The sequence below is a fragment of the Populus trichocarpa genome, chromosome 3, assembly GCF_000002775.5.
Source record: "Populus trichocarpa isolate Nisqually-1 chromosome 3, P.trichocarpa_v4.1, whole genome shotgun sequence".
Classification (NCBI taxonomy): domain Eukaryota; kingdom Viridiplantae; phylum Streptophyta; class Magnoliopsida; order Malpighiales; family Salicaceae; genus Populus; species Populus trichocarpa.
This window is the reverse complement of record NC_037287.2, coordinates 508,319-578,504: the sequence shown is the minus strand read 5'-3', so window position 1 is coordinate 578,504 and position 70,186 is coordinate 508,319. Positions and strand designations below refer to the sequence as shown.

The following is a 70,186-nucleotide window of genomic DNA, read 5'->3' as shown; positions in this document are numbered from 1 at the left end:
TTTAATATAGATAATTTAAAATAAAATAAAAAATTCAAAAAAATATTTTTTAAATACAAAAACAATTCAGTACAGTCTAAATTTTATGAATTAGTTGGCATGTGACATACACCATGACATCAAACAGCAGGATACATCTGGGTTCTAATCAACGGTGGTCCACCGGTCCTATATATATATAATAAACGTGTCAAAAATCAAAATCCACATAGCGAGGCAACACAATTAGTCAATGCCAAAAAAATGCCCTCCAATTATATCAAAAGTTCCAATTTATACCCAAACAATTTTTTATATTAATTTCATCTCTAGAATTTTAGAAATTATGTGTTTATCACTGTAGTAGCTTTTGTGGTTGTGATTTGAAAATATAAATTTTTAAAAAACTAACTCTGAGGGGTGTATTTTAATTGGTAAGGTCTTAGGTTTGCTATCTAAACGTTACTAGTTTAAGTCCCCACAGATCTCAAGGCTATTGGAGGCTTATATGATCGTTAACTTCAGGATCCGTGTGATTAGTTGAGGTACGCATAAACTAACCCGGACACCAACGTTAATAATAATAATAATAATAAAAATTTAAAAAGCTACAGATTGTAGTATTTTCCTAATCAAAGTTTCAAAAAAGAGTTTTTTATAGAATCTATATAAAACCGTGGTATATATTAATCAAACATTTTCAAAACTATTATCGAAGCAAAATGAAATTTAAACCACATCTCATCACACTTTCAAATGAGCCCGAGAACGTCCATACATTTTTAAAGACTTTTCATTTATATTTTCATTTAATTATGCTCTTTTTTATTGTAGTTTTGATGGTACCTAATGTTTTATGTTAAAATAATTTTTTGAGGAAGAAACCAAAATAATAAACTACGATTAATCTTATCACCAAACAATTTTTTTACATAATTTCAATCTTTAAGATTTGAGAAATTATCGGCTAAGAACTTCCCTTCATTTTCTAAACCTTTCCATCCATATTTTCATTAAGATTATACCTTGTTTTTTAGTAAACTATACCAAACTCGATGGTTTTTATTAAATAAACATAATATTCTCTTAATTAAAAAATCAAAATAATAGAGGTAAGATTAGGGGTGAGAAAAAAACCAACAAATCAATTAAATTGAGGGGAAAAAAATAATTAAATTAAAAGTTTAAAAAATATAAAATATCAAACCGAATGATTCTGTGTATTAGACCCCGTTTGTTTGCTGGAAAGTAGTTTCCTTTTGGAAAGTGAATTCCGGGGAAAGTGAATTCCAGGAAAGTGAATTCCGGGAAAGTATTTTCCGATGTTTGGTAGTGTAATGGAAAATAAGTTGGAAAACACTTTCCAGTGTTTGGTTATGTCATGGAAAATGAGCTGGAAAATAACTTATTAATGTTTTATTTTTCTCAAGTTTATTAAAATAATGAGGAACAAATCTTACAAATTAAAAAGTTGAATGAGAATGAAATTGAAAAAAAATATAATTTCATAAATTATCTCAAATAAAATAAATAATAATCAAAATAATAGAGATCAAATCTAAAAAATTAAAAAAAAAATAAAAGGTGAAGAAATTAAAATAATAATAATTAACATTTCATAAATTATTTCAAATAAAATAAGTAACAGTCAAAAGAACGAGGACCAAATTTGATAGATAAAAAATTTCAATAAAAAATGATAAGGAAAAAGCAAATAGCAATTATAAAAATAAGGACCAAAATTAATATAAAAATTAAATTTTAAGAGATGGAATTGAAAAATAAATATTCAAAACAAATTATATATAGCAATCAAAAGTTTAAGGATCAAATTTGATATAATCAGCAAATAATGACATTTCTAAATTTTTCACAACTTCTGGAAAGTGTTTTCCGCCCAAATTTTTCAGGAAAACACTTTCCTGAAAACCAAGCCAAATTTTCCTTTGACTGGAAAGTGTTTTCCGTTGACCAACTTTTCTAATGACAAACAAACACAAGAAAGTTTGGAAAGTGGTTTCCCGGAAATCACTTTTCGGAAAACAAACACAGCCAAAAGGGAAAACACTTTCCTGAAAACCAAACCAAATTCGAAAAGTGTTTCCGTTGACTGGAAAGTGTTTTTCGTTGACCGAAAAGTGTTTCCGTTGACTGGAAAATGTTTTTTGTTGACCGGAAAGTGTTTTTGTTGACTGGAAAGTGTTTTCCGTTGATCAACTTTCCTAATAGCAAACAAACACAGGAAAATTTGAAAAGTGATTTTCCAGAAATTGAATTCCAGAAAACAAACATGCCTTAGCAACACCCGACCTGTTCTTAAAATATCAAACCGAATGATTTATTTTATCGAAGGAAAGGAAAGAAATGGCAGGCAGCACCAACCCCATCCCTTTACTCACTCCATACAAAATGGGGAAAGTCAACCTCTCTCACAGGTTCGTGTGTATTAGCTAACCCTCTTGCCCCCATCTCCTTCTACTGCATGATTGACGCTTCGATGGGGAGCCGAATCATGGGTTTTTTATATTAAAAACGGACCTTTTCTTTTTCATCTCAATTATTTCCCTTTAAAAAGAAAAAAATCGAGGAGGGATCCGGCTAATCATTTTCATATATATATATATATATATATATATATATATATATATATATATATATATATCTGTGTGTGTGTTTGTGTGTATAAATAACAGTGTTGTATCATGACTCCGAAGCCGAGTCGAGTACAGGGTGTAGAAGAGAAGATAGAAAGCAGAGATTGAAGGAAAGGAAAGAAATGGCAGCCAGCACCAACCCCATCCCTTTACTCACTCCATACAAAATGGGGAAATTCAACCTCTCTCACAGGTTCGTGTGTATTAGCTAACCCTCTTGCCCCCATCTCCTTCTACTGTATGATTGACGCTTCGATGGGGAGCCGAATCATGGGTTATTATTGTTTGTTAATCATCTTGTTTTTCTGCCCTTTTATAATTGCTAGAGTTGTTATGGCACCATTAACAAGGGATAGATCCTACAACAACATGCCTCAACCACATGCCATCCTATACTATTCTCAACGCGCTACCAATGGAGGCTTCCTCATTTCCGAAGCAACTGGGGTTTCTGACACAGCTCAAGGGTAAATTCTCTTATTTCACCACTTTTACTCTCCATTTAGGAACTTCCTTACTAATTCTGTACCTGTTCGATAAAATAAATCATACCATCAAATCTTAAGTTGTTAATCTATGAATCAATTAAGGTGATGAGTTGAAGCTATTATCAGGTCATTGAATCATTGGAATTGTTTGATCGTCTAAAATATTATATGTATATACTATGATGCATGTGGAATATAAAAAATAAAAATAAAATAGTAATCGTATAATTTTAGTTTTACACCTATTTAAATTCACTTATAAACTTATCAAAATTTCATTTAAAGTGTTTGAAAAATTTTAGTGGTATCACAGCCTTGTTAGGCTGTTAATAATAAGAAAGTTTAGTCAAAGCATGTTTCGCAATGTTGGTAAGCTGCAGTGACCGTTAGTCAGCCGCGGTAGCTAAAGTTAGGCGTTTCGGTGGTCTCAAGCAGTGTTTCTATTGTTAGATTTACCTTGCTGAACTTCATTACTATTTACTCTTTTCAAGTATTTGTTGTCAGTCTGTTTTTTGTCTAGATTATTCATATCATCCTCTAGATCTAGACCTTCAAGCAGTACCTCGTGCAGAAGTGCTTCGCCTTGTTCAATTAGATAAAACAGAAAAGTTTAAAGAAAAATATAAATTTCTTTGTATAGGCTCAGCTCAAATTGCGATAAAACCTCTTTGTTGTCTTGGATTAGATACTCCCATGCTCGGACACTAGATCTATAGCCTTTTTGAACTCACTATTGTAGTTTTTCTATCAAATCTGGCTAATAGGACTGCGTATTTCAAATGTTATCCATATTTTATTGTTTCATTGTTCTACTCAAATATCATAAAAACTCCAACTCTAAACATCTAGACTCCAAATGATATGCTTCGAGATTCAAGGAATGTAGCCATTATCTATAGGACATATATTAAGATCGCGGCTACAAATATAGCCCCAGGAACTCTCAAAAAATCACCTAGAAATCAAACCCTGCTCATCGACAAATCGTATATCTTGATAATTGGAAACTACCTCAAGTTAGTATTCCATCTAGAAGTCATCCAATATAAATTATAAAAATATCGATTTGGAAATGCAAAGATTATAATTCAATCGGCTAGACATGATCCTATTAAAATTACAAGCTTAAGCCATAGAAGGTCTACAAGTGACATCTCTTCCAGCTCAAAAACTTCAAACCTTCTTTAATTCTAACATGTTGAGTTTTTTAGTGATAATTTCATTGAGGTTATCAGATGAAAATAGTTTTTTCGTTTGATCATTTGATATTTGGGGAGGTATGAAAAGTGGTTTTGAAATGTTAGAAGCTGAAACTGAAGGTAAGGTAGTCCCTCTCCTCTGTGAAGAAGAGGATGCTATGGAGACGTTTATCCCTATAGACCATAGTTGTTGAGCTATGATATGTAAAATTTGATAGGCATAACTATTTTGTGATTGAATTGACTTTAAATTATATTTATTGTAAAATACGAGAACTTTCAGATAAAGATTTATTTGTAAGAGGACTAATATATAGGGACCAAAGCAAGTTTATTAAGTTAGTTTTAGCTGATAACTGATTAGAAAAATAATGAAAAATATTTTTACTCCTAATTAAATGGTTATGTATCAATGCACTAATATTACTGTATTTAAGAATATAGAAATTATTAGTTTTGTGTTTTAGAACAAAAGGGATAGAAATGTATTTTATTAGAGGGACGAAGACAAAGACATAAAATAAGTCTTAGGTTATTGTAATTTATGTATATAAAAAATATATATAATTTTTAACATATTACCATGATTTTCATTTATTTTTCTTATTTGATTTAAAGATATCCTGAAACACCTGGAATTTGGACTGAAGAGCAAGTGAAAGCATGGAAGCCAATTGTGGATGCTGTTCATGAGAAAGGTGGCATTTTGTTTTGCCAAATTTGGCACGTGGGTCGTGTCTCCACTTATGGTATGTGCTTTCACTTCAGCTGATTTCAAATATGAATCTATAAATATATAAAATCTCAAGTCCCATGGTTCAATCTATTATCAAAATGCACAAGAAATCAAAGAAAAGAAGAAAGCTCCAACATAATCCCACCATTTTTTGAATTAGTTTCTTCATCATATCCGTTGATTTCAAGAGTATGAGCCGAATAGAGTTGTAATTTATTAGACAAATGTAGCATGATTTTTGTAATACAGGGTTTCAGCCGAATGGGGAAGCTCCCATATCATGCACTGATAAAGGAGTGACACCAGGTCTTTACGGAGAAGACTGGTCACCTCCTCATCGATTAAGAGCCGACGAACTTCCTCGCATTGTTAATGATTTCAGACTCGCTGCCCGCAACGCCATTGAAGCTGGTGTGTATGTTGGCTAGCTTTAGTGTACACACACACACACACACACACACTATAGCTTGTTTGCCACTTATCATAATGTCTCCGGATGATAAGTACTTTGAGGCATAAAAACTATTGCTTGAAGGGATCATCAGAATTGTGCATGTGTAGCTATTCAAATCCAAGTACTTTTATGATGAAAAACATTATGTATTTGACAGGATTTGATGGAGTTGAGATTCACGGGGCAAATGGTTACTTGATTGATCAGTTCCTTAAAGATCAAGTAAATGACAGAACTGATAATTACGGTGGGAGCTTGGAAAATAGGTGCCGCTTTCCATTGGAAATATTGGAAGCTGTAGTTGATGAAGTTGGAGCTGATAAAGTTGGCATGAGACTGTCGCCGTATGCTGACTACATGGAAGCCGTTGATTCAAACCCAGAAGCACTTGGCCTTTACATGGCAAATGCGTTAAACAAATTTGGGATTCTTTATCTCCATGTAATTGAGCCAAGAATGGTTAAAATGAACGACATATATGAAACTCCTCACAGTCTACTTCCAATGAAAGATGCCTTTGAAGGGACTTTTATAGCTGCTGGAGGATACCGTAGAGATGATGGTAACAAGGCTATAGCTGAGAATTACGCAGATCTGGTGGCATTTGGAAGATTGTTTTTGTCTAATCCAGATTTGCCAAAACGATTTGAGTTAAATGCTCCTCTTAATAGGTACAACAGGAACACTTTCTACATTCCCGATCCTGTTGTTGGCTACACTGACTATCCTTTCCTTGATGTTCTGGCATAAACAAACGTTAATATCGTTAACAGCATGTAATACGTACTGAAGTTTTCTGCTTCTTCTTCTGGTTGCTTCTGGTATATAATAAATGTTTCAGCATGTATAAAGTATGGTGGTGGTGGTGGTGGTGGTGGTGGAAGCAGCCGGCAAGCTTGTGTGAGTAGTGTTCATGTTTTGTTTGTAATCAATGGAAACAATATCTTTCTTCTCACTCTTTGAATAATCTATCCAAGGATTTTCTGTTTCTTGAATGTTTCACTTTCAGATTCATTTTGGTACTTGTGAGTACTAAAATTACTAGAAATTATCATAATCTTATCTTTGAATTCGCAAGCAACTTTACAGGGTTGCTTAAGATCACACCACGCTCTTATCTGGGAGGACTCTCATTGCACCTTCACCGAGACCGATGCTCAAGATCCTTAAAAAGATAGCTAATCATGAATTCAATTTTTATTCAAATTTTACTATTTTTATTTTAATTAATAAAATTAAATATAAGATAATATAAGTTCATTAACTTAAATTTTACTGTTTTTATTTTAATTAATAAAATTAAATATAAAATAATCATGAGTTTATGTAAGTTTTAAATTTAATGAGTATTTCACGTGAATAAATATTTTTGTGAGTAATATAAAATCTTAGTTTATTATTTTGAATTGAAATGATTATTTAATATGTAAGTAAGATTTGAATTAGGTGAGATTCAAGAGGTTAATTTCCTTTTTTTGTTACAAAAAATCTGAAATAAAATAATTAAACTTTTATTGACTACCATTGTAATTAAAATGATTAAAATATCTCTAGAATAAATTAAAAAATAAATGTACTTTACTATAGACGTTTACAGGATTTCTCGATTGTATACACACACTTTATTTTTGAATAACCATAACTTACTATTAAAATAGTTATTATAATTTATCCTAAGGTTTACATAAAATAAAAAATGTAATTAAGAATAAAATGTAGAATAAGTAATATAGAGTTAGAGTCTGTTTGAGAGTGTAGTTAATATTGTTTTTCAAAATGTTTTATACTTGGAAATATATATATATAATTTTTTTAAAATTTATTTTTGAAAAAAGCACATTAAAACGATTCAAAAATACTAAAAAAAATTAATTCAAAGCAAGAAAAAAAATTAAAATTTGATGAAAATCCGATTCAACCCCAATCCCAAATGAAGCCTTATAAGAATTGACTCATGTCAACCTTAACTTAAACTTTTGAGTTGAGATGATTTTTTATCATGGTATTAAAACTTTATTAACTAAGCGGTCACAACTTAGAATCTCATCATCTTCATCGTATTCGATAAAATAGCAGAAAGTAGTTTGAGTCTATAAAAATTTCAAGTTCAAAGAGTAAAATAATATAAATAATAATAATTTAAGTTTTTGGATTGAAAAAAATTCTTTAATAAAGCTTGGATTTAAGATTAAATAGGTTAACTATGGTAAACCAAAGTTTTTTTTACCTAAAATTACATTGTATTTTTTTTTTTTAAAATCCAAATTATTTTAAATGATCCAGTGTCTTCTTCCCCTGAATAGGTTGTACAACTCATTTCTCGCATACCCTTCACCCATTGAACTAGGGTAACCACTCTCTCTACCCGAGAGGCAGGACTGGACGTTCCTACAGCTATCCTTGCTGCTACTACCTTGACCAGTTGCTCCAGAAACGCAGGGTTCGAATATGGATTTGGTGTGGCCATCGGTGTGGCCAGTGGAGGCCTATCTTCTGGTCCCTGACCACCCGTTGCTCTGCGTAGCAACACTTTGGCCTGATGGGATGCAGGGTTATCCTGATGCCCCCCTAATTCTCCCTTCTCAGAATGGGCTGATGTTGCAGGTAAATGAGAGGTAGTGTCCATTAGCGGATCCCCTTTAGCTTCGTTACCATCCAATGAGTCATACTTTCTCCTTCTCATGGGAGATGAGTCTGTCATTACTCTTTGCCATGTATGAAATATCCTACAATATATTTTCCAAAACCACATCGTTACTTCAGTCCCTGAAATTTCAACCAGAGGATCTAATACCAAATTGTAACATTCCCATTTTCAGGATTAAAAACACGCGATTATACTACCGAATTTGTGGGTAAATTTTTTTTTCCATTATTTAAGGTTTCCTAAATTTTCACCAAAATTTCAGCAGAGTCTCCCCTATACCGGGAGGTTCCAAGTTATTGACTATCGTCCTTTACACATCTTATACTCACATCTCAATCATATCGCAATCACAACAAGTCCAACTCAACAATATATTAAAAAACATAGATATGACATTTTGTCCATTCAATTTCTTTCATATTTAACATACATAATTTAACAAATAAAAGAAGCATACAAACATTTGAATTCCAAATACAAAATAATACAATCCAGTATTCCAAACATAAAATTACAAGGATGACACTATTACGTCCCGAGTTATATGGTTACTTAAGAACAAAATATGAAGGCAATTCTTACATTCTTAATTTATACAAAAGAAAACCAGGGGATCTAAATACTACTCCTGACGTGAGTGGAAACGACCTGCAATTTATAATTTTTAGAATAATTAAAATAAGCATACAATAAAAAAGGGAAATTTATACGATACATGCATATATATATATATATATATATATATATATTTAATCATATACTAATCCATGCATAACAATGGCCTTTTGAATTATTAATTTGCCTTTTATGATTTTGTCCCTATTTATTCTTCTGAGGATCACCCATTATTTTTCATTTCATAAACATCCCAAATTTCATTAGGAGCACAACATCGTGCCACTTTTTTCCAATTCGGAGAGGTAATTGCTGATATTAATGACTCATATTAGTATCTTTAGTCACCTATTCTGGAATCGACTAATCAAGTTCGTGGGAATGTTGACGCCAACATAACCCGTTCATGTCATTAACTATTTATGAACTAAAATAATTAATCAGTGTTCCATATTACATTGGAATATCCTCGGGTATGTTGATGTCAAGAATTCTTAACATCATTAGCTTTCACCTCAAGAAAGCTAATTAAGCTCCATGAGTTTGTCGATACCGATGTCAACCGACGATATCATTAATTATTCTTAACCCGAATAGTTAATCAAGTCCAATGTTTCTCCTCCTCCGTATTGGTCATGTCGATGTTAGCCAACCTGGCTAACATCATTAGCCTCCCGTATTTGGGGACTGGCTAATCAAATCCAAGGGACGATTTTCCATAAAAACTCGTTATTTTCGTCCATTCTCTCTAGAGGAACTCATAAATCAAATCTGGTTTTCCAGTTCTCATTCATGTCATTTCATCTTTTCTCTTTTCTCTTTTCGGACTCATTTATAGGCACATGATTTATAATCCCAATAGATAACTAGAATCGTATTAACTAAGGAAGATATAGGTGTATAATACCTACCTACTACAGAAGCTCGGCTTGCATTCCTTTGATGTTGTTGTACTCCTTTTGCGATTCCTCTTGAATCCACAAGTACCCATCATTATTTCATTCTCAATCACATTTCGCAACATAGTAATAAAGATGGTGACAACATTCATTTCTTTTTTACCATTATTTTTACATTTACCCTCTCATTATTATCCTTTAGGATTTCGGTTCATTAGCAGTCATAACAAACATCACCAATTCAATTTCAAATATGGTTTATTTCTTTTTGGAAGTCAGGATATGATGCTACACATTTTACAAAGGGAGGCAAAACAAATTATATTCTTAACGTGCCTAAATTTCATCATTTTGTCAACTTGGTCGAATCTGTCAGCAGGGATGATAGCTCGATCTCCCCTCATATTAAAAAAAAACTAAAAGAGATTAGTGAATCACTGTAGATTGTCTCTAGAATCACTGTGGATTGCACTGTTTACGTTTAAAATTCATTCTTGCGATAAGTTTTGGCCAGTTTTCTTTCACTGTTTTTTCATTTGTTTTGTTAGGTACGTGGCAGCATCCCTACCATGTATCTTTATGTTTTTTTTTACAGGTTACATCTTTCCATCTCTTTGTTTTTTCTGATACAAACGCATCAGAGAACACTTAAAAAACAAACCAAAGAGCACGTTCACAATTCCAGATCCATCTCAATTAAAATTAAAAAAAAATACTAAAAGGGCTTAAGAAAACATTGTAGCCACCGAGTGTAATTACTGTGGACTCGAGCAATTCTTATCGCTTGAAGGTCTGCTTTAGTGTTTTCTCGCGCTAAGTTGGGATTCATGGAGATTTATTCCCTGTTGGTTTGTTCGTGTGAGATGAGAGTTTTAAAGCTGTTAGTTATTGACTGTGTGTGCTTCTACAGGCTTGGGTATGGCTTTAGGTTGGGCTGGCTGGTGGCTCTATCCAGGAGGAACATCGTCTTGGTTTCACTCCAAGATCTCAGTTTGCATCAGGATTTCAGTTCTCACCAGGAGGTCTGGGCGGAGCTTGCGCTTCGTTCACTAAAAAAGAATGGGATCCGGATCCGTAAGTGACTTCGATAAGCTTTTAGTCAAGACTGATTTTCTTCCTTACCTTATAGAGCTTTGTCTGACAGGGAATTTTAGCTCCTTCCTTTTCTTGCTGCTTGGGCCCTCACGAACAAATATTATAATTGCATGTGGAAAAATCAGGGTCCGTAGACAGAAGCTCCCAAAAGGAAAGACCGGGAAATGAAGGGTGAACGATGGCTTGGATTTCATGATGGCTTAGGCTAAAAGGGAAAGGGACTTTAGTCTGCAGAGACGTGGCCGCCACTAGAAAATCTAGCTTGCTTTTAGGAGTCCTTTCTTCTGGATTGTATGTGTTCTTATTATGCTACATTAAATGCAACGCCCACTTGGTTAGATTTGATTGAGAGAGCAGGTGAGTTTATTTGTGATTAGTAATTTGGTCAGATTTTGCATATTATTGCAGTGATTGACTGACCAATTTTGGTTTTTTTAAAATTAATTTAATTTTCAGTTTGCTTTTTTACAAAATATCACTTGACAGTGAAGCTTTGTTTATTAGGTGGCTTAGCATGGATTAAAAGGCTCTTTGTAATTCTTATTTATACATGGCTGGTCTGCTTGCATTTCTCTGTGCTGGTACGTTTTTTTTCCCAAGAATTAAGGTGTGGACATGCATTTGGATGTCTCAGTTGAGATAGTTGAGAGTGGGTTGGTTCAGCATGCTGATGAAAGGAGAAAAGGAGTATGGTTTTAAGCTGTTTCAACTGACAGACATTTAATGCACGTTGAGGTTGGCATGTTGCTGCCATTGTGATGTGCAGTGTTTTTCTTGAGCGGGAAATGTGGAGACAAAGTGAGGGGGCTGATTTGTTAGCTTAGTTCTGACTTGGGTAGGTGATGAGTTGTCCTGTTAGAATATTTTTAAAGAACTCTATTTCATATCTGGTCATTTTTTCTTGGGCGGGAAATGTGGAGACAAGGTGAGGGGGCTGATTTGTTAGTTTAGTTCTGACTTGGGTAGGTGATGGGTTGTCCTGTTGCAATATTTTTTAAGAGCTCTATTTCATATCTGGTCATAGCAATCACTTTTGTTTTGTGACATCCAGTTGGTTGCTTTTTATCATGTTGGTAGACATGTATTTTCCTTTTTCCTGCAAAGATATATAATGCTTCAAGCTCTGCTTTTGGGTGTGCTGGCTCCTAACTTTTTCCCCGTGTTCTACTAAGACAAAGGTTAGTTTTTTAAGATTATTCTATGCTTTTCCTCAGCTTTAGTTTCAAATCAATTTGGGTTGCAAGTTATAAACTTTGTATTGAGAGGTTTGTTTAGACATGTCAATGCTTATTTCCAACCTTTTCCTTTCATGTGAAAGCCAGATTTGTTCATTGTCTCTTTACTGTATTTTTAAGATTTGGCTCCTTTTAGTTGTCTTTAATTTTTTTTACTTTTATTGAACGATTATTTGTAGCATTGTTTGTTGCCTTTTTTGTTATTAGTAATATACCAATCCTTATGCCCCAATAACATTTGACTATAAACATTCAGCAAATCAAAGTTAATAGCATTAGCCCCCAAGGACCCTCCAAGCACAAAAATTACCTTAGCCTTCTCCCAGCCCCCAAAGAGTTTCGTATAATATTTGTGTTTGGTGGGATATAAATGAGGGGGGTTAAAGAAAAAGAAACAAACTCTGTTCCCAAAATGGTTCGTGTATTTGGGCCAGAAAAAACAGAGCCTAATCTTCTAGAACATTTAACACTGTTTGACCATGGGAGCCTACAGAGTTTGACAATTGTGTTGCATGCTTTAGGGAATTAAAAAAAAATAGCAGCAGAATGGAAAAACCACCAAATTTTCATAGAGTTTTAGCGAAAAACCTCAGTATATCTTCACTACTTTTTTTTTTAAAAAACGCCTCTCCATAACCTGGACTAGAAGCCTAGCACCTAAAAAAACAAGATTTTCCATCAACAACACAGGAGATTTAGGGTAAGTATTTTTTGTTCCATTTGGTTTTGGATTAAAAAATTATTTTTTAAAAAAAATTATGAATTGACATGAATGAATTTGTTATTTGATATGAGGCATTTGAGGTTGATTGGTACTTGAGATATAGGAAAAACAGTTTGTTTGTGGCTTTTTCCCATCTCAATTTTAGGTGTTAATTTGGCTGATAAGTGGATTTATGCATCTGAAAATATTTGTTTTACAGGTTGCTTTACCTTTTGTGGACTTTCTCACAATCTTTAATCGTGTAGGCCATTGGTTTTGCTATCCACTTTCAAGGAATGTTTAACAACGTATTTTCACACCTCTTTTTTTTTATTAGATAGTGTTATGGTTCATGGTTGTTTCGTTCTTTCTTTCAAGCTATTTTCTGCTAAATTTGTTTAAATATCTTTGTTGTTGTAGAAGGAGCTTAAGTTGAATTAATAGCTAAATCTGAATTTATCTAAAACTAAATTCAGATTTAACTATATATAAAAAAACCCCTTGAAAACCTAGAAACTCAAGTCTCACGCAATATATACGGTTCCAACTGTTCATAAGCTATGCCTTGAAGAAAAGCCCAATAATATAAACTCAGTCTTGGATAAGAATTTAGTTTTCATGGACTCAAGAGGAAGAGCTCAGCTCATATTTTGAATCTTAATATTTTGCAGTTATAGCTATTCAGATTAATAGCACCAGGGACAATTTAATTTTCCTTTTGTGCTTAAGTTTTCATTCGTTGAAAAACAAGTATGTTGTATCAATTTGTGTTCAATTCTCTCTATGTGAGCAAGGCAGTGGAAGTAGGGAACAACTTTGTTGTTCACCAAGTCGATCAAGTCGTGGCTGAAAAAGCCAAAACCTTGCAAGATCGTATTGTAATTTCTCTTAACATTGATTTTTAATTGCAATTAGGGTTTTTGACTTGACTGGATACATTTGATTCTATCACAATTTTTTTAATTAATTTATTTGATCCGTAAAATGAATGGATTTGTTGTTTAATTTTCAATTGGTCTTGATGCTTTATTCCTTAATTTCTTCCCTCTGATTTTGTGTGCAATCAAGAGAACTAGCTTTGCTTGCAATTTCAGTTCTCGCTGTCATTTTCTTAGACAATTTGTGTTACCAAAAAGCTTTGGTTGAGACAAACAACTACACCATCTTCACTTTTGTCTTTTCTACTTTGAACAGTTTTGTCACTCAAAGGCTAATTGAATTTTAATAACCTCGAGTTTGGGGTGTTGTTTTGCTTTGCTGGAAAATATATGATTGATGATATGTGTTTTTTAAAAAGGTGTTGCTTGAACTCATGCTTAGTGATATGTGTTTTTTTTTTAAAAAAAAACTAATTGAACTCATGTTAATGGTTATTTAAAGAGATACATTCCGAAATGAAAGATGCTTAAGAATAAAAAATAATAATATGTTGAAGATTTTTCCATTTGGGTGTTAATTGCTAGGTTAACTAATGAAATAATTTAGGCGATCAAGGTTATTACTTCTATGCTTCAAAACGGAGAATTAAATTGTTTATTGGTTTGACATTGTAATTTAAGGTGTTGTATGTTGAATTAAGAATTTTTGACATGTTGTTTTATATTTCCTTGGCCTATGAATTAAATTATATATAGTTAGCAATTAAATTACCACTTTAAATTTCAGTGTGTATGATTTCTGCCTGAAATGGTTTACAACTTTATGCTTAACCATTATTGTTTTATTAGGTTCTATTTTCTCTCCACGAATATACATTGCTCATTTCAAGACCTTTCAATTCAATTACATGTGATTTCTGGCTACTTTTGTTTTCAACAACACTTGCATAGAGAAAATTCTCTTTCTGAAATTATGCTGTTAATTGCTATGACTTTAATTAATTTTAGTTGCATGTAATTGGTGGCTGAATTATCGCTTTGAATTGAATTGCATATGATTAGTGGCTGAATTGGCTTTCAGCAAGATTTTGGTTGGAAAAAAAATTGTTCATTTGGTATCAACTCTGTTTATTGTAACAAATTCCACTCACTTTCTTTATTGTTGCATTTGCTTCTTTCCATTGCAACAGCTATCATTTTTGCAGCCGAATGAACACATTTTTCATAATTATTTTCTTTCGGTTTTCATAATCGCATGTCTTTTTTTATTGTTGTTATTGTCCATCTCTCAAGTTCAAATTTGCTTGGTGGCTTTCTATTTTTCACCATTTGTTGCAGGCATACTATTCCAATTAGTGTTGAACTATCTCTAGGTTGCAGAGAGCTGCAACACCATCTTTTTCCTGTGTCACTCAAGTTACAGGTGCGCCATTATTTTCAGGCTTTACCTCTTTTTTGCTTGCAACTTTGTTGTTGTATTTTTCTTTTCCATTTTATGTTTGTTTTTTTACAAATTAATTTGTTTTGTTTTTTTTTTGAAATATTAGAAATATATTGATGTATTAGAAATATATTGAAATACTTTTTTGATAAAGTATTAGAAATATATTGAAATAAAGGTAAAAAAAACAAGTGCATGTCATGATCATCCATTTTCAAGAACAAAAGGTTGTGCTCCATAGGCTGTAAAACCACATATGCCAAATAAATACATGTTTGTGATTTAAATATTACTTTGTCCATACAAAATTAATGTAACCCATCATTATATAAAAACACCGACTCTATACTGAAACCCATCATTATTTAAATATTACTTTGTCCATGCAATTTTGATTTTGATTTTGGGTCCATGTTTTTTATAGTTGAGAGTTTTTTGCTCTAATCAATGTGGTCTTTTTATTTGGCAAGGGTTGTCATGTGGCATTGTTTTTTTTCATTTCAGTAACTACAGTTCCCCTTATTCTTTTCATTTGCTTCTGCAGTTTTGTTTTTTTTTTTTCCCTTTTCCTGTCATCTTATCTGTATGCCTTTGAATGGCTTCCATGTTTTTTTTTTTTTTCAGTTTACTAGGTAATGTGTGAGTTGTATTATGTTATCTCATTCCTTTGTAACATGATCAGCATAATGCATACATTATCTAATAACATTTTTTTCTGCACTACGTTCACACAAAGCCTTAGGTTGCTTCATTGTTGTTAAGCTTCACGTTGTTTTGTTTCCTTTTAAAAAAATTGTTATTTGAGATGAGGCATTTGAAGTTGATTGGTGCTTCAGATATGAGAAAAACAATTTGTTTGTGGTTTTTTTCCATCTGGATTTTAGGTGTTGATTTGGCTGATTAGTGGATTTATGCATCTGAAAATATTTGTTTTACAGGTTGCTTTATTTTTTATGGATCTTCTCAGAATCTTTAATCGTGTAGGCTATTGGTTTTGCTATCCACTTTCAAGAAATGTTTAACAAGGTATTTTCATGCCTCTTTTTTTTTATTAAACAGTGTTCTGGTTGTTAGTTGTTTCATTCTTTCTTTCAAGCTATTTTTTACTAAATTTTTTAAAATATCTTTGTTGTTGTTGAAAGAGCTTAAGTTAAATTAATCAATGCTTATTCTTTGTTTGCATGATAGCTTGAGATTAGGGTGTTGTTTTGCTTTGCTGGAAAATATATGCTTGCTGATATGTGTTTTTTTTTTAAAAAGGTGTTGTTTGAACTCATGCTTAGTGATATGTGTTTTAAAAAAGAGTTGATTGAACTCATGTTGGAGGTTATTTAAAGAGATGCATTCCGAAATGAAATATGCTTAAGAATAAGAAATAACAGTATGTTGAAGATTTTCCCATTTGGATGTTAATTGCTAGGTTAGCTAATGAAATAATGCAGGGAATCAAGGTTATTACTTCTATGCTTGAAAACATAAAATTAAATTGTTTATTGGTTTGGCATGGTCATTTAAGGTGCTACTGTTGAATAAAGAATTTTTGACATATTGTTTTATTTTTCCTTAGCCTTTGAATTAAATTATATATAATTAGCAATTAAATTATCACTTTAAATTTCAGTGCATATAATTTGTGCCTAAAATGGTTTACAACTTTATGCTTAACCATTATTGTTTTATTGGGTTTTATTCTCTCAACAAATATATATTGCTCATATCAAGATTTTTCAATTCAATTAGATGTGATTGCTAGCTACTTTTGTTTTCAACAACACTTGCATAAAGAAAATTCTCTTTCTGAAATTATGTTGTTAATTGCCATGACTTTAATTAATTTCAGTTGCATGTAATTGGTGGTTGAATTGTCGCTGCTTTGAAATGGATGCATATAATTAGTGGTTGAATTGGTTTACAACAAGATTTTGATGGAAAATAAAATTGCTCATTTGGTATCACCTTTGTTTATTGCAACAAATTCTACTCACTTTCTTTATTGTTGCATTTGCTTCTTTTCATTGCAACAACTATTATTTTTGTAGCAGATTAAACACATTTTTCATAATTATTTTCTATCGATTTTCATAATCATACATATTTTTTTTATTATTGTTATTGTCCATCTCTAAAGTTCAAATTTCCTTGCTAACTTTCTATTTTTCGCCATATGTTACAGGCATGTTATTTCAATTGGTATTGAACTATCTCCAGGTTGCAGGAAGTTGAAACACCACCTTTTTCCTGTCTCACTTAAGCTATAGGTATACCTTTATTTTCAAACTTGACCTGTTTTTTGCCTGCAACTTTGTCATTGTATTTTTCTTTTCCATTATGTGCTTGCTTTTTTATGAATTAATTTGGATTTTTATATATGTTCATGTTTGCTTTATTACATAATTAACTTTTTTGGTGAATTTTTTAATCTTATTCTTTCATTAAATAGTTTGCTTTTAATTGTTTTCCATTGGAATTTTCAATTTTTTCCATATTATTAAAATTGCTTTGATTGGAAAATTATAAACCATTCCCTTACGATTTAGTTTTAGTTAGATTTTGAATTAAATTGTATATAAGTGGCAGTTGAATTATCGCTTTAGATTTGATTTCGTATAATATGGTTGGAATCATTGACAACATTGTGCTTAACCATTATTTTTTTTTGTTCTATTTTCTCCATAACAATATACATTGCTCATGTCAAGGCTTTTCGATTCAATTACATATGATGACCGGCTAATTTTATTTTCAACAATGCTTGCATGAAAAAAATTTTCTTTGTTAAAATTATGTTGTTAATTCCCATGATTTTAATTTGAGCATGTAATTGGTGGCTGAATTAATGCTTTTAATTGCATTGCATATAATTAGTGACTAAATTGGTTTCCAACAAGAATTTGGTGAGAAAAAAGTTTGTTCATTTCGTAGCACCTCTATTTATTGCAACAATTTCCACTCATTTTCTTTATTTTGTTGCATTTCCTTCTTTCTATTGGAACAACTCTAAAGTTTGCGGCATAATGAACACGTTTTATGCTTTGAATTTGATTGCATATAATTTGTGGCTTAATTGGTTTACACCGAGAATTTGTTGAGAAAAAAAATGTTCATTTCATACCGCCTCTGTTTATTGCAACAAATGCCACACGCTTTTTTTATTATTGCATTTGCTTCTTTCCATTGCAACAACTCTGAATTTTGCAGCAGAATGAACATATTTTTCATAATTGTTTGCTTGCAATTTTTGTAATCACATGTATTTTTGCTGTTGTTGTTATTGTCCACCTCATAAATTCAAATTTGCTTCGTGACTTTCTATTTTTCACCATTTGTTGCAGGTCTGTTATTCCAATTGTTGTTCAACTATCTCCACGTTACAGGAAGCTGAAACACCACATTTTTCCTGTCTCACTGCAGCTACAGGTGCACCTTTATTTTCAAACTTAGCCTGCATTTTTCATGCTTTCTTTGTTGCTGTATTTGTCTTTTCCATTCTATGCTTCATTTTTTTTCAAATCAATGCGATTTTTTTCATGTGTTTATATTTCCTCTATTTCATAATTAAATTTTCTGTTTGATTTCTTATTCTTTCATGGAATTTTTATTTCTTTTCCATTTATATTCTTAATTCTAACCATGTTATTAAAATTGCCTTGATTGACTATCTTTGACCATTTAAATTTATCTTTTAACTTTTAGAAGCAACGACTTTATGACTAGCAATCGACAAAGATTACAACCATTCCATGATGTTGGGCCTGGTGTTTCTTCACCATACAACTCAACAATCCATATTTATAGTGAAGGAAATTTGGGTGACAAAAATTTTTCATTCATGCAAGCAACACCGTACAACTCTGATCATCTAACCAATGATCACTCGCTTTTACATACTACTGATGATGGTGCATCATGTTCTACTTCCTTACAAGGAAATTATTCAATCTCGAATAATAGTACCTCTTCATCAATAGCATCAACAAGTCAGGCACATCTTGCATATGGATTTCCCTTCGATGAAAATGTCAATAACAATACTAACTTTGAGACTAACACCACACATGGACCAATTGCTTATCAAAGGCTATTGGTTGGCCAATCTGAATACCAAAAAAAACGAAAAAGTGAGTTTACCTTGAAATTTCCCCAACTCTCATTCATTTTTTTATACCTTATATCATCCATGTTCTTTTTTTTTCATTATCTTTCATTTTCTTTGTAATTTCTAGGGGAAACATGCGAGTATGTTGACTTTGGTGATAAGACTTTTACATGTTGCCATTGTAATGCACTTTTTTGGCTCCAAGAACGTCTTGCACGTTCATCCAAAAAGAATCCATCTTTCTCACTTTGTTGCCTTAATGGTCGAGTTTCCCTTCCAGCTATGCAACCAACTCCTCCAATTCTTGATTTTCTTCTTGATCCCAGCAATGGCTCTGCCTCAAAAAAATTTCGGGACAATATACGAGCTTATAACTCTATTTTTGCTTTCACATCAATAGGCGCAAAGATTGATACTTCTGTTAATGATCAACCAACTCCATATGTGTTCAAGATAAGCAGTCATTGTCATCATTTAATGGGCTCTCTCTTACCTGTTGATGGAGAATCACCGAAGTTTGCACAGCTCTATGTGTTTGACTCTGCTTACGAAGTTGCAAATAGACTTTTACCATTTACAAGAGACTCCAAATCATCATCTCTGGATGAGAATATTGTTGTGGATCTTTTAAGAATGCTTAATGAAACGAACGAGCTTGCCAAATTATTTCGCAAAGCTAGAGACAAAACTCAAAATATTCAATCTGTTGATTATAAACTTCACTTACTTGGAAAGCGAAACCATGATTCACGCCAATATGATGATCCTACATCAAATGACATTGGTGGATTAGTTGTTGGAGATATTTGAGATTTTTTCTCGGAACGAGATATAATTATTGAATGCTTTTCAGGTTCTTTAAAAAGGATCTCAAAATTACATCCAAAATTCATGGCATTACAGTATCCCCTTTTGTTTCCTTATGGTGAAGATGGCTACTCCTGTAATATTATGTTTGTTGATCATGGACATGAAAAAACAAGGAAAAGGTCAAGAGTTCCGATGCGAGCTTATTATGCTTACCTTATCAATGAAAGGCCTGGGTGCGATAATACCATCATTAAAGGAGGTCGTTTGTACCAACAATTCTTGGTCAATGCATTTGTTAATGTTGAAGAAGATCGTCTTGATTATATCAGAGCTAATAAAAAAGATTTACGTACAGAAGTTTATAAAGGTATCCATGAAGCTGTGCTTAATGGGGATGTTGAAGGTTTCTCAACTGGGAAAATCATTGTTCCATCTTCTTTAACTGGTAGCCCACGTTATATGATCAATAATTACCAGGATGCAATGGCTATATGTAGAGCCTATGGAAATCCTGACCTATTTATTACATTCACATGTAATGTCAATTGGCCGGAGATACGAAGGGAGCTTACAAAAGGTCGAATTTACAAACATGAAGACAAGCCTGATATCATTACACATGTTTTTAGATCGATGGTTATTGATATGTTAGCCTTTATAAAATCAGGCAAGACTTTTGGTCAGATAATTGCAGGTGCCTTATCTTTTATCTCATTTCTTCTAAACATTACAACTTTCTATTCTTATTAGGATTGTTTGGCTTAGTTTTCTTTTTATTTTGTAGATGTTTGTGCAATTGAATTTCAAAAGAGGGGTTTGCCACACACTCATATATTGATTTGGCTACACTCGAATTTTAAATGTCGTACACCTAAAGATGTTGATTCCATTGTTTCAGCTGAAATCCCTGACAAATTTACAGATCCAAAATGCTATGAAATTGTTTCAAGATTCATGATGGTCTTGCAAATCCAAAATCTCAGTGTATAAACGAGGGAATTTGCTCAAAAAGATTCCCAAAAAAATTCAAGACACAAACTGTTTTTGATGATAATGGCTTTGTTTATTACAGACGTCGTGATCTTAAAGACAATTTTGTTATCAAAAATGGCATTCAGCTCAATAACAGATATGTTGTTCCATATAATAGGGAACTCTTATTACGATACAATGCCCACATAAATATTGAGATCTGTTGTCAGTCAATGTTAATTAAGTATCTTTTTAAGTACGTAAGCAAGGGCTCTGATAGATGTAGAGTTGTTGTTGAAAAAGATCGTGCTGATGAGATCCATGCGTATATGAATTGTCGTTTTATATGCCCATATGAAGCGGTCTGGCGTCTTCTATAATTTCCAATACATTCAAGATCACCTCCTGTTGAGCGACTTCAAATCCATTTGCCATTGCATCAAAATGTTGTTTACTCAAGAAATGAAAATCTACCATCAGTACTTCAAAAACCAGGTATTGAAAAAACAATGCTCACAGAATAGTTCACACGTAATAGAATTGATCATGAAGCACGTCAGCTTTACTACTCAGAATTTCCACATAAATATATTTGGGATCCTGGTAAAAAAGAATGGATTCCAAGATCAAAAGGTTTTAGTCTTAATCGATTAACATATGTTCACCCTGCTTCAGGAGAGCTCTATTTTCTAAGACTACTCCTTAACCATGTAAGAGGAGCGTTGAGCTTTGATTATCTAAAAAATGTTTCGGGTGTTGTGCATCCAACATTTTAACTTGCTTGCAAGACCTTGGGACTTTTAGGGGATGACAAAGAATGGGAAGACGTCTTTTGTGAGGCCATGACTACTGCAACATCTCCTCAAATTAGGAATCTCTTTGTCAGTGTTGTTCTTTTCTGTGATGTTGCTGATCTAGAACTTTTGTTCAATAAATTCTGGCGCTCAATGTATGATGATATTATCACCCGTTTCAAGTCTAGCTTTGCCATGCCTAATCTTAAATTATTCGATGATGAGCTTAAAAACTATGTTCTATATGAGCTTGAGCTTCTCTTCAATGTTGCTGGCACATCTCTTGAAAAACACAAGCTTCCAATGCCTGATGGGCGTTTATTGTCAGAAATAAAGACTAAACTTTTGAGAGAAGAGCTTAACTACGATATTGCAGATCTTATATGTCAGCATTCATCAGCTTTCCCACAACTCAATCAATGTCAGCTAAATGTTTATGATTGTGTTATTAAATCTGTCCTTGAAAAAAGAAAAGAATTAATTTTTGTTCATGGCTATGGAGGAACTGGGAAAACATTTTTGTGGCATACAATAATTAATCGGTTGAGATCAGATGGTTTGATTGTCCTTGCTGTTGCATCATCGGGTATCGCATCACTTTTGCTTCCTGGTGGCCGCGCAACTCATTCAAGATTTAAGATCCCCGTTACTGTTTCTGATACTTCATCGTGCGAGATTAAAAAAAAACCGATCTTGCACGACTTCTAGAAATGACCTCTCTAATTGTATGGGATGAGGCTCCAATGAATAATCGGTGTTGCTTTAAAGCATTGGACCGCTCACTTCGTGATGTCCTAACAAATGGTAACGACTTGCCCAATGATAAACCATTTGGTGGGAAATCAATTTTGTTAGGAGGAGATTTCAGACAGATTTTACCTGTTATTCCCAGAGGAACAAAGGAAGACATTGTTCATGCATCTCTTTGCAGCTCTGTTTTAGTGGTCTAAATTTAAAGTTCTCACTCTTACAGAGAATATGAGGCTATCATCCAATGGACTTTCAAATGATCAAAAGAAAGAACTTGCTATTTTTGCCAACTGGATTCTTGCAATTGGTGATGGAACTCAACATGATGCTTTATTCCCTGATGATTCTGATGCATCCATGATTAAAATACCACAAGATCTTTTGCTTGAACCTGGATCTAACCCCATATTAGCAATTGTTTCAGCAGTGTATCCCTCTATTCGTGATATCAATATTGATCCATGCTATTTTAGAGATAGAGCAATTGTAACTCCAAGAAATGCTACAGTTTCTGAAATCAACGATTTTATCTTAAACATGTTGCCAGGAATGAAGCGGATTTACCTAAGTACTGATACTGTTTGCAAAACATCGAGCGATGGTGATAATGCAGAGATTTTGTATCCCGTTGAATTTATCAATCAACTTGAGTTCAATGGAGTGCCATCCCACACAATTTCCTTGAGAATTGGCTACACCAATAATGCTTTTACGCAATCTTAATTTATCAGCTGGTTTATGTAACGGAACAAGTACTTATTGTTACACAACTTGCTGAGAGGGTCATAGAAGCTCAAATAATAACAGGGTCTTTTATTGGCAATCGTGTATTTATTCCAAGGATTGTTTTTCCAATAAATGATGCAAAATGTCCATTCACAATTAAACGAAGACAATTTCCTATAAGACCGTGTTATGCTATGACAATAAATAAAAGTCAAGGACAATCATTGAAAGTTGTCGGGGTTTTTCTCAAGGATCAAGTTTTCACTCATGGACAATTGTATGTTGCTCTTTCACGGGTTACATCAAGACAAGGACTAAAGATTATCACATGCGATACTGAAGGAAATCATTCAATCTATGTGAAAAACATTGTGTATAAAGATGTTCTTAGCTCTCTATCAGTGTCTTGATCTCTCGGAACCACGTGTTATTTAATTGTCAATCTTTTGCTCCCTGTCTTTTTTTCTTTTCTAAGGTGATGCTTTTTACAAAAGAAATTTTTTTTTATTTATCATTTTTAATTTGGGCATGTTTCCATTTGTTGTTTTTCCCCATTCATTTTAAATTAAATATTTGCAATACATCTCATTCTTTTTATTAATATTAGCTTTACTGTTTTTATCATTGCTCCTAATATTTTTTTTATTAATCATTTGCAGGACAATGGCTCTACCTATAAAACAGATTAAAAAATACAACTTCTACCCTTCATTACGAGCTAGGGCCTGTCGAGTTTGGATTGCTAAATTTAATGGTCAGCCAAGCAATTTTAATTGTGTTTTTGTTGACAATCAGGTATAATTTATCATGAAAATATAACCACTAATGAATTTTATTTTCTATATATTTAAATGTTTGAATAATACATGTCCACTCATTTTTGAATATTTTCTTTACTTTGGCAATTTAACATTTTTTTTACTTAACCAGAGGTACTTATTTGCTCTTAAGATTCCCCATGGAAAACCAAGTTTCCTTATCTTTTTAATTTGTTACTATAAAGCTATAGTTAAGTTCACTACTAAACCAGCAATTGCTTATTCAACTTATGGAAAAAACTTTTTCAATATTGAAATTGTAAAAAAAATAATAACATAACGAATTTTTAGCATCCATTTATAATTTACAATTAACTTTGTTTTCTACATGCTTAAAAAACCAGACAAACCCCAAGCATTGCATTTACTTTCTATAATCCATAGAAAATTTCATACAGGTCAGGCAAGTTTCATATATTCTATTACTTGACATGATTTAATATAAAAGTTTGAGAGATTTTATGATGCATTCACTGCTAACTACACCAATTCACCATGGAAATCTCAGTTACAATTCCATACTAGAGCCACAGTTTACCAGGTATATTACACCCAGTTATACACAAGAATTTAGAAGCAACCAAGAAGTATATTTATCTTTTATTCTATACATCTTTTATATACAACTTTCATTTATACAATGATCTACAATAATTAATTATAATAGATGTGCATCCTGCTAGAAATAATGTTTTACCTTCACCTCAAGACACGTTTGTTAACTTAGAAAATCTTCCTTCAAATTCATAGACTGTATACGTAACAACCAATTTAAACATTCTAAGAAATATTAAGACATAAAATCTCTTAAATTCATTATTAAAACCAGTCCTTTAACTTAATGTTCCAGTAGTACCAATACCTCACTTCTAATGTCATCAAAACTCTTTTTTAAATAATTTACAAAACCTTATTATATATTGCATTCAAAATTCTAAACCTTATTGCATATTGCATTAAAAATTCTAATCCATTTGGTTGTTGGAATGGTGAACAATTATTTTTTTCATTTCAACATTAATCTTTTTTTTATATAGGGTGGAGCTATTCAAGCTTTAGCTAAAACAAGGGATCTCCTAACATTTGCAGCAACAATTATTGAAGGAAATCACTATGAAATCAAAGGATTCTATACTTATGAAAACAGAGTAGTAAACACAGTTACTGTCCATGATGATGTAATTGATCTCAAATCTAACACAAAAATTACAGGCATTGAAGCTATTACACCTCATGTTCCTAGATACTACTTCAATTTTATTGACTATGCACATATTCTGACCAAGTCAAAAGGCTCCAGAATTCTTACAGGTTTACCATCTACTTCATTCATTTAGCCTATTATAAAACATTTCTATTATTGAACTCAACTTGATAACATCACTCAAAAGCATTCATTCCTGTTTTTTAAGATGTCCTTGGAAGACTTAAAGCATTGCAGCCACTTGAACAAGTTATGGTTTGTGGACAGACGCTCGAAAATAAAAGAGAATTCATGCTTGAGAACATTCGGTGAGTTGAAAAATTAAATGCAAATTACCTTACTTTTATCAAGCTTATTGATCCAATTTGTTTTGTATTTTCTTTCAAAGTGGTGAGGAGCTTCATATAACTCTTTGGGGTGATAGTGCCAGAGATTTTGATGAACTCGCTCTTCATAACCTACCATCTCCGGTTATCATTGCGTTTGCTGGATTTCGTGTCACAGAATTTAAGGGTAATTTTAACTTCCATTTAATTTTTTTTTCTAAAAATAATTTTTTTAAAAATATTTTTGTTGTCATTCTGATCCAACTAATTCCCCTTTCATTTTATTACAAAAAACTCTTTTGTTCACAAGGAAAACCAAATCTTAACAGTACAACCACCTCTCTTTGGTACTTCAATCCGGACATACCAGAATGCTTAGCATATAAACATTTGTAAGTTATTCCAACATCAACCATCTCTCTTATGCTTTACCATTATCAATTTTTTTCTAACTAATTACTTTTTCACCATCTTTTTTAATCGATTGTACACTCAGCTTTGCACAACTACCCGTTGAAATACAACAACTCCCTTCATCATCGAATGTTGTTTATCGATAGAGGAACAAATCAAAGAAAATAGGAGAACAATACATGAGATTCTTTGCATGAATCCTTATGAGCACAAGGTTATTTTTTAAACCCTTTTATTATTAGCTTTGATAACATGCTTTACCTTCTTCAAATAATTAGTTTTTTAAATTTCATTTAACCACACTCCTGAAACATATATTTCCTTTCCATTACCAGCATCTAAGATTCACCTATCAAGCTTCGATTGTTGACTTTGATTTCCCCAATGGCTGGTGGTATCCAAGCTGTCCAAAATGCAACAAAAAACTTAGTGGGGGTGAAAAAAATTACACGTGCATGGATCATGATGCTATCACCTCTCTTCCAGTTCCATGGTAACTCATCTAATTTCACAACTAAAGCAATATTAAGTTGTTAAATAAAAAAAATAATATTCCTCGGATACATTATCATAAACTTCTTATTAATGAACATGTCATCAATTTTATATTATAGGTTTCGCTTAGAATGCATTGTTACCGATGGAGAAGATGTCACTAATTTTCTTATATTTGGGAAAACTGCGGAGAACTTTTTTGGATCATCAGCCCACCATTATGTCTATGATAAAAAATTTATTGATCCCTCAGTTCTTCCTCCTGCCATGGCAGCAAAGTTGAACAAAAGCATGATTTTTCAGCTTCGATTTGGTGCTTTCAGATCCATCACCAACAGATGTGAGGTTATCATTACTAATATCTTTGACGACACCACAAATAAGAGCATCCATCCTTTAGAAACACCAACTCCAGAACCTAAATCATCTGCTACATCCAAGACATCTACTCCATTAAGCTCTATGAAATAGGTTCTCATAGCTCCATCAACTCCACAAAATAATGTCACACAACTCAGGATTGCTCCTAATTCCTTGGAGACACCACTTCAGAACATATCACCAAACAAGGAAACAAGCATAAACAGTGAAGCACGACGTGCACTTGATTTTGAAGCTGCAACACAGCAACTTAGGCAAGTTTACATTTCCCCACACTTTCTTTACATTTTTTTTTTGTCTTTGACACGTGCTAAATTTGATGGTTCTTAACCTATGATGCTTCTGCCATGCATCTCTTTGACTCCTTTGATTACAATAGTCATGAAGATGAGCATGACAAAGCAATTGAAGTCCAAGGAAACTTGGGAAACATAGCTACATCTGAGACATTTGATCACTCACTTCCACCTTTGAAAAAACAACGGACAACATCCTCATCATCCTCAAAGGTTTGATTTTTAACCTCACATTTTTATAAATCATTGTCCAATTTGTCCACCACCTTTTATTTGTTATTTATTTTCTAATCTGTTTGTCTTTTATTATTTTACATTTACCTATTTCTCTTCACTTCACAGCCTATAATTGATGAGTTCTTCTCTTCTTTACATGCTAATTATAACATTGAATACAATTCTTAAAGAGAAAAAATCATTCCTTGGCTAATTTATATATCAATATTAATAATTTTCATTAAAACCAATGAATTAGTAAAGGATATACGTATATTAACAAGAATATGATATTAAAAGAAAACATAATTATTATGTGCACACAATAAATACTCATATAAAGAAGAAATCATTACAATTATATATGTGCATATGTTACTTAAACAATTGCAACAAATATGGTTACTTTCTTGGTGAATGCTGTAAATTAAAGTCATCCCAGAGGTTGGGGAACCATGATGCCAATTCCTGATACAGGATATGCACAATGGATGATCCACATTCAGGCAAGACTGCAATCCTTCTTTCAGGTGCTGTAGGCTTTGAAAGCACATCATCCATGCATACACTGCACTCAATTTCTTCACTACGTTTTAATGCCACAAGAAAATTTTATTTTGTTTCTTCTCACATGATTTCAAATGCTCCCCTCTTTCATCTTCCCTGAAGGAATAATCACAACAATGTGATGCTGGAGTTTTTTGAGAAAAAAAGTTTTTCCTTTTTTTTTCACTTTAGGATTTTTATTGCTTTGAAAAAAGTTTTATAATGACTACATAAACTGTATATACAATAATGTAAAAAAAAAAACATGGTCAATTTTTATATCTTGCTTCATCCACACATTTAATTTCATCTACTGCACAAATGTTGACAAAATTTTCAACCTTCAATTGCATCTATAACACAAAACAAAAAAAACCAAAAACATTTTTATGAAAGCTATTTAACATGTCCAAAAAATACAAACAACAATGACTTGGATTTATTGTCTTTACATAATTTATTTTATTGTCTTTACATCGTAGGAAAACTAGCAATTCCTCTACAAATGACTTGGATTTGGATTTCTATAGCAAGAACATGACTGCTACCTCTGTAATTTTGATATAATTTGCAAACAACAATCTCCTTTAAGTGCTCAGCAATCTGGCAGCTTATTTCTACTTTTGATGTTGTTTATAACTTAATCTATATTATCATGACTGCTGCCTCTGTAATTTTGATATAATTTGCAAACAACAATGTCCTTTAAGTGCTCAACAATCTGGTAGCTTATTTTCACTTTTGATGTTGTTTATAACTTAATCTATATTATCAAACCTTTCATACTAGAGTTGGCTTCAATTCTCTTCATCATTACCTAGCAATCACTTCTTTCCAACAGATGTTATTTTCATTCTTGCAAAAAAATTACGTCTCCATGCACGTAACCTAAGATCACCCGTAGCAAAGTGCAGGGACACTACAATGTGTTTGTTTTTTTTTCTTTTCTATCATTAGTTCGTTATGCTTGAAAGCTTTAGTTTGGCTCATGAACATGTTGTCGATGTTGTTGTATGTGCAACTTGCATTTTGCTCTTCTCTATCAACTTTGCTTTGCTTTGACTATGCTATTGATTTTTTTCTTGCAGAATATGCTCTTTTGGGTTATGTCAATTTGTCTTTTTTGGAATTATGTTCATTGTCGATTCGGATCTTTGTGATCTTGGATTTAAGGCTTTTTCATGTTCTGTCAATGGTTGTTATGTTGTTCTTTGCTTTTTTTCTTCTTATCTTTATTAGCGGTCATGCGATTTGATTTCGTCAACACATATTAGTGTAACGATAAAAATAAGATGTGTAACAATAAAATATGTAAAAAAATAAATATGCTAAATTTTTATTTTCTTGCCTCATCCACACATTTAACTTTATATAATTCATAAATATGGACCGAATTTTCAACCTTAAATTTCATAAAAACCAAAAATATTTTTGTGGAAGCTATTTAACATGTCAAAAAAAAAGACATTAGCTAAAGAATCAAATCAAATTATAGCAAACTTTTTTTCTTTTATTTTACAAGTTGTTCTTCTATGTTATTTTATGTTACACATGCCTGCAGCACACCCCTTTCACACATCCTTTCCTCTCTTTTTTTGACATAATTTATTTCATTTCCTTACCAGCACTAGCAATTTCTCTACTAATGACTTGGATTATGATTTCTAAAACAATAAGATAATTGCTGCCTCTACAATTTTAATATAATTTGCAAACAACATTGTCCTTTCAGTGCCCAACAATCTATTAACTTATTTGCATTTTGTTGTTGTTTATAACTTTATCTATATTATCAAACCTTTGATACTATACCTGGCTGCAGTTCTTTTTATCATTGCCTAGCAATTATTATTTTTCATGGATGTTATTTTTGTTTTGGTAAAAAAATCGCATTTTCATTCATAACCTAAAATCGCCCGCAGCAGCAAAGCGCGGGCAGTCAATCTAGTGTTTACCTATATCTAGAGCTCCAAATTAAGCGAGGTTGGATTCGTTGGAAAGATAACATCTCAGACTGCAACTTCTCTGAAAGGAGATACTCCAGATTATGCCTCTATCTATGTCAATTCCTGGGCGCAAGTTAATTAACACAACAACCCAGATTTTCTCCCGGTTTGGGTGTTCAGCACATAAGCCATCATTTTTCATGCATTTCTTTTCCTTTCTTCAACCGTTATTACCCACAGAATTTCACCATTTTCTCACGTTAACAATTACATATAAGGATATAGTACATTTAGGGATTAGGCTTCACAAGAATTTGTGTAACAAGGTTGTTCATATGTTTTCAAATATTAGCGTATCATAATTTTGTGAAATTCAATATTGTCTCTCAATATGCATGCTTAATTAGTATTAACATATTTCTCCTCCCTCTCTGTTCATATTTTACTGAAGGTCTGCAGACCTTCCCCTAGTTTCTTTGTCCTTTAGTTTGGTAAAAAATATCACAGAAATTTTCTCAAGAACTTAGCTTAGGGCTGATATTTTTTTGCATGCAACTTACCCAAAATGTTTGAAATTGCTCTAGAAAGGTCTTAGGTTTGTCCTAGTAGTGTTTTCTGCTCTTTGTAACCCCTTCTCCCTCAAATGTTTTGGTTGTCTTCTTTTCTTCCCTTGCTGCCGCCAGCTCCTTCTTGGCTTTCTTCTTCTCTTCTCTTATCTTTTAATGTCTAAATCTTCCCTCACCCTCCTAGTTTCCTCCCATATGGTGAATTGCATGTAGTTCTCCTTGTTTGTTCTTGAGAGAAAATGAAGAGGCAGTGAGTGACTCTTCTTCTCCCTTTTTCTTTTTTTTCTGCTGTTAGCTCTCCTCCATTCAAGGATGGCGATTTTCTTCTCTCTCTCTCCCCCCCTTTTTTTTTTTTATTTCTATCCCTTATTTATTCATACCTTTTAAGTCTGGTCCTCCCCTCTTTGTTTCTTCCACTTTAGGTCTCCAAATCTCTCTTTTCTTTTTGTATGGGTTGCCGACTCTCTTCTTCTTCTTTATTTAATTGCACTATTATTATTATACTCACCATAATTATATATATATATATATATATAAAGTGTGTTTCTCAAGGTTTTACAATTAATGATATTTTTTACAAATTTATTAATTATTATATTAATTATAATAAATAATAATATTTTTAATATCAATAACATTAATTATAATAAAAATAACAATATTTACAACACAAATAATAATATTTTTAATATTAATAATAATATTAAACTTACCCAAGTTTAAGTGGGTTTGACTGTAACACCAAGCTCAAGAGCTTTGGGTTCCTCTTAAATGCCAGACCTAAGAGCCTTGGATCTGGTTGCAACACTGGACCTATTAGACTTGGGTCAGGGCATCAGACTCATTTGCTTTGAGTCTGAACGCCTAACTCAAGTGTCTTGGACTAGACGAGGCTGCAAGACCCAAGGCACTTGGATCTACGCTCTTGTCACTCCCAAATAATTTGGGTCAGGTGTCTCTTTCCAGCCCTCAAGTTTCATGGGTCTGGAAGGGGATACCAGACCCGAGTTAATAATAATAATAATTGATTTTACCCTTTAAATCATATCTATGTTTTTTTTTCGATAGTAATAAAATTTATTTCAAATTTAATAATATTAATGAATTTAATAATATTTATAATATTAATAGTAATATTAAATTTGTCTGGCCCAAGTTTGTATAGTTTTAAGTCCTTTCAAATAAAATTTATTGTTTTTCTTTGATAGTTATAATTTTTTTTTTCAAATATATTAATGATGATGATGATGACGACGACGACAATAATTTTTAATTTTACCCTTCAAATAAAATCTATGGTTGTTTTTCAATATTAATGATATTTTTTACAAATTTATTAATTATTATATTAATAATATTAATTATAATAAAAATAATAATCTTTATAATACAAAAATAATATTTTTAATATTAATATTATTAATTATAATAAAAATAATAATATTTTTAATATCAATAACATTAATTATAATAAAAATAACAATATTTATAATACAAATAATAATATTTTTAATATTAATAATAATATTAAACTTACCTAAGTTTAAGTGGGTCTGACTGCAACACCAAGCCCAAGAGCTTTGGGTCCCTCTTAAATGCCAAACTAAAGAGTTTTGAATTCGGCTGCTACGCGGGGACCTATTAGATTTGGGTCATACGTTGTACCTAAGAGCCTTGGGTCCTGATGTCCGGTGGGTTTGAACGCCGGACCTTAGAATCTTAGGTCAGGCGAGGCTACAAGACCCAAGGGACTTGAGTTTACATTTTTGCCACACCCAAGCAACTTAGGTGAGGTGCTCCATTCCAGACCCAAGTGTCTTGGGTCTGGAAGGGGATGTCAAACCCAAGTGTCTTGGGTCTGGAAGGGGCAGCCATGTCATGCCCCAATGCCTGGGGCACACAACCTGACCATGCCCCAACAAAATCCGAACTGACCATTTGTCCTCAACCATTCTTTCAATACTAAATGGAAAAGACAGCCCCACACTCCCACTGCATGTTTTGCAAGTTTATGTGGCAAGGACAACTCTGTATTTACACTGCTCTAATCCACAGTGAACTATATCTAGGTAAATAGTGAAGGGGCACTGATGCCTTTTAGTTTAGAATGTAATATAATAAATAACTCAGCGCCACTTGTCAAATGTTTCATTGATGAAAGAGCTGAGCATTGAAAGAGTTTTGGAGAGAATAAACCCAAATAATATAATTCATAGTGAAAGTACTCAAAGTTCACAGTAAAACATTAATCTCTTTTATTTTTTTATAATATTCATTTTTTATTGGCAAACCAATCCCAATCTTTAAAAGTAGTTTTAATTTGATCCTCAACTTATTTTTTTCATCTCAATTACATTTTCAATGGATCATTTTTTTTTTTTGTTAAATAAGCTAGTGAACCTCATATCATTTTTTTTATAAAAAAATAATGAATTCTCGACATCTCTACTTTGAATCACATGAAAATCAAGTAACATACTAAATTATATATATAAAAAAACATGTAGTTTTTTTTTTAAATAAAAAATTCTTTGACGTTTCTGTTTTGAATCACATAAAACTCAAGTAATGAATATATATATATATATATATATATATATATATATATATATATAAAGTAGTTTTTATATATATATAAAAAAGAAATTATTGAGTTCTATGAAATCTTTACTTTGAATCTTTCAGTACAACTCCCATTAAACTTAAGATGAATATATTTTTTAAAAAGATTATTTTTTATCATAAAAATATATGTGGAAAATTTTCATATAAAAAAGAAGAAAAACTTTATGTTTATCTAGATAAATATATTATTAATTATTAAATAAAATATAATGAATATTCTCGCACTAAATTAAGATTCATTTTCATTTCGATAAAAACAATTATATTCATACAAAAAGGCAAATCCATCTTGTCGGGAAATCCATGTTCTATATTCCAACTAAATTAATATTAATAAAAAAATCAAAAGTAAAAATGGAAAGTGACATTAAAAGCAAACGTTGCATTTTTTATTTTGTCAACATTTAAGATTGTGGGGGTGGTTGATTCATAAAATATTTTTTACTGCATTAAAATATTTTTTTATTTTTTTATTTTTAATATAGATAATTTAAAATAAAATAAAAAATTCAAAATACACCATGACATCAAACAGCAGGATACATCTGGGTTCTAATCAACGGTGGTCCACCGGTCCTATATATATATAATAAACATGTCAAAATCCACCTAGCGAGGCAACACAATTAGTCAATGCCAAAAAAATGCCCTCCAATTATATCAAAAGTTCCAATTTTATACCCAAAAAATTTTTTATATTAATTTCATCTCTAGAATTTTAGAAATTATGTGTTTAGCGCTGTAATAACTTTTGTGGTTGTAATCTAAAAATGTTTTAAAAAAACTATAAATTATAGCATTTTCCTAATCAAAGTTTCAAAAGAGAATTTTTGATCGAAACTATGTAAAACTGTGATATATATTGATTAACCAAATATTTTCAAAACTATAATGGGAACAAAATAAAGTTTCAACCACATCTCACCACACTTTCAAATGAACCGAGAATGTCCATACATTTTTAAACATTTATATTTTCATTAAAATTATGCTTTTTTTATTGTAGTTTTGATGGTAAAATTCATTATTTTGTACCTAAACTTGATGTTTTATGTTAAAATAGTTTTTTGATCAAGAAACCAAAATAATAAACAAATTTTTTATATAATTTCAATCTTTAAGATTTAGAGAAATTCTCGGCTGAGAACTTCCCTTCATTTTCTAAACCTTTCCATCCATAGTTTCATTATGATTATACCTTGTTTTTTAGTTAACTTTACCAAACTTGATGGTTTTTATTAAATAAGCATAATATTCTCTTAATTAAAAAATCAAAATAATAGAGGTAAGATTAGGAACGAGGAAAAAAAACCAATAAAATCAAAAAAACTGAAATATGAAAAAAAAATCCGATTAAACTGATTAGAATATTTAAAAGAAATATTTGGTTAACTTCAGTTTTAGTTTCATAAGCCTGAAATCGAAAAACCTCAACCGAACCGGTTTAGTTAAAACCAAATTGAACCAGGTCGAACTGAAAAAACAAACCGAACCGAACCGAAACCAAGCTCATCAGAAAAGTCCAAAAAAAGCCCAAAAAACAATATGGTTTTTTATTTTTAATATAAAATAATCGAACATAATTAAAACCAGTAGGTTAAATTTTGATTTTTAATATAAATAAGTGAACTGAACTAGTTGGTGGGAACCAATTTTAGTTTGATATTTTGTATTTTATAAAAATTTAATTTAATTATTTTTACAAGTAAAAATTATACCGAATCAAAAATTATATCGATGTAAAAAAAATAGTTTGGAGTCAAAAGGGAATCCCAATAATTCAGGGATAATTTTAAGATTTTCCCTTTGACTTCAAGGCGGCCATGAGATACTGCCGGCGAAGCTCACTGTTGTTGTTCTTGATGGCTTTTGCTTTGACTATTAAAGAACCCACACGAGCTCCCTATCTCCTTGCATCAGCAACACCCCACCTGTTCTTTTTCATCTCAATTATTTCCCTTTAAAAAGAAAAAAATTGAGGAGGGAGCTGCCTCATCATTTTCTTACACACACACACACATCTGTGTGTATAAATAACAGTGCTGTATCTTGACTCCAAAGCCGAGTTGAATACAGGGTGTAGAAGAGAAGATAGAAAGCAGAGATCGAAGGAAAGGAAAGAAATGGCAGCCAGCACCAACCCCATCCCTTTACTCACTCCATACAAAATGGGGAAATTCAACCTCTCTCACAGGTTCGTGTGTGTTAGCTAACCCTCTTGCCCCCATCTCCTTCTACTGTATGATTGACGCTTCGATGGGGAGCCGAATCATGGGTTATTATTGTTTGTTAATCATCTTGTTTTTCTGCCCTTTTATAATTGCTAGAGTTGTTATGGCACCATTAACAAGGAATAGATCCTACAACAACATGCCTCAACCACATGCCATCCTATACTATTCTCAACGCGCTACCAATGGAGGCTTCCTCATTTCCGAAGCAACTGTGGTTTCTGACACAGCTCAAGGGTAAATTCTCTTATTTCACCACTTCTACTCTCCATTTAGGAACTTCCTTACTAATTCTGTACCTGTTCGATAAAATAAATCATACCATCAAATCTTAAGTTGTTAATCTATGAATCAATTAAGATAATGAGTTGAAGCTATTATCAGGTCATTGAATCATTGGAATTGTTTGATCGTCTAAAATATTATATGTATATGCTATGATGCATGTGGAATATAAAAAATAAAAATAAAATAGTAATCGTATAATTTTAGTTTTACACCTATTTAAATTCGCTCATAAACTTATCAAAATTTCATTTAAACTGTTTGAAAAATTTTAGTGGTATCGCAGCCTTGTTAGGCTGTTAATAATAAGAAAGTTTAGTCAAAGCATGTTTCGCAATGTTAGGTAAAGCTGCGGTGGCTGTTAGTCAGCCGCGGTAGCTAAAGTTAGGCGTTTCGGTGGTCTCAAGCGGTGTTTCTATTGTTAGATTTACCTTGCTGAACTTCATTACTCTTTTCAAGTATTTGTTGTCAGTCTGTTTTTGGTGTAGATTATTTATATCATCCTCTAGATCTAGACCTTCAAGCAGTACCTCGTGCAGAAGTGCTTCGCCTTGTTCAATTAGATAAAACAGAAAAGTTCAAAGAAAAATATAAATTTCTTTGTATAGGCTCAGCTCAAATTGCGATCAAACCTCTTTGTTGTCTTGGATTAGATACTCCCATGCTCGGACACTAGATCCATAGCCTTTTTGAACTCACTATTGTAGTTTTTCTATCAAATCTGGCTAATAGGACTGCGTATTTCAAATGTTATCCATATTTTATTGTTTCATTGTTCTACTCAAATATCATAAAAACTCCCAACTCTAAACATCTAGACTCCAAATGATATGCTTCGAGATTCAAGGAATGTAGCCATTATCTATAGGATATATATTAAGATCGCGGCTACAAATATAGCCCCAGGAACTCTCAAAAAATCACCTAGAAATCAAACCCTGCTCATCGACAAATCGTATATCTTGATAATTGGAAACTACCTCAAGTTAGTATTCCATCTAGAAGTCATCCAATATAAATTATAAAAATATCGATTTGGAAATGCAAAGATTATAATTCAATCGGCTAGACATGATCCTATTAAAATTACAAGCTTAAGCCATAGAAGGTCTACAAGTGACATCTCTTCCGGTTCAAAAACTTCAAACCTTCTTTAATTCTAACGTGTGGAGTTTTTTAGTGATAATTTCATTGAGGTTATCAGATGATAATAGTTTTTTCGTTTGATCATTTGATATTTGGGGAGGTATGAAAAGTGGTTTTGAAATGTTAGAAGCTGAAACTGAAGGTAAGGTAGTCCCTCTCCTCTGTGAAGAAGAGGATGCTATGGAGACGTTTGTCCCTATAGACCATAGTTGTTGAGCTATGATATGTAAAATTTGATCGGCATAACTATTTTGTGATTGAATTGACTTTAAATTATATTTATTGTAAAATACGAGAACTTTCAGATAAAGATTTATTTGTAAGAGGACTAATATATAGGGACCAAAGCAAGTTTATTAAGTTAGTTTTAGGTGATAACTGATTAGAAAAATAATGAAAAATATTTTTACTCCTAATTAAATGGTTATGTATCAATGCACTAATATTACTGTATTTAAGAATATATAAATTATTTGTTTTGCGTTTTAGAACAAAAGGGATAGAAATGTATTTTATTAGAGGGACGAAGACAAAGACATAAAATAAGTCTTAGGTTATTGTAATTTATGTATATAAAAAATATATATAATTTTTAACATATTACCATGATTTTCATTTATTTTTCTTATTTGATTTAAAGATATCCTGAAACACCTGGAATTTGGACTGAAGAGCAAGTGAAAGCATGGAAGCCAATTGTGGATGCTGTTCATGAGAAAGGTGGCATTTTGTTTTGCCAAATTTGGCATGTGGGTCGTGTCTCCACTTATGGTATGTGCTTTCACTTCAGCTGATTTCAAATATGATTCTATATATATATATAAAATCTCAAGTCCCATGGTTCAATCTATTATCAAAATGCACAAGAAATCAAAGAAAAGAAGAAAGCTCCATCATAATCCAACCATTTTTTGAATTAATTTCTTCATCGTATCTGTTAATTTCAAGAGTATGAGCCAAATAGAGTTGTAATTTATTTGACAAATGTAGCATGATTTTTGCAATACAGGGTTTCAGCCGAATGGGGAAGCTCCCATATCATGCACTGATAAAGGAGTGACACCAGGTCTTGACGGAGAAGACTGGTCACCTCCTCGTCGATTAAGAGCCGATGAACTTCCTCGCATTGTTAATGATTTCAGACTCGCTGCCCGCAACGCCATTGAAGCTGGTGTGTATGTTGGCTAGCTATAGTGTACACACACACACACACACTATAGCTTGTTAGCCACTTATCATAATGTCTCCGGATGACGAGTACTTTGAGGCATAAAAACTATTGCTTGAAGGGATCATCAGAATTGTGCATGTGTAGCTATTCAAATCCAAGTACTTTTATGATGAAAAACAATATGTATTTGACAGGATTTGATGGAGTTGAGATTCACGGGGCAAATGGTTACTTGATTGATCAGTTCCTTAAAGATCAAGTAAATGACAGAACTGATAATTATGGTGGGAGCTTGGAAAATAGGTGCCGCTTTCCATTGGAAATATTGGAAGCTGTAGTTGATGAAGTTGGAGCTGATAAAGTTGGCATGAGACTATCGCCATATGCTAACTACATGGAAGCCGTTGATTCAAACCCAGAAGAACTTGGCCTTTACATGGCAAATGCATTAAACAAATTTGGTATTCTTTATCTCCATGTAATTGAGCCAAGAATGGTTAAAGCGAACGACATATATGAAACTCCTCACAGTCTACTTCCAATGAAAAATGCCTTTGAAGGGACTTTTATAGCTGCTGGAGGATACCGTAGAGATGATGGTAACAAGGCTATAGCTGAGAATTACGCAGATCTGGTGGCATTTGGAAGATTGTTTCTGGCTAATCCAGATTTGCCAAAACGATTTGAGTTAAATGCTCCTCTTAATAGGTACAACAGGAACACTTTCTACATTCCCGATCCTGTTGTTGGCTACACTGACTATCCTTTCCTTGATGTTCTGGCTTAAACAAACATTAATATCGTTAACAACATGTAATACGTACTGAAGTTTTCTGCTTCTTCTTCTGGTTGCTTCTGGTATATAATAAATGTTTCAGCATGTATAAAATATTGTGGTGGTGGTGGTGGTGGTGGAAGCAGCCGTCAAGCTGGTGTGAGTAGCGTTCATGTTTTGTTTGTAATCAATGGAAACAGTATCTTTCTTCTAACTCTTTGAATAATCAATTCAAGGATTTTCTGTTTCTTGAATGTTTCACTTCCAGATTCATTTTGGTACTTGTGAGTACTAAAATTACTAGAAATTATCATAATCTTATCTTTGAATTCGCAAGCAACTTTACAGGGTTGCTTAAGATCACACCACTCTTTTATCTGGGAGGACTCTCATTGCACCTTCACCGAGACCGAAGCTTAAGATCTTCAAAAAGATAGCTAATCATGAATTCAAATTTTATTATTTTTATTTTAATTAATATAATTAAATATAAGATAATATAAGTTCATTAATTTAAATTTTACTATTTTTATTTTAATTAATAAAATTAAATATAAAATAATATGAGTTTATGTAAGTTTTAAATTTAATGAGTATTTTTTTGAGTAATATAAAATCTTATTTAACGTTATTTTGAATTGAAAAAATTATTTAATATGTAAGTAAGATTTGAATTCTCAACTTTACGGGTGAGATTCAAGAGGATAATTTCCTTTTTTTGTTACAAAAAATATGAAATAAAATAATTAAACTTTTATCGACTACCATTGTAATTAAAATGATTAAAATATCTCTAGAATAAATTAAAATAGTTATTATAATTTATCCTAAGGTTTACATAAAATAAAAAATATAATTAAGAATAAAATACATAATAAGTAATTCAGAGTTAGAGTCTGTTTAAGAGCGTGGTAAATATTGTTTTTCAAAATGCTTTATACTTGGAAATATATTAAAAAATATATATATTTTTTATTTTTTAAAATTTATTTTTAACATCAGCATATTAAAACTATCCAAAATACTAAAAACATTTAATTCAAAGCAAGAAAAAAAATTAAAATTTGATGAAAATCCGATTCAACCCCAATCCCAAACGAAGCCTTATAAGAATTGAATCATGTCAACCTCAACTTAAACTTTTGAGTTGAGATGATTTTTTAATATGGTATTAGAGCTTTATTAACTAAACGATTACAACTTAGAATCTCACCACCCTCATCGTATTCGATAAAATTAATAGCACAAAATAGTTTGAGTTTATGAAAATTTCAAGTTCAAAGAGCAAAATAATATAAATAATAATATTTTAAGTTTTTTAGATTGAAAAAATTCTTCAATAAAGCTTGGGTTTAAGATTAAATATGTTAACTCTGGTAAACTCAAATTTTTTTTACCTAAAATTACATTATATTTTTTTTAAAATAATCCAAATTATTTTAATGATACAGCCTGGGCAGGTCCAAGCTAGTGGTATCATGTAATTAACTAAAAACATGATTTTTTTTTATATAAATTTTCCTTTATTTCCGGTTAGGTTTTGAAATTGAAAAATAATTAATTCGTCATCATTAAACAGATGTTACCATGTGAATCTGGACCACAACTAATATGGGTATTTTCATCCTATTACCACTGTTACAATTCAATTTTAACCCTTGTTCTTTATGTTTTCTCAATATTACCCTTCTAATTTTCTAAAGTAACAATATCTTCTCTAACCATTAAATAGCCTCTTTTTTTTCTTAAACTTTTTACGAGTTTTTTTTTTCTTTTAAGATTTCTAATTTGTTTATATCATCACATAACATACACGTGGCTTCGAGAGTAAAGTATGAGAGAAAATTAAGAAAAAATAAAAATAAAAACATAAAAATACACTCTTTGCTACTTAATATATACATATTTTTAAAGAGAAATTTGCATTTGATTAGTGTACGGGAACATAAAAAAACATGTAAGCATCTTTGATCAGAGAGTTTGGAAAAAATAAATATAAAATAAATTTAATTTTATAATAGTTTAAGAATAAATTTTTGTCCTTTTAAAAATGAAGAACATGGAGTCATGCTATTTAGTGTCAACAATTAAAAGCAACGAGAAGCAAATTATTTGTCTTTAAATTTTGAAATTTTTTTATTTAAAATAAAAAAAATTACTTTTAGATCATTTTGATATACTAATATCAAAAATAAATTTTTTAAAATAAAAAAATTTAATTTTGATACATTCTAAATAAATAAAAAACATTTTAAACTACCACTGCGACCACAATTTCAAACACACCACTAAACACATCAGCAATGATCTATTAAGATGACACCTATAGGGAGAAATTAAAACTTTTAAAAACTAAAGGGGTAAAATTAAACTATTTTAAATTTCTAAGGGTAGAAATGTAACATTTGATATTTCATTCAAACAATAATAAAACAGACATCGTCTTCTCCTTCTCTCACCCTTTTCTTCTCTCACAGAGCTACAGACAGAGAAAGAGGAGGAGATGGCGAGGAGACCCGACGAGGAGTACGATTACCTGTTCAAGGTAGTGTTAATCGGCGATTCCGGTGTCGGAAAATCGAACATCCTCTCCCGATTTACTCGCAACGAGTTTTGTTTGGAGTCCAAGTCCACCATCGGCGTCGAATTCGCCACTCGCACTCTTCAAGTAACTAACCCTAACTCCTATTCTACTAACACACTTTTCTTGATCTAATTCAAGCCCTCATTTTGATCTGTGTTAGTTTCAATGGAATTTAGATCGGAATTTTACTTGTGTTGTGCTTGATAGGTTGAAGGAAGGACAGTGAAGGCGCAGATATGGGACACGGCAGGGCAAGAGCGATACAGAGCGATCACGAGTGCCTACTATAGGGGCGCGCTTGGAGCTCTTCTGGTGTATGATGTAACAAAGCCAACGACTTTTGAAAACGTGAGTCGGTGGTTGAAGGAGCTGAGGGATCATGCAGATTCCAATATTGTGATCATGTTAATTGGGAACAAGACTGATCTTAAACATCTTAGAGCAGTAGCTACTGAGGATGCTCAAAGTTATGCTGAGAAAGAAGGGCTTGCTTTTGTAGAGACATCCGCTCTTGAAGCCACCAATGTTGACAAGGCTTTTCAAACAATTCTTTCTGAGATATATAGGATTATTAGTAAGAAGACACTTTCTTCGGAAGAGTCAGCAGCACCTGTGAGTGTCAAAGATGGGAAGACCATTGTAGTTGGAGGACCCGATCCCAGCACTAAAAAGACGACCTGCTGCTCTTCTTCTTAGTGAAGATGATATGTGTAGTTGTGGGCAGTTTCCCACCTCTTCTTGTTCATTTGATTTACGTCGGCTTTCCCTTGTTTTTTTCCCCTGATATTTCTGTTTTTGAACTTGTTGTGGTTGAATTTCATATCCCTTTGCATGATATATTGAAAGTTTAGTTTTTTACTGTCTTGTGTTTTGCTTCAAGATCTCTTTGTTAATGATCGTGGAGAATGCAATGGTTGATCAGTGCATTAGCTGTTGATTGCCATGATTTTACCTAATAAGTGCTTCATGGCTTATGCAACTGAGCACTTTGTGGTTTCCTTAGGCATTCCGACTTCGAAGACGAAGAGAATGCATTGCTCTGCAACCATAGACATCCCATAGCATCTTTATGGAAGCAGGGCAGTGGAGGGGAATGCGCACGGCAAAGCCAACATCCAATCGTAAACTGAATTCTTATTCTTCCCCAGCAGTTGATTGCTCATTTCCATCGTTTCGTAATGCAATAGCCGAGGAAGGGAATGGCAGCACAAATGATGCATAGTCCTGAGATAATTGCACACATTGGACATTTAGATGCCAACTGTTCCACTGCGCCTGCTTTGCTGTTCAATTCTACAAACTTAAGAAGCCATAGCTCTAGTTTTTAGAACATTTATCTGGAGATTCGGCATTGATAAGATACATGTAATTGCATTTGAATAAATACCATTTACACTGCTTGAGATTTCTCCCAACCAATTTGCATGTCATTCGTTCCCTTGCAGTCACTTTCCTGTTTCTGATAGATAAACAGTTGCCTTTTTTCAGATATTTAACATCTCGGTTACATTTCAATAGAATCCGGATCCCTTTGATAAAACTTAAGAATTTTCACAGATAGACAACTTCAAGCACATCATAACTGGCAGTTTCTGGGAGATCCATATGATTACCAAGTCAACAGCACGTTTTTGCCTAAAAACCTTGGGACACCATTAAAAGTACACGCGAATAGCTAACCGCAACAGTTGTTCTTCTGCTCGATTGGCTGCCCCTTCATCTGAACAGTTCCTGTTGAATTGTTAGCAGTTGGCTGGTTACTCATCCTGCAAAAAATCTTGAGTTAGTAGAAAGAAAGAAGAAGAAGAATGTTTATTAGTAAAAGAACACTGTTTAATTTTATTCCATGAAATCACACAGGCAACATGCACTGTATCACAGCAACCAAATCGAAGCAACTTTGGCAGAAATAATGCATGGGAGATTAATAATATGACAACCATCCCAGTTTATCTATGCAACAAAACAGAAGTGAGGAAAAGTAGATTGAGAAAGAATCTAATATCTTCTAGCTGGGATATCTTAAAATAGCTGATCTTTCCAGTTTAAGGGTGCACATAGAACAAGACATCTACACTATCGGCAACGGCTAGGGTGTCAAAAGATTGCATCTTCTACATATAATGATTCATTCCGATTAAAGTAGAGGAAAAATTAAGAAATCTAAAATAGCTAACTGAGATAACATCAGAGTAAAACAAAAATTATTAATCACTAAGAACACACATTTGCAATCAATAAAAAAATAGAACTTGAATTAAGAACAGCAGGAACAAGTTGATTTGTGGTTTACTTTTTCTTAATTTCACCAGCCATGGTTAAGAATGCTTGCTCTACATTTATCGAGTCTTTAGCACTTGTCTCTAGGAAAGGAATGCCAAGCTCATCTGCAAATGCCTGCAGTTTATCCAGGTAGAAGAAAGAAGGATCAATTTACAAACAGAAACCATTATCCGATCAAAGAAAATCCTTTGGAAAGCCCTTCAAGTTTACATTATTCTTTCAGCTGCTAAGATTGCATTAAGCCATCTGATATTCAAGTTTAACAATACATCATCATTATTCTTTCAGCTGCTAAGATTGCATTAAGCCATCTGATATTCAACTAGAAAAGTTGCCGCTGCATCACCGGTAAATGTAAAGGAAACAGCTTAATTTACATACATCTGTAGGAAGCTTTCATTTTTTCTTATATTAGAAGACACATGCACAGAAGCAAACTTTCAATATGGCTATGTGATCGAAAATGACAATGTCAAGGAACATTATGACATCATCTCAAGAAGGATAAGACCAGTTTTATGCAAGAAAGCTCTAGTTCCGTACATTTTTGAGAATCATCAATCTCAGATTTTGCAAAAAACACAGGCCTACCTATAACTGAAACTAGACAAGATTACATGAAAGTATCCCTTCAAGGAATACACACTTCAACAAACTTTTATCTGTCTTATTAAAACGGTAAGAAAAACTTTCCCTCAGTGCATATGCAGGGCATCACTAAAGTAAAAGAAAATAATTCGCTGGACTAGGTTATTGAATATAGCACAGCTGGTCATCAGTCCTAACTTAGCACAAGATTGTCCCTGATGGTTCAGCAAACTTGGCCAGAAGAAACTCGGAACAGCAGACAGGCCCTTGGGAAAACTTAATATCATATGATTCATATCAAAGCTAACTGAATTTAAATAGATATACCTTTGCTGTTTGTGTGTCCACAACCTTGTTCTCAACTAGATCACACTTATTTCCAACTAAAAGTTTGCAGACACTATCATTTGCATATCTATCAATCTCATTCAACCACTGCTTGACATTGTTGAAGCTCTCCATCTCGGTAACATCATAGACTATCTGTTGTAATCCCATGGGACACAAACTATCAGATTCTTGAACATGACTTCATATAGCATAGTGAGATTTGAAATTGTATCAACATAAAATGCGCATAATCATGGCACAATGTCCCAAAGCATAAGAGTTCGCTTTCAGAAATCAGTAAAAGCAGTTCATCAGGAAGACCATATAATCAGTATGTTTGATTTGAGGGTGCACACGGCTTTTCTATATTTCAAAATAATAGGAGAAATTCTCACAATTATCCCATGTGCTCCTCGATAATAACTGCTTGTTATGGTCCGGAAGCGCTCCTGTCCAGCTGTATCCCACTGAAATTTCAAAAACAGATTAAATGTCAAAGTTAAATTTAAAGGGTAATCACAAAGAAACATATTTGAACACAAAAGGAAAGATGAAACGTATTTGTGACAATGATTATATTACATAAATCTTATAATTCCAACCAACAACATTGGCAATAGTCCTTGAAGCTTCTGAAATATGCACCATTTTTTCAGACACACAACATGCATAGGGTTTTATCTGTTTAACTTAAATATTGCCTGGCTCATTATAGCAAACATCTTAATTCCTGCATGCAAGTGAACCATTCAACCTCAACACGAAAACATCAGTCACCTAAATTTCCAAATACCCATTTCAAACATTTGTTCCAACTAGACAGATGTGCACCTATCTAGTTAGGGATTACCGTTAATCTCCATTTCAATATTAAACAAAAAACCCCGCAAGACAAAAGACCATATTCGAAGAAAAAAGCAGCTATCTATACTCACAATCTGCAGCTTGCTTGTCTTTCCATCCTGCTCCACAGTCCTGATTTTCTACAATATAACCAACAACTTTAAGACTATAAAAAACATCAAAATGGAAGTCCAGAGAGACATATACAGTAGACAGAGACTTACAAAATCAACACCAATGGTACTGATATAGCTGTCTACATAAGAGTCATCCTGAGAAATTATGAAATAAAAAAAACCAAGTTAAATTTAAACACTAATCTCCAGCCCATTAAACAATAAATAATCTCCTAATTACTCTCTAACCCACTAAAGTTCACAACATATTAGCAACCCAATTACGCTCTTTTTACTAAAGCATCAACCTTTCTTCCTCGTAATCACATTCATAAAAAAAAAAATTACATAATGGATAGCTATAATTGATAATTCTCAACTTACAGCAAATCTGAGAAGCAGACACGATTTCCCAACAGATGAGTCTCCGATTAGCAAAAGCTTAAACAGATAATCACTACAAAAAAAAAAAGACTGTAAGCAAAAACAAAATAGAAAAGGGAAAGTATTAAAAGAGAGAAAATGGCTTACTATTCGTTGCTCATAACTGGGATCCAAACGGAAATGGAAAATGAGAAGGGGGTATCTTTCTTGGGGGTTTCTCTTTGATGAAGAAATGGGAAAAGCAGAGAGAGAGAGAGAGAGAGAGTCTGTGTGTGTGATTTTTGGAGATTGTCTCACATGTCGAGGCAAGGAGTGCCCACCACTACTCTATCATTAACGATTAACATTAACAATTAACAAAAACACTAAGAGGCGTTGCTTAATTACCGTGTACCTAGACACATTTGATACACTGTGTTATTAACTTTTTTATTTTTACATATTCTGCTTTTAGGAGACGTGGAAGCAAGGCAACCATATTTTTTCCTTCTTTTCTCAGTCACCTCTCTGATTTCTGAAACATAACACGGGAGAGGAAGGAGAGAAGGGAGTACGAAGCGGATAGAATGAAAAGGGAGGGAGGGAGGCGCGGCAGGAAGAAAAAAGTGGCATGCTCTCGGGTTGCTGACGAGGAAGGTGGTGATGATGGTGGGTTTCGATTCACCTCCTTTTGCTGCATTATGTCTATGCTGGGAACCTTCCTCTAAACCTTCTTTCATGGCAGGTACTGCTAGGCTCAGTTTGTGGTTTCATCGAATTCTTATTCCATTACCTCCATGCCTTTTCTCTTCTTTTTCATGACAATCATCCTGGTTTGGTCTCTTTTACTTGGTTTTGCATTCTTAATTCATGCTGATGTTTTACTTTTGAGTTTTATGATGTTTTCCATTCGAAAATACATTTAATATCAGTATATTAAAACAATAAAAAAAGAACATTGTTTGTAACATAATTCTAATCAACATTATATATAACAAATGTCATTGATCTCTAGGCCATGGATAGAATTCTTGCTAAAATTTGGCATTTCAAGTCTTCAGAAACTTATACTTCTTTTTTTTTTTTTTTTAATCCGGGATGTCCGGATTAATTTACACGCACCACAATTAATCTTCCAACCCACTAAATATCTTTAGAAAGACAAAACACCACGGGCTAACATACATACAAGCTGAAACTCGAACCCACAACTTATACTTCTCCTTTGATCATGCTTTGAGGGTCACTTAGCACAATGACTTGGAATTCAAATAAGAAATCATGTAGAGGTAAGCGTCATAGACTTTTCAGCCCATTAATTACTAATATGGAGATCAATCATTTTAGAAACATTGGATTGTGTAGGGTAATTCTTCTATATTTAATTTTAAATTCGAGTTAAATAAAAATTTAAATTAATTTTTTTTAATTTTATCATTGAATAATTTTTATCGATCAATCAAGTTGTTTTTGGTTTGATCAATATGACCAGGTCATGTTGAAAGAACTCCTATACAGTTTAATTTTAAGTTTGAGCTGGATAAAAAATGAGGTAAAGAGGGTTTTTATTTTTATCAATTTCATTTTTTTTTATTTTATACTTGGATTTTTTTTAGCGATAAATCAGGTTGTTTTTAGACTAAATCAAATAGGTTACATTGAGTCAATTTGTACACGGTTTAATTTTAAATTCAGACTAAATAAAGAGTCAAATAAAAAAATTATAAGATTAATCTAAACAAGATTAATATCAATATCAAATAACTTTTTACGGCCTAAACATGTTGTTTAAAACAAAATAAATTTTAATCTGATATTAGCAGCATATATTATCTGACCACAAACCAGTATAATAGAAAGAAAAAAAAGCTGAGAATCTCGAAAGAAAGGGGATAAAGTTTCAAGAAACCTCATCCCAAAGTTCCCAAACCCGATCGATCGATCGATCGATTAGTGGCATAATCATGCATTTTCCTGCAGCATATATTCTTCATGTCATGATTCATATCATAGACAAGGTATCTGTGATTATAAAAATATATATTATTCTTCCGCACACAGATACTGAAAGGAACCACAAAAAAAAACAATCATTTTAAAGCTATGATTGTAGTAATTATTATAGTTTTTAGACCCGACCTGATAGCTGATCCGGTCTAAGTTTCGGGTTTCGAGTTTTGACAGAGTCACCGGATCGCCCGAGTCAATTCTTTTTTTTAAAAAAAATCAAAACGATGTCGTTTTGATAAAAAAAAAACACAAAAGTCAACGAATTGCAACCAGGTTTTTGACCGGATCTTGCCTGATCAACCCGTCGGGTTTTTTCTTTCCCTGTTTTTTCTTCAACCCGGCCCGGGTCGGCCGAGTTCCGAGTTGACCCGCCGGGCCGGATTTTAAAACTATAGTAATTATCGGTATAAATCAAAGTTAGAGTCTATAATCTCTTGAAAGTTGAATAAAAAATTAATAGTTTGGATCAAGGATCTAATTGGTTATCAAAGGATAATAATAGGACTAGATTTGAGGCATCTCCGTAGAAATCCTATTCTTCCTTGTTTTTTTTTTTTCGAACTTTTCCACTTTAATAAAGGTATTTAGCTATTTCAACCATTTGTCTACGCGGTGAAGATCACGATTCATATAATAAAACATAAAAAATAATGTTTTTTTTTTTTGAAATGCACATTTATATAACAAATGGCTAAATGTTCTTACTCCAAATTTAATTTTAAAGATAAAGTGAACAAATTTATTGATATATAGAAGTTCTTTCAACTTCATCCATTGTGTGATAATTTCTCTGATTAAAAATTTAAAATCATGCTCATTAGGCAATATATATTGCGTGATGTATAAATTTGGGTACTAAATTGAAATCACACGTAAATTTGGTGGACTTAGTTTTCCCTCGGGTCAGATTCGGTGAGCTGGGCGGCTTGGATTCTCTGAACTCGACAGACAACCTTCAGCGCTATTCTTCTTCTCAGCAGCAAAGCCACTGTCAAATCCTTGCTCTCCAAGCAACTTCTGCATTTGTTTATAAAGCCTCTCTTAGGCCCTCTGGCTCTTCATAAGCAAAACCTTCAAGTCTTTCCTCGGAATTTGTTTCTGCGATCTGTCTTGAAGCAAAACAGGTACTCACTGTTTTTTTCTTTCTTTCTATTTTGTCGTGCATGCTTGTCTTGGATGATCAAAGCTGAACCGGGTTTCCTTTATTTCTTCTAAAGTTGTAATTTTTATCGCTTTAAGGTATAATTAATCATTTATATTTTGTGGGCTAATTCCGTTGGAAGCTTGGCTTCTTCTTTTTTATTTTTTTTCGTTTTCTTTGATGTGTATAATGAGCTCTGGCTATTTTCCAAGTTCATGATGGAGCCATGAAAATATATTGCCGGCGTTGTGTTTTCTTTCTTAATGTTTTTGGTCTTTTACGTGCTTGTAATTTAAGTTTTGAAAGGGAATGAATATATGTAGTTTTTGAGAAATTTTGGGATTTGACTTCATGTGTTAAATTAAGTTTATATCAATTTGATATTCATTCATGGGGTTTGATTTTAGGTGTTTGACTGAGGTGTTGTATTTATTTTTTCCTTCGTGCAGTACTTGTCGATTTTGTGTGATGATGGCAACCGAGAGTGGAAAAGCTTTCACAAGGAGGGACCGGCTGTTGGAGATAGAGAAGAAGGTCCGTGGCTGGTGGGATGAGAAAGATGTTTTCCGGGCTGAACCTGGTGCAGGGCCAGCTAAACCAGGCGAGAAGTTCTTTGGCAACTTCCCATTTCCGTATATGAATGGGTTCTTGCATCTTGGACATGCGTTTTCGCTCTCCAAGCTTGAATTTGCCGCTGCTTTCCATAGATTGGATGGGGCTAACGTGCTCCTTCCATTTGGTTTTCACTGCACCGGTATGCCTATACAGGCCTCAGCAGATAAGCTTGCAAGGGAGATTGAAAAGTTTGGCAATCCACCCTTGTTCTCGAAAGAGGTAGAGGAGCCAGTGGAATCGCAACCAGAGCCTGAGGATGCAAGTGCATGTCCACCGCCAGATAAGTTCAGGGGCAAAAAGTCCAAGGCTGTGTCGAAATCAGGTGGACAGATGTTTCAGTGGGAGATTATGCGCAGTTTTGGGCTGTCTGACAGTGAAATAGCAGAGTTCCAGAAACCAGGAAAATGGCTGACTTACTTTCCGCCACTGGCCATGCAAGATCTGAAGGATTTTGGCTTGGGATGTGATTGGAGAAGATCATTTATTACAACAGAAATGAATCCATATTTTGATTCATTTGTGCAGTGGCAGATGAGGAAGTTGAAGGACATGGGGAAGATTATCAAAGATAAAAGATACACTATATACTCTCCCTTGGATGACCAGCCATGTGCAGATCATGACAGGGCAAGCGGTGAAGGTGTGTTGCCCCAAGATTACACTCTTGTCAAGATGGAAGTGTTGCCCCCTTTCCCACTTAAATTCAAAGCATTGGAGGGAAGAAAAGTGTTTCTAGCTGCTGCTACATTGAGACCTGAGACTATGTATGGACAAACAAATGCATGGGTACTGCCTGATGGCAATTATGGAGCTTTTGAAGTCAATGATACTGATGTCTTCATCCTGACAGAAAGAGCTGCCCTCAATCTTGCCTATCAGGGCTTCTCAAAGACCCCCAAACACCCTAGTTGCTTGGTTGAGCTGACTGGGTATGATCTGATTGGTCTGCCATTGAAGTCTCCGCTTTCCTTCAACAAGGTCATTTATGCGCTTCCCATGCTGACCATTCTGACAGACAAAGGTACAGGGATTGTTACCAGTGTGCCTAGCGATGCCCCTGATGATTATATGGCATTGCGGGTTTTGAAAGCGAAACCAGCTTTCAGGGAAAAGTATGGCGTGAAGGATGAGTGGGTAGTGCCTTTTGAGATTGTACCTATAATCAACATTCCAGAATTGGGCGATAAGGCTGCTGAAAAGGTTTGCTTGGACCTGAAAATTATGAGCCAAAATGAGAAAGAGAAGCTTGCTGAAGCTAAGAGGTTGACGTACTTGAAAGGATTTACTGATGGCACAATGCTTGTTGGAGAATATGCAGGGATGAAAGTTCAAGAAGCAAAGTCATTGTTACGGACCAAGCTCATTGAGACAGGTGAGGCAGTCATGTACAGTGAGCCTGAGAAGCGTGTCATGTCAAGGTCTGGTGATGAATGTGTTGTGGCTCTGACGGACCAATGGTACCTCACTTATGATGATCCTCAATGGAAGGAATCAGCTGAGGAGTGCTTATCCAAGATGAATCTCTACTCTGATGAGACAAAACATGGCTTTGAGCATACTTTGGGCTGGCTAAATCGGTGGGCTTGCTCAAGATCTTTTGGGCTTGGGACTCGCATTCCATGGGATCCAGAGTTTCTTGTTGAATCATTGTCTGACTCTACTATTTACATGGCTTATTACGCTGTTGCTCACTTGCTACATAACGAGGACATGTACGGTACAAACAAGGCTCATCCCATTAAACCTGAAGAAATGACTGATGATGTCTGGAATTTCATCTTCTGTGATGGTCCATACCCCACATCATCAAAAATCGATTCGTCTGTTCTTGATAAGATGAAGAAGGAGTTCGAATATTGGTACCCATTTGATCTTCGAGTGTCTGGGAAGGACCTCATTCAGAATCATCTGACGTTCTGCGTCTTCAACCACACAGCAATCATGGCTAAGCATCACTGGCCACGTGGATTCAGGTGTAATGGACACATTATGCTCAATTCTGAGAAGATGTCCAAGTCTACAGGAAATTTCAAGACGCTGCGTCAGGCCATTGATGAATTCTCTGCGGATGCTACTCGGTTCAGTCTGGCTGATGCTGGAGATGGTGTGGACGATGCCAACTTTGTATTTGAGACTGCGAATGCTGCTATCCTTCGCCTTACTAAAGAGATTGCATGGATTGAAGAGGTTCTAGCTGCAGAGGCATCCCTGAGAACTGGTCCACCATCTACCTTTGCTGATCGGGTGTTTGAAAATGAAATAAATATTGCTGTTGAAACGACAAGAAAGAATTATGAAAAATACATGTTCAGAGAGGCGTTAAAGACTGGATTCTATGATCTCCAAGCTGCCAGAGACGAGTACAGGTTATCTTGTGGTAGCGGGGGCATGAATCATGGCTTGGTATGGCGTTTTATTGATGTGCAGACACGACTTATTACTCCTATCTGCCCACATTATGCAGAACATGTTTGGAGGGAGCTTTTGTTGAAGGATGGATTAGCAGTGAATGCAGGCTGGCCTATTGCTGATTCTCCAGATGAAACTCTTAAGGCTGCCAACAAGTACTTGCAAGACTCGATTGTTTTGATGAGGAAGCTTCTTCAAAAGCAAATCACGGGTTCAAAGAAATCCAATAAGAAGGCAGCTCCAGTTGCTACACTAACTGAAGAGAAGATAACAAGTTTGATATATGTGAATGAGGAGTTTGATGGATGGAAAGCAGAGTGCTTGAATATACTTCGTAGTAAATTTGACAGAAAAACAGGTACTTTTGCACCAGATGAGGAGATATTGGAGGCACTGCAAAAAAGTTCAGTTGGTCAAGATGCTAACTTTAAGAAAGTGCAAAAGCTTTGTATGCCTTTCTTGAGGTTAAAAAAGGACGAAGCTATAGCTATCGGGGCTCAAGCCTTGAATCTGAAGCTTCCGTTTGGGGAGATTGAGGTTCTTCAGGAGAACCTGGACTTGATCAAGAGGCAAATTGGTCTGGGGTCGGTGGAAATATTGTCTGCAACAGACCACGATGCTAAAGCCAAAGCTGGTGCCTTGTCCTCTGTACTGGATCAGAATCCTCCCTCTCCTGGAAATCCGACTGCTGTCTTCTTGATACAGTGAGAGGACTCATTCAGTTGCAATTTAAATCAATCTTCAGGGACATGGCTTTAGCTGATGCGAGACTTGTCTTTCTTCTGCCAGCAAGCTGTTTCCTTTAATTAATATAATCGCATGCATGCATTTGTCTTTAGATTTTCTGATGTTAACTCTATTTGCTTTTACCTTACGCCCCTCTTGGTTAAATAAGTACAGAAAGTTGTCAGCATGCATGTTAATTTCTTCTTATGAGTTATATGTTAATATACCCAGCCAAAACTAGAATACCAAGAGAGTTTTTGAATCAAGTAATTTTGCAGAATCTCTTCTCTGTCAATACACTCAGCAGACCACCAAATACCAAGAGAGTTTTTCTTCCAAAAGAAAACTGCAGTCCCCCGGATCTGCACCCCCCAAGTTCCCTTATACATAGAAGGTTTTGCTATACAAGGAGTCTAACCCATTTCCCAAAAATCAGCATCTTTATATGATAAGATATTCTTTATAGCTAACATTAAGAGTCCTAAATTGTATACATTCCTAAGATTATATATGGTAACATTATATTGGTATCAATTTAAAGCTCAGCCTATGCCTTCCTCGGCATGTGCTGACATTATCAGCTTGTTTTGATTCCATCTCTGTTTTGGAACAGATTTTTCTTTTTTTGTCCAACTAAATATTGTCTCCGTATAGCTTGCTTATTCTTACCGGATTGTAGATTATCTTAATTCTTACCTAGTTCTTTAAAGTAATCAGGTAGCCTTCTGGTACAGCAAGCATTATGTCTCAGAGTGAAAAGCTCCGCAAGTGTTCTATACATGAACCTCAATTTTGATTTTATCATAACGCTTTTCCTCCTTGAAAATACATGCAAGTTATCCTAACGACATATTTGGCTGTGATGTGCTCAAAATTTTTATGGTGCTGTGAAATTTGCCTCCTTTCCTTTTCCTCTGCAGTAACAGGTAGTTACAAACACTGCATGGAAATATGGTACAGAGGTTTTTCACTACTTGATTTCAAAGCTGATGGCCCTCCAATACAGTTTGCTTTGGAGAAATCTGCTCCTGGATTGCAGTTGTAAAAGGTCTTCTATCAGTGAATTAACTGTCGTCCTGTGTTGGCTAAGACGTTGATTTTTCTCTTATTGGTTCCTACAAACCAGATATAGATGTTTTGAAAATCCAGAGAGGGTCAAGTTTTTCTCCTATAAAAGCATTTTCCTTACTATACTCTCTTGTTTTCTCTGTAATGCATTTCTTTTTTGATACTTTTATTTTACATGTATCTGATCGCAGCTATAAATACTGATTCTGTCAGGTTTGTATATTGTAGTTCTGTTCTCAATAATTATAGTTTCAAATCTACTGTGACAGGAGTTTTGTAAGGGACAAACTGGTAATTATTTGATGGATGAATTTGGAAAAACAAAAAGTTGACTGTCTCATATGAAAATGGTCAGCTTCTTGATCAATACTTGGAGAATGATCAGGCATAAGAGGAGTTCCTATCAAAAGACACTGGTTGGACTTGAGAAACTTCAATCTTTTGTACCTTCTTATTATGCTCTGCCATTTATCAAATATCAATTCAATCACAATGGAGAGAAACTTCCAGTTTGGTTTTAGCTGCCTACTCAACATTCAACAGAAGCCATGCATGTTCTTTGAAAATGATACCAAGTTTGTTCTTAGATGCACAAAAATTGCATAGGAAAAGAGATTAAAAAGAAAAGAAAAGAAAAAAATCTACTCTGGGCAAAAAGGTCTGTCCAAGGCATCCCTGTGGCTAGGAATGATAAAGTGCCTTAACCTCCCTACTTGTTTCTTCATATATCCTTCACAAAGAAGTGCCTTGGAGAACTTATCTTCCACCTCTCTGTTCACATCATGCACAAAAACATCGGTCTCTCCTTCTTTCCTGTTTCTTGCCATCATTCCGGCAGTATATATGGCAGTCATTCTCCCTGGTGCCTCTTCATAGTACCCTGTTGGTGCATCAACCATGATCAAGTCCCATTCTATCTCATAAACTTCACTGGGCAAACCTTTCAAGGCAAGCTGGCACATAGAGAACTTTGGATCACTAATTGCTGTGCACTCAGGCCCCTTGCCTACCTCCATGAGATTGTTAGCTTGATTCACCTTGCTGTCATATGTGACGTGATAAGACTCTAACATAGGAAACCGGCGTTTAATTTGCGCAATCCAAGCTTCATCTTCTTCAAGGAAAACTGTTCGTCCACCGTAGTTGAGTGCACTCCACATAAGGCTATCATGACCGAGGCCGAAAACCAAGAAATTACATGGAGACTTCTTTTCTAAAATTTTGGCACTCACTGATATTTCTTTCTGTGTTTGCTGTGGGGTGATGGTTGAGGTTGTGTAGTGAATGAGAGCTTGGGTTAGGAAGCGTGGGACCTTACTACATCCCTGTGAGCAATTTGTTGCTCTAGCTTCTTTCATGGAATCTGAGGTTTTTGGTTGAGCGGTGGGAGATGAACTTTCCTGGGAAGATGACATGCTTGATCGTAACACAAAAAGCAGGAAGAAAGCAAGGAAGACACCAAGGAGGAGCAGCTTAAGGTTGGAGATTTGCTGGCTTTTAGGCCTCATATTTCCCAGCCCTTTTGGATTGATCTCTGGGATAGAGTAGGAGAAACTCAAAAAAGGTTTCTTCTCCTTTCAGATATCGAATAAAAAATAAAAGGGGTTTGGATACTCTGAGGTTTTGAAGCTGCATGTAAGATTATATTTGAGTAGGTTTGAGCTGGAAGAGGGAGAGGGAGAGTTGAGAAGTAGAGAGTTTGAGAGGTGAAGGTGGTGTGATTGCTTGTTGATGCTTAGACATGAAGGGAAGGGACATTGAATTGGATGGATACTTGATGAAGACCAAATAGCTGCCAAGTTTTTGGATGAAGCAACCCTGTTGTTGGTATGTCTTCAAGTTTGGTGGATTGTTGTAAACTGTTCTTCTTAGTTTGTTTATGATGTTAAAATTATTTCTAATTCTTGTTTCATGGTCATATTAGGTCTATTTTCTAAAAGGGATTGTTCTTCCTTCTCTGCGGGAAGGGTTAAAAGAGAGAGAGAAAACTTTTGACTGCCAAAATGAGATACTGAGAAACACCCTCACTTGGGAACATGACCTTTGCTGTGATCAGGCAATAAAAAAGAAGCAGAGAAGAAATCTTTGGTTAATTTTCTGTACTTGTTTGCGCCGTGGAGATCATTACAATGCCCTACCATAGTCTCTCTCTTATTCACCAAGGCTAGTCTTCAAGGAGTAAAATTTCAGAGGGAATTCAAGAGAGCTCTTGTAAAGAGGTTACTTGCAAGCGAAGACATACCTCATATTATTCACACCTCTTTTGTTAAGAGAAGATCCAAGCTCGAATCGCCTCCAGAGAAACAATAGGATTATCAAGAAGAAGAAAAACGGAAACGAATATCCTAAGCTTTATCTATATCTGATCATGCTTGATGACTTAATGCATTCCGAGCTTCCTATTTATGATATTCTACACAGATATGGTTATCCTCCTTGATCATTGTGCAAGTAGAGGACAGTCAATATATGTGTATTTCTGTCATATCACAGATTTTTCCCCATCTGGTCAATTCAACACTTTGCTTGTTTTATGATGAATACGTCTATCACATGCATGCTTTCATGACCTTCAAAATAACCGATGGCTTTGCTTACCAAATGAGTAGGTTCAAACTGCCTGCTACACTTGCTCTGACCTTTTACCACTAGATATAGATGGGTGAGGATAGCAGCTGCCATTATTTTTATTCAAAACTACTTGGAAGTAGATTTTTTAACTGCAAACCAAATCTACTGTATCATGATGTGAAGCTATGCATGGTCAAGATATAACTTGCACTTCTGGAGATGTATAAATTTTGTAATCTGATTGATACACAATGACGATCAACTGATATTTGGTGTCCTCTACACATTTTTACAAAGAAAGCATGGGATTTACGAAGAGAAAAAAAATATATTTCTTAATGTTCTGCGTTCTAATTTATCTTTTTGTTAACTGATCTTACTGTGGCATTTCATTGTTGTAAGTTGCAACAAGCTGAGTAGGTAAGTAGTACAAAAAGGACAAGATTTTTGAAAAACATTGATCTTTATTCTTATCTAAACAATCAAAGAAGCCCCAGTTTTGAGATTGCTAATATTTTCTGGCAAACAATGACAGATTGAAAACATAGAACCTGTTAGCTGCAAGAAGCATGAACATGCATGCATGCATTCGAGCTTGAAGTTCTGTTGTGTCCTAATTGCATGAATCATTTGAATCAATGTCTTTATACTTAAATACACACACTACTGATTGAAATCCCGTGTGATTTTCTCAATCCTAGCTGACTTGTGAGATTGCTGGTGGAAAGAATATCGTTGCTGTGGTCTTCAGTGCATTCTCAGAGGATATTTTATGGGTTGGTTAGAAAACATTGATGGTGGTGTTGTGGCTACCTGGAACGGATTGAATAGAAAGAATTCATTCGTCTTTTCTTGAAGGAATTTAGACATCGGGTTGGTGAGGGGACCAAATTTGAAATAAATAAAGAATGATAGCCCTTCTGTTTTTAAGAAAATTATAGTGTCCACCCTGTCCTTTTCTGGCTTCTGTCATGAAATGTTTTTACTTTTCAATTCAATCCTTGATTTTGTGTAATATGTCATTGATAATTTGTTTTAATTTTCTTTTATATGATTATCTCGATCATAAAAAAAAAAATTACATTGAACTGATACTTAATTTCACGAGAAATAATATATATTTTTTTAAATACAATTAAAATTTCAGTTTGTTTTGGAATTATTCTTTTTAATATTTTAGCAAGCATTTTTTTATGCAATCATATATTTTTTAAAAAAAAATTGATTATTTTTCTATGAGTGTTTATTTTTATTTTCATGTAATTAAATAAAAAACAGTTTTGAAACAACAAAATAATTTAATCTAGTTGGGTGACCCAGGCAAGTAATTGTCAGGTGAGCTCAAGTGGAATCAGGTCGATACATCATGTCGTTGTATTGATATTTTAAAAACAAAAACAAGAGTGTTTTGATTTTTTTTTTTTCCTTACTGCTCGAAAATGGCAACCTATCTTGTGCTGTAGTGTATCAGTGTAACATGCATATAGTGTACAGTGTATGCAAGTTACGCTATGCATGCTAATTAATTAGCATGCACAGCGCGTAAATATGTGTTGCTCATTGTTTACTGTTGAAACAAAAGCAGCCTCTTGCTACTTCGCGATTACTGAGTTTGTAACGTAGTAAAAGGTGGAACCCATGAATAGCAAACAACGTTTTTTTCTATAACCAAACATATATTTGCTGCGTTTTATTTTAACCGCAGCCGTGTGAACAAACGGACTCTAGTGTATCAGTGACTGAAACAAAGGAAACACAGCTCAAAAATCCAGGATCAAATAAATCTTTTTTTTTCCCTTCATTATATTGCTATCCATCATGTGCCAACTAGGGCAAAGTAAAGAGCAAGTTACACTTATGTAGTATTGTTATAAAGCTAACTTGAGCAACATTTTGGAGTGGCAATTGGGATTGTTGCAGCCTCGCCACAGAATGGGGAAAATTGATCCAAAAAATCAGATGTTCAGCTGCAAAAAGCATACCTTTGAAACCGGACAATGCTAGGACCAAAGATAGTGATTTGGCATAAACATGCTTGGCGTCAGAAAAAAAAACCAAGGCCAGTCTTGTCCTGCACTGGTAGTGATGGATTTGAATGGCGTTTCATGTATCTCCCTTTTGTGGTTCAAGGTCATGCCAGTTATGGGAGATGCTTGTAACTATCTAATGGAAAGTTGCCACTGATATTCCATAATCGTCATTGTATTCCCAAAGGAATAGCCCCACTTTATGTCATTTGCGATGCTCAGTCAAAACTTCTCCGGGGTCATCTACCATTTATCCTCCCGTGATAAAATAGTGATTCAGTGTGTCCACTTTCACTGGTGTTCTTGTCCAAACGAGCTTTACGCACAGCTCGCTGGATTTGTTTCTCATGCTCTTTGAGCATTTCCTCAATGTTTCCTCCTCGAGGCACCAATGGTCCAGAGTAGTGGACATGGCTTTTCTTTGTTGGGTAACCCTGAGGCCACAAGCAAAAAGTGCAATTGATTAGTACACATCTACAAAAAGTTCCAAGTAAAAGAGAAGTCTCAGAATAACCATTCAAGGTCTCTGTTCTGAAACAAGGGATACATGGAATTAACTTTGCAAGCACATCGCTGAGATTCAGACTTCCATGGATTTTGAAAGAGCCAGTGTCACTCAACAACTCATATCAAGAGCAGTAAGCAATAAACCTTCCATTTACCTTTCAATTATTTTTTCGGTAATCTAACTTAAAAGTTCACAAAGTCCAGTTTCACTCGAAAAACGAGGAATGGCTGTATGAGAGGAGTCATGGTTTTTGTTGTTATTTTCAACTTCTTTAATTGAATGAATCATGGCAAGAACAAGAATGGAGATTACCGTTGTAGAATCCAAACCAGGCTTCTTATTCGAGAAGTTTGGCCTGCCTGGTAGACCGTGGGAGGAATCATCCAGACTGTTATATCTAGCATTAAAACTCCCCTCTGGCCAGTGCGAATTCAGATTAGTTGAACTGCTACCATGAAACTGTGAATCACCTCTAACTGCAACTGAATTAGAAAATCCATACAACTGGACCGCTCCCCTTTCAATGAAAGATCTCTGAGCTCTCAACTCTGCAGCCTGCCTTGAAGAAATAAAGTCTTGCCCAGGAGCCCTGAAAGTTTCATTGATGTTCATATTATGTGAAGATCCAAGGTTCATAGGATGCACCGACTGGCCAGAATGTGAGTAAATATTTCTTGCTGTTCCTTTAGCAGGCCCAACGGGAGAGCGAGAAACACCATCCTCTTCATGATTGTAAATTTCACTAATGCTTATTTGTTTAGACTGTCCTTGTCGCTTCTATATCAGACATAAAACAAAGATAAACCATTACCTAAGAAACTAATTCTCCATAAGATAAATGACTATAGGAAGCTTCAGGAAAGTATTGTCAAAATTTACCTGTATGGATGCTTGCAACTCCGCATTGGCATCAGCTGCTGGCATGACTTTACTTTCTTTTGAACCCCTTCTAGTTGATTCATATCCACGCCCTTTACCTCCAGCTGCTCTCCTCCTGGTTGCAAGATGATAAAGAGGTAGCATAAATAAAGTGCAGAAAAAATAAACTTTAATGATGAGTGAATAGATAAAAGATCCTAAATGAGGATTTCTCCATCATTGAATCAATTAGAAATTCAAGAACCGTCTGTGTTTTTCCAGCTCAAGATTTATATTCCTTTTTATTGCCAAGTTTATATTAGTGATGTAAGCTAAACAAATAGTCGTCAGGTTCAATGGTTCAGTATCTAATTAAAGCATAACAGTGATCCAAAAATAAACATTATCATTACTTTGAGCTATATTCGTCACAGAAACAACTTTTTTTGTTATTAATAACAAAGGGAAAAGGAGCAGCTTAACTGCTTTTGATGTAATGCAATAAGAAGGCCTCGTCCAGCTCTTGTCAAAAAGACAGACGTCAGGAGAAAATAATATAGGGATATTCCTTACCTTCTAGCATCCTCATCCCGAAACTTAACGTCAAACTCCTTGGTTGGTGGGTGTTTCGGCAAAGTTGATGGATCACAAGGAAGAGGCTTTGTCGTGAAGAACTGGAGAAGAGAAAAAATTCCTGAGATTTAATCATTTAAGCATGCAAGTTGCAAATTAACAGAAAGGAATGCAAAGAAGGTCAATATAAGCATCATAAACCGTGACAATACCACCAATAGAAATAGAAGTGTATGATAATTAAGGGCATCTATTTTTTAAACAAATTGTGGCAGTTAACCTGCCAAAAGGGAACCCATCATAAATGTTGTTCCAATCTGTTAAAGAATAATATAAATCATATACTGGGACCTCACCTAACAGTTTAAGCTATTGGGTTAAGATGGTTCTTTGACATGGTATCAGAGCCTTGATGACCAAGTGGTCTCGAGTTCGAATCTCATCATCCCCATTTATTTGATAAAAAAAAATTAAGCACAAGGTAATGTGGGTTTGTGCAAGTTTCAAGCTCAAAGGGCTTTCACTTGAGGGGATGTGTTAGAGAATAATATAAATCATATCCTGGGACCTCACCTAACAGCTTAAACTATTAAGTTGAGATGATTCTTTGACACAATCACTATCCTCATCATTAGCGATGGCCATACCTATTTTTCATCAATTTACCCATGCATGGACAAAGTTAAACTAGCCGATTAAACTTTTACTTCAAAACAGACATTTAGGACTCGGATTTACTTTTGGCTAAGTGCTGAGGCTGATATTCTAAATCCAAAACTAAATATTAACAAGTAATTGATTGTAATATGATAATCAGATAAACAATGCCTTCTGCTTCAAGAATCCTAGGGGAAAAGCATAATAGAATAGGTCTATAATAAAAAAAAGAGAGGGAAAAAAACCTGAATACCAGCTTCAACATATGTGAAAATATAGCAATTGAAGTAGGGTCACACTTGAAAACATTAAAGACCCAACAAGAATTCACAAGGTGCAATCATATTGTAATGTAGAGCTCAGATTACCTCACTGTCAAGTGCTGAAAGAGCTGTCCCACGGGCCTCAGGTTCTACAGCAAGAAGGACATCTAGCAAGGCTAAAGCTGATGAAGGAAAGTCCTTAAATGTCTCAGTAACACAACGTTTATAAGGATGTTGAGGTTTGAAAATGGTTGCATGCGGCAGTTTTGATCTCTTCCAGTACTCATCAGAAGGTGACCCACAAAGTTTGAAGATTTTATGCAGTTGCTCCACCTACATATGATAGATATAAGATCTTGACACCGAAAACACCCAAATAATTTGGCCAAATGCCAAGATTTACAAACATTCTTTGATAAATGTTCCTAGTCATAATAATCAACAGATGACAGTAACATAGGCCCGGCTAAGCTTTATAAAATCTGAACAGCCACAGCATGATGGATTAAGATAATTTCATTAAATGTAAAAGCACATTTCAGGAACCTAATTGCCAGTGATCCTAAATTCGAAACTAAACAATGCCATAATCAAGTCATGATGCTGATCTTGCTGCTCTCATATGTAGAAGCCATCTTCAGGAAAATCCACATACCAAAAAGAAATCATACAACCACCGTTGCGGTGATCAAGGTCACGGTGGCCAAACAGTTAGCCATTAATGGACAGAACTCAAGACAGATTTTTTGATCAGCAGGTCTATTAAGACAGCATTCATGAGATGATCACCAGGCGGAAATACTTTCTTCATTAAAAGGAAACTTTTTTGTTAGTGTTCTTCTAGTCGTATAATGCATAGTTTAGGGTATTTCACCATGAGAAAATTGCTACTTTGAGTCAAGGATCAATAATAAACGATTCAATATGGTTAACAAAGTCTATAATACATGAAGGCATTATTGCCATAAAATAAAAGGGAGTTACCTCTGTTCTTCCAGGCATGATATGCTTCCCAACAAACAATTCTGCAAGAATGCAACCAGTGCTCCATAGATCCACAGAAACTCCATATTCTGTGGCACCAAGCAAAAGCTCTGGAGGTCTGTACCACAATGTAACCACCCGACTTGTTAGAGGCTGCTTCTGAGGTGAAGAGAAAAAAGTTGCCAGTCCAAAATCAGCAATCTTGAGATTGCCATTAGAGTCAATCAGAAGATTTGAGCCCTTTATATCACGGTGCAATATCCCGCGATTGTGGCAGTGTTCAAGTCCATGAAGAAGCTGTTGCATGTAACATTTAATCTACAGGGAAAAAATCTAGATCAGCCTGTAATGATAAGAAAAACTTCAGTAACATATTAGCCAAATCCATTCATTTCTATTAAGAAATAATATCCAGAAAAAGGCAAAATCTTTGAAATTGGGCAAGAATGCATCACAGAGACAAAAATTCAGTAGAAAACCATCATTGCATGTACAGCAAGCTTCTCTAAAGGAGGGCAAAAAACTCCTAACTTCCTTCATTTTAGAGGTTTTCATCTTGTTGCCTTTCTGGTGGTTCAACAAAGAAAAACCATAAATGGTGGTACTATAGATTACCAAGGCCATTTCACAGAACTAATCCGCGGTAAATTAGGTGGTTTTCAGATAGTCGCTTCAATATATTAAATTAGGCAAGTTTTCACCGTGGATCTTGACATTGTTAAAAAAGTTCAAAACTGTTCTTCAAATAGCCACTCTAGAGTGTCATAATTTCTTCCTTTTTTTGTCAAATTGTGTTAGGATCCAGAATAATACACCATCAATTATTATAGCAGTTAAAGTTCAAATGAGAAAGAGCATGAACCTGCGCTTCAGAGAATTTAATCCCTGGTGAAGCCAAAAGCCCTGCAAGGTCATGCTCCATATATTCAAATATAAGGTACAAACTGCCAGACATTCTTGAAGCAATGACACCCTCAAGCTTCATAACATTTGGGTGATCAAGCCTACGCAAAATGATGATTTCTCTTGCCATAAAACGAACACTTTCAGGATCCATATTAGCAAAGCACACCTTCTTCAATGCCACTGTCTTATTTGTTTCAAGATCACGAGCTTTGTACACACTGCTATATGTTCCTTGTCCAATCTGCATTATTTGCGGGAAAGTTAACTAACTGGGTAAAGAATTGGGCAGCAAACCAAAGAGTGGGCAACATTTAACGGCAAAATGGTGGTTGCTCAGAAAATAAGCATTGCATATCAAATAAAAATCATGCCAAGTTGCTTACGAACTTTCATTTTCGAACTGATTGAAACAAACAAATCTGAGAGAGGAGTGCTTATCTAAGAACATAGAAGAACGCTTTCTTCAGGGAAGAGGCCATTCTTCTAGGGAAACGACTCATTTCCTACAGTAACATAACAGCACCTCCATCCCTCAGACTATCATGCTTCATCATTTTTGCCAAAGTTCAAAAACTTTTAGGGGTGAATAAATCATTTATTCTTACAAGAGTATCAAAAGCACTCAAGGGTCGAAAACAGGAAACAAAAGTCTACAAAGACAACATCCAACTTTTGAAACAATGACCAATGCAAAAGCTTAAACCTGAGGCATCGAAAAACCCATGCACCAGAAAGAGACAGCTGCAATTAAGTAAGCTCGTACAAGTACATTAAAAGGGGTGAAAACCCAACTTTTTTCGACAAATCACTCACATTATCAATGAACCATACAAAAACAACCAAATCATAGAGACATACACCAAACTGACCTTATCCAACTTCTCAAATGAATCTGCCCTTCGAGGCACCCATCCATTGATTGCTTCTCCAGCCACAGAGGTCAGCCAAGAAGGCCAACCAGCAACAACTTGTGCTCCTCTCTCTCCATTGCTCATACTCACTATACTAGTAATCCTTTGATGATTATTAACCTGTTCGATTTTTTCCTTCTTCTCTCCTTCATCGTATGAAACTGGAGTAGACTCCGCATTATCATTTCCAGGTTGATCGGATATCAAACTAGCCGTGGAACCATTAGCATTACCATCAACCTCTACCACAACTTCATCGCTTTTGGATAAAGAAACTAACCGTTTGGCAGGCTTGGTTGTTTCTTTTCTTTTGACTCTTCTCTCTAAATATTTAGTGGCTCTACTGACTTTCGAGCAAATGCAGCCCATAATCCCAATCCACAATTCTCAACAGTGTGACTGGTTTTATTGGCTCCAATCCTTTGTAGCATTAAGCCCCAAGTATCTTAACCCATCAATCAAAATGGCTTCTTTCTCCAATACTCTGCCTCTGATCAATCAATGCAGTCCTTGAAAATAAAAAAAGTCTACACTTTTAATATCAAATTCAACACAAGAAGAGGAACCCACATCCCCAAATCAAAGGAAACCAATGGGAAACACAAGACTCAATGGTAAATCCCCCAGAATAAGATTTTGAAAAAAGAAATTCAGAACAACCACTCAAATCCCTAAATCAAAAGATCAATGAGAAAAACACAAAGTATTTGGGCATTTCAACAAGAACCCTGATCACCAATCAGGTAGACAGATTGTTGAAATGAGAAAGCACAGAAAAAAACTTATTTATTTATTATTTTCTTTAGAAAAGTATTCAAAAGCATGGAATCCTTTTCTTTTCAAAATAGATAAATTTTTACTTTTTATAGTTATTGTGCGACAAACATATAGAGCATATTTCGGATCTGAATAATAACCTTCGAAAATCAGAAATAACTTGAGTTTAGACAGGCTGTTGTGCTGTTATTTCTATCTTCACTTCTGTTTTTAGTATTTTTTTTATTATTTACAAGACAGGCAAAGAAACAAAAAGAATGTTAAGAGCGTCCATGCTCTTTATTTTATAACTAAATCCTAGCTTAAAATAGCTAAAAAAATCCAGTTAGCTCTCTAGAAAACGAGATCACTTCTGTGCTTTGTAAATTTATATTTTTAAAAATATTTTGTTAATTAGAAGTCATTGCAGCAGCAGCAGCATATACAATATTCCACTGTTCGCTGATCATCTCTTTCAAAAGCATCGTCAAAAATTGCTCTCGTTCTGGCACCATATGCTTCCACTCTTGTCTGTCCACAGAAGCTATGAATGCAATAGATTACTAAAATCAACAACCACCAGGAAATCTTGAACTTGCCTACAACACCAATCCAGTATCTGACCATGCCTTCAATTCTCAATCTTCGTTGGCACTCGTAGTCATCAAGGCGAAGTCCTCGAATCGAAAGGAAAATACTTCGACATTTTCTGTAGTTAATTTGTGTAGTAGACAAAGTTCATCACAACAATACTCCAACAATTGATCTGCACCCGATACCACAGCCCCAACAGGAGTAAAGCATCGATGATTTCCCCTGAAAATCGAAGTGGAATCAAGAAACAACCTGTGCATAGTTCACTTCCCGCTACAAGAACCCAGCAATGACGTTCACATCAAACTTAAAAAATACAATATTTGAGCTCTGAAGCTGCATTGCCTTCTCCAAGATTCTCCGGTGCCGTACCTCGGTTGATGGAAAAAGATGGTATTTTGCAAGAACGAACTGGCCCAGAGACATCTACAGTATGCTTGCGACTTATTAACTGCGAATACTTGCCGAAAACTAAATCATTATTCATAAGTGACGTGAGTGAGTGAGTGAGTGAGTGAGCGAGCGAGAGAGATGAGTAGATACCCCATTTAGGTTATTCGAAACACATACCGCAATGAAAATAATATTTAAAATTTTCAATAGTACAACCTAAAATATTTGATTTTCTTAAGGTTAAATTGTTTATAAAATACACGTAATTTTTCAATAGTACAACCTAAAATATTTGACTTTTTCAAGGTTAAATTATTATAAAATTCGTTTAGTGAATTGTACCTTTTTTTTTTCTTAGTTCGTTGACGTTGTTCCTGTTTTCATCAAAATTTAAATTATATTTTATTTTAAATTAATTTTAAAAATATTCTTTGAATCATTTTAATATATAAATATCTAAAAACAATAAAAAAAAATGTTATTTTAATAGGCTTTAAAAAAAAATATATATATATATATATATATATTATACACTGCCTAACACCCCCTTCATCTCCAACCAATACCACTGCTAGCTTCTAAATAAATAAATAAAAAATGATCATAACTTAAATAAAGAATAAAAAGTTTTCCCTCACATTGATCCAAATCTACCGTGGAACCTGCGGATCAAAAATTATAATCACATCATCGAGTAATAGGAAAAGTTCCATTTAAGAGGCTCAGAAGAAAGAGGCAAATAGAAATCAGGATTAAGAATGTTACAGAAAGGGCGAAAAAAAGATAGAAAAAAAAAAAAGAGGAAGCAGCAGATCATGGAATCAAAAACCAGCAAAATCTAAAAAATAGACAACAAACCAAGAATAAAAATCCTTATTGGAACTAACCCTTTACAATCAGTTTTTTCTTTATCACAAAATTGATATTCACCACGAGAACTCAGTTCCTTGCCCAGTCTTCGGGTCCACGAGTGGGCGCATAGGCCAGCCTAGCAGCGGAGGCGAACCTGGTGGAGTTGCATCTCGACCAGGTGAAAAAAGGCTCAGCTCCACAAATGGCCCTGGAGGAGTCTCATCTCCTCTTTGGCAAGCCCTGAAAGAGATTGATCCGCGCTTAGTTGAGGCGTCAGAGTTTCTGCCGGGGCTTAAATGAGCACTTTCTTCTAGATGGTTTTGGTTTGCATCAAGGGAAATGGTTTCATTGTGCTCATCAGCATATCTTCTGCTTACCTCCAGGTCCCGAAGATTCCCCAGTGCTAAAGAATCAGCAACGGGATAGTAAACAAGCATGCAAATACACACCCCAGCACAGCATGAGAGGGCAAGAAAGGCTGAGAACGCAAGAGCTTCAAATAGAAAATGCTCTGGCTTAGATAAAACAGATAGTCCAAGTAAGAGAATCCTCAATGGAAGGAAACTTGAAACTGAGAATATTAATGTGTACACTCTCTTCTGCAAACCCTTATTGATGACCAATTTCAAAATCCGCCTTCCAAGCCAAAACAGGTAGACAGTCAGTGCAGAAGCAAAAAAACCAAGAAGCATTGTATTCAATAAAGGGTAAGTGCAAAGCGCAGTATTAGAGGCGGCAGCATTTTGCATCCCATGAGCAGCAGAGGTAAAATAATGAGGAAACCTTTTCGATATACTCTTATCCTTGCGTAGTTGCGGTCCAATTAGTATAGCAAGCAGCTGAAGGACAAACATTGGTAGGCAATAGAGAACAACATATACAGCAGTTCTTCCATTCCACTTGCGACAAAGAATTCCCGATTCCATCTTCTGTAAGGGAGCCCGGAGGAGAAACATGAGGGTGAGTAATAAGCAAGGCTCTGCAAAACCCAAATTCGAGACAATGTAGCCTTTGCAGACAGTTTCCTGCCATTTGTAGTCAAGGGCATTCAACACTCTTCCCTTCCGTCTCAACAAACTTAACCGGATAATTTCACCAACACCCCACCAGATTACAAACAAAATAAATATGATTCGGATGATCCAGGGACCACTAAAATAACTGAGTTGAAAATAGCCTTGACTACGAACACGAGAGCGCAAGTAAAATGAGTAGGCAATGCACAACAAACCAAATAGAATCAAAATAGCGACTAGACAAATTGTCACCACACCGAATGCATCGGCAGCAGCACTCGTCAGGGGCATTACCCGAAGCACGAATTCCACGCATGCTCTCTACCAGCATGGATACAAGGAATCCTCCTCTGGTCGTGTATTCACTTCCTTCCGAGGATTAATTTTTATTGGCAGTTCCAAAAATAATACTGGAATTAGCTTGTTAAAAACCAAACCAACAGGTCACTCAGAGCAATTAACCATCACCATGCACTCCAGTAATGATGACAAAGCCATGCATGAAGACAGACATTAGCCAATCCCAAGCTAACACACCAAATCACTACTTCAAATAATCTTTTCTGTCTGGCTCAAGCTATCCAGCCCAGTCCCCTATAGCATGAAAGTTGAAAATACTCAGAAAAGGAGTCAAATTTCAATCGTACTTGTCAATTATATATCAATGCCCAAATCCTTCAAGTACCAAGCTCAGAAAGGCTTTATTAAGACAATGAAGCATCAAACAAAATTAAAAGCCTTGGAGGCTTTTTTAACAAGAAAACAACATATGGAGAAGCTCATAATTGAACGTAAGCCAGCAAGAAAGCGAGTCATGTTGCAAAAAACAAGGCTGCTTATCAACCAATCGCATATTTGACGAGTTGCAATGAACATATCTTGCCCAATTTAAGCCTATACAAAGGCCACATTTTACAAGGACTCGGACAAAATCACATGTATCATACTTTCCATGACATTCAAGAGCAGCCAAAATGATTAGATTCATCCGAATTTGGCATCACGCATTATAGCAGTTACATTCGTTAATCAACATAAGAATTCCCAGAAAAAAACATTAAACAACTATAAACCACCAAAAGCAAAAAAAAAAAACCATTGCCAGGTAAGAACAACACTGGCATGCAGTAAATAATTGATAATTAACCCAACTATCATCGGGCTGCATTGTAAACAATACACACGACCGCGCATGTTCTTGTAAAAAAAAAAAAACAGTTCCAGCCTCCTTAATTCCTCTTCGGAAAATACAAAAACAAATTTAAATCTTTATATTCCACATTATATAGATCTCAAAAACATTAACCTCGGTAAAATTTTCTGCTCTCCAATTTCAAAAAAGAAAAGCATGATCAGATTTTTCGTTTTCATTTCCTTCTATTTTCTTTCTCTTTCTCAGCAACCAAACATAAAACATGCAAAAAAGTTTAAGAAAAAAAACCACAAAAAAACATACTCATACGATAATCGGCATTTCCAAATCATCATGCACCAAGTAAAAAGAAAAGATAAATATAAACACATCTCATCGAAAAACAAGAACAAATCCAAACAGATAAAAACGATAACGAAAATGAGAAAAAAAGAGATCAATCGAGTGCTTACAAATCAGAGAAACTTGATCTGGTGAAGAGAAATGGAGATTCCAACAGCCACTAAACGAGATCAAGAAAACCCTAACTTAAAACACGAAACAAGCGAGAGAGAGAGAGAGAGAGAGAGAGAGAAAGGTAGGGAGAGACCAGAGGGAAGACAGACCATGTAGTTAAGTGGGGCTTTGTTGGAGACAGCCTGTCTCCAGCTGTGAAATCCGAACCTATAGGTTTGGATTCCAGACTTTCGCTTCCGTGGTTACCCCTTTCCTACGTGGCTCTGCTTTGGCGGCGTTTACGGCGAGCTGTCTTTTTTTTTTTTTTTTCAAAAAGATACAGCTAAGAAATGAAAGAGTGGGCGATTGGCCATCAGGCTAAGCGAATCCAGGGACAAGGATTAGTGTGACTCGCTCTGTTTGGTTCCAGCAAACTTTGATTGTACAAACAAACAGAATTTATTTATTTTGTTTTCTGGAACGTGGCTGTCTAAAAGCTTTCTCTTGTTTTCTGGACATTTTTTTCTTTCATGTCTCATCATTTAGGGACTAAAACATGATGGAGATTAAGTTGAGGGATTAAAATGTAAAAATATAAATTTTTAGGGACCAAATTGAGATAAAAACTCCAAAGACCATGGTCAAGTTTTTTCAAACATTGTTCACTAAGGTTGTGTTTAGTGTGCTGGGCTAGTTAGAATGAACTAGATTGAACAAATAACAATCATGTTCTATGTTTGGTGTGTTTTGAATAGGAATACACAATTCATTTTATTTTGTGTTTGGTAGATATTAGACGGGAATCAATCAACACATGGTCTAGACTAGTTCGGGTTTAAAAAAAAAAATTAATCTACCTGACCCGGTTAAAAACTCAAGTCAACTTGTGACTCGGTCAACCCGAGATAAAACATAGGTAAAAAATCTATTGACTTTTTAATATATATCTTTTGGTCAAAATAAGGTTGTTTTGATTTCTTTTTAAATTTGGATTAATTCAAATTGATCCTCCCGACTAGTAACTCGAGCTTTACCTTGGAT

General features: G+C 34.2%; 8 protein-coding genes, 1 long non-coding RNA gene and 1 other non-coding gene across 14 annotated transcripts; 6 read left to right on the top strand and 4 right to left on the bottom strand.

The window, feature by feature from the left end:
• The first annotated feature begins 2,321 nt into the window (after positions 1–2,321).
• LOC18111141 (putative 12-oxophytodienoate reductase 11) lies at positions 2,322–6,505 on the top strand. Of its 3 annotated transcripts, none has more exons than XM_024596729.2 (6): positions 2,322–2,414; positions 2,694–2,826; positions 2,960–3,100; positions 4,939–5,069; positions 5,306–5,467; positions 5,668–6,505. In XM_024596729.2, exons 2-6 carry the CDS (start codon positions 2,756–2,758, stop codon positions 6,258–6,260), a joined length of 1,098 nt encoding a protein of 365 aa, XP_024452497.1. In that variant the 5' UTR covers positions 2,322–2,414; positions 2,694–2,755; the 3' UTR covers positions 6,261–6,505. The 3 variants fall into 3 exon arrangements, with proteins under 3 accessions (XP_024452497.1, XP_024452500.1, XP_006389498.2); XM_024596732.2 differs by having other exon boundaries at positions 2,673–2,826; XM_006389436.3 differs by having other exon boundaries at positions 2,326–2,414; positions 2,709–2,826.
• Positions 6,506–15,958: 9,453 nt separating this feature from the next.
• LOC112326929 (uncharacterized) lies at positions 15,959–25,156 on the top strand. The gene is made up of 3 exons (XR_008058807.1): positions 15,959–16,049; positions 23,831–23,966; positions 25,027–25,156. It is a non-coding gene; the product is annotated as an uncharacterized LOC112326929 (long non-coding RNA).
• Positions 25,157–25,166: 10 nt separating this feature from the next.
• Positions 25,167–27,324, top strand: LOC18111139 (uncharacterized). The gene is made up of 8 exons (XR_008058761.1): positions 25,167–25,300; positions 25,402–25,501; positions 25,582–25,706; positions 25,830–25,911; positions 26,016–26,147; positions 26,269–26,426; positions 26,548–27,063; positions 27,189–27,324. It is a non-coding gene; the product is annotated as an uncharacterized LOC18111139 (transcript).
• Positions 27,325–34,808: 7,484 nt separating this feature from the next.
• On the top strand, positions 34,809–38,866 carry LOC18111136 (putative 12-oxophytodienoate reductase 11). The gene is made up of 5 exons (XM_006389431.3): positions 34,809–35,198; positions 35,332–35,472; positions 37,307–37,437; positions 37,676–37,837; positions 38,032–38,866. The coding sequence occupies exons 1-5, from the start codon at positions 35,128–35,130 to the stop codon at positions 38,622–38,624; spliced, it is 1,098 nt and encodes a 365-aa protein (XP_006389493.1). The 5' UTR covers positions 34,809–35,127; the 3' UTR covers positions 38,625–38,866.
• A 2,190-nt stretch (positions 38,867–41,056) lies between these two features.
• LOC18111135 (ras-related protein RABA2a) lies at positions 41,057–42,054 on the top strand. Its single transcript, XM_006389430.3, has 2 exons — positions 41,057–41,280; positions 41,404–42,054. The coding sequence occupies exons 1-2, from the start codon at positions 41,116–41,118 to the stop codon at positions 41,890–41,892; spliced, it is 654 nt and encodes a 217-aa protein (XP_006389492.1). The 5' UTR covers positions 41,057–41,115; the 3' UTR covers positions 41,893–42,054.
• Positions 42,055–42,547: 493 nt separating this feature from the next.
• Positions 42,548–46,157, bottom strand: LOC18111134 (ras-related protein RABD1). Its single transcript, XM_024597470.2, has 8 exons — positions 45,888–46,157; positions 45,741–45,813; positions 45,465–45,512; positions 45,333–45,380; positions 44,793–44,864; positions 44,395–44,550; positions 43,490–43,593; positions 42,548–42,962 (listed from the first exon to the last, which is right to left on the bottom strand). The coding sequence occupies exons 1-8, from the start codon at positions 45,899–45,901 to the stop codon at positions 42,872–42,874; spliced, it is 606 nt and encodes a 201-aa protein (XP_024453238.1). The 5' UTR covers positions 45,902–46,157; the 3' UTR covers positions 42,548–42,871.
• Positions 46,158–46,247: 90 nt separating this feature from the next.
• On the top strand, positions 46,248–53,968 carry LOC18111133 (leucine--tRNA ligase, cytoplasmic). 3 transcript variants are annotated; one of them, XM_052451526.1, is made up of 5 exons: positions 46,248–46,388; positions 46,465–46,552; positions 48,621–48,853; positions 49,320–52,598; positions 53,541–53,968. In XM_052451526.1, exons 4-5 carry the CDS (start codon positions 49,339–49,341, stop codon positions 53,548–53,550), a joined length of 3,270 nt encoding a protein of 1,089 aa, XP_052307486.1. In that variant the 5' UTR covers positions 46,248–46,388; positions 46,465–46,552; positions 48,621–48,853; positions 49,320–49,338; the 3' UTR covers positions 53,551–53,968. The 3 variants fall into 3 exon arrangements, with proteins under 3 accessions (XP_052307486.1, XP_024453237.2, XP_024453236.2); XM_024597469.2 differs by lacking the exon at positions 46,465–46,552 and having other exon boundaries at positions 46,310–46,464; positions 48,637–48,853; XM_024597468.2 differs by lacking the exon at positions 46,465–46,552 and having other exon boundaries at positions 46,314–46,464.
• A 143-nt stretch (positions 53,969–54,111) lies between these two features.
• On the bottom strand, positions 54,112–55,428 carry LOC18111132 (glucuronoxylan 4-O-methyltransferase 1). Its single transcript, XM_006389427.3, has one exon. The coding sequence runs from the start codon at positions 55,194–55,196 to the stop codon at positions 54,330–54,332; it is 867 nt and encodes a 288-aa protein (XP_006389489.3). The 5' UTR covers positions 55,197–55,428; the 3' UTR covers positions 54,112–54,329.
• A 2,605-nt stretch (positions 55,429–58,033) lies between these two features.
• On the bottom strand, positions 58,034–66,226 carry LOC18111131 (probable serine/threonine-protein kinase At1g09600). Its single transcript, XM_024597296.2, has 8 exons — positions 63,905–66,226; positions 62,992–63,276; positions 62,130–62,447; positions 61,251–61,478; positions 60,226–60,326; positions 59,674–59,788; positions 59,107–59,571; positions 58,034–58,720 (listed from the first exon to the last, which is right to left on the bottom strand). Exons 1-8 carry the CDS (start codon positions 64,313–64,315, stop codon positions 58,526–58,528), a joined length of 2,118 nt encoding a protein of 705 aa, XP_024453064.2. The 5' UTR covers positions 64,316–66,226; the 3' UTR covers positions 58,034–58,525.
• Positions 66,227–66,379: 153 nt separating this feature from the next.
• Positions 66,380–69,330, bottom strand: LOC18111130 (uncharacterized). The gene is made up of 2 exons (XM_006389425.3): positions 69,163–69,330; positions 66,380–68,151 (listed from the first exon to the last, which is right to left on the bottom strand). Exon 2 carries the CDS (start codon positions 67,846–67,848, stop codon positions 66,616–66,618), a length of 1,233 nt encoding a protein of 410 aa, XP_006389487.2. The 5' UTR covers positions 67,849–68,151; positions 69,163–69,330; the 3' UTR covers positions 66,380–66,615.
• Between the last annotated feature and the right edge of the window lie 856 nt (positions 69,331–70,186).

Coding starts and splice junctions, on each gene's coding strand:
- LOC18111133 (XM_052451526.1), top strand. CDS start 49,339: ATGATGGCAACCGAGAGTGGAAAAGCTTTCACAAGGAGGGACCGGCTG.
- LOC18111131 (XM_024597296.2), bottom strand. CDS start 64,315: ATGGGCTGCATTTGCTCGAAAGTCAGTAGAGCCACTAAATATTTAGAG. Junction 59,789..60,225: donor CGGGATGAGGATGCTAGAAG/GTAAGGAATATC, acceptor TCTTGCAACCAG/GAGGAGAGCAGCTGGAGGTA. Junction 59,572..59,673: donor AGTTGCAAGCATCCATACAG/GTAAATTTTGAC, acceptor TGTCTGATATAG/AAGCGACAAGGACAGTCTAA.
- LOC18111135 (XM_006389430.3), top strand. CDS start 41,116: ATGGCGAGGAGACCCGACGAGGAGTACGATTACCTGTTCAAGGTAGTG. Junction 41,281..41,403: donor TCGCCACTCGCACTCTTCAA/GTAACTAACCCT, acceptor TGTGCTTGATAG/GTTGAAGGAAGGACAGTGAA.
- LOC18111132 (XM_006389427.3), bottom strand. CDS start 55,196: ATGAGGCCTAAAAGCCAGCAAATCTCCAACCTTAAGCTGCTCCTCCTT.
- LOC18111134 (XM_024597470.2), bottom strand. Junction 45,381..45,464: donor GTACCATTGGTGTTGATTTT/GTAAGTCTCTGT, acceptor GTTATATTGTAG/AAAATCAGGACTGTGGAGCA. Junction 44,865..45,332: donor AGACAAGCAAGCTGCAGATT/GTGAGTATAGAT, acceptor TTGAAATTTCAG/TGGGATACAGCTGGACAGGA.
- LOC18111136 (XM_006389431.3), top strand. CDS start 35,128: ATGGCAGCCAGCACCAACCCCATCCCTTTACTCACTCCATACAAAATG. Junction 35,199..35,331: donor AAATTCAACCTCTCTCACAG/GTTCGTGTGTGT, acceptor TATAATTGCTAG/AGTTGTTATGGCACCATTAA. Junction 35,473..37,306: donor GTTTCTGACACAGCTCAAGG/GTAAATTCTCTT, acceptor TTTGATTTAAAG/ATATCCTGAAACACCTGGAA.
- LOC18111130 (XM_006389425.3), bottom strand. CDS start 67,848: ATGCCCCTGACGAGTGCTGCTGCCGATGCATTCGGTGTGGTGACAATT.
- LOC18111141 (XM_024596729.2), top strand. CDS start 2,756: ATGGCAGCCAGCACCAACCCCATCCCTTTACTCACTCCATACAAAATG. Junction 2,827..2,959: donor AAATTCAACCTCTCTCACAG/GTTCGTGTGTAT, acceptor TATAATTGCTAG/AGTTGTTATGGCACCATTAA. Junction 3,101..4,938: donor GTTTCTGACACAGCTCAAGG/GTAAATTCTCTT, acceptor TTTGATTTAAAG/ATATCCTGAAACACCTGGAA.